This window comes from Papaver somniferum, chromosome 7 (assembly GCF_003573695.1).
Source record: "Papaver somniferum cultivar HN1 chromosome 7, ASM357369v1, whole genome shotgun sequence".
Classification (NCBI taxonomy): domain Eukaryota; kingdom Viridiplantae; phylum Streptophyta; class Magnoliopsida; order Ranunculales; family Papaveraceae; genus Papaver; species Papaver somniferum.
Window position 1 is genome coordinate 27,429,937 of NC_039364.1, and position 72,089 is coordinate 27,502,025.

The 72,089-nt window shown below is 35.8% G+C and overlaps 4 protein-coding genes, 1 long non-coding RNA gene and 1 pseudogene across 24 annotated transcripts; 4 read left to right on the forward strand and 2 right to left on the reverse strand.

Annotated features, from left to right (window-relative positions):
* Positions 1-1,044: 1,044 nt before the first annotated feature.
* Positions 1,045-6,588, forward strand: LOC113296790. 20 transcript variants are annotated; one of them, XR_003333138.1, is made up of 11 exons: positions 1,048-1,402; positions 1,806-2,000; positions 2,364-2,462; positions 3,012-3,082; positions 3,164-3,766; positions 4,438-4,606; positions 5,138-5,256; positions 5,429-5,497; positions 5,712-5,804; positions 5,936-5,998; positions 6,242-6,588. It is a non-coding gene; the product is annotated as an uncharacterized LOC113296790 (long non-coding RNA). The 20 variants fall into 20 exon arrangements; XR_003333145.1 differs by having other exon boundaries at positions 5,429-5,474; XR_003333129.1 differs by having other exon boundaries at positions 1,049-1,402; positions 5,138-5,233.
* Positions 6,589-19,414: 12,826 nt separating this feature from the next.
* Positions 19,415-20,880, forward strand: LOC113296791 (annotated as a pseudogene).
* Positions 20,881-27,224: 6,344 nt separating this feature from the next.
* LOC113296792 (DNA-directed RNA polymerases II and IV subunit 5A-like) lies at positions 27,225-30,362 on the reverse strand. The gene is made up of 4 exons (XM_026545130.1): positions 30,224-30,362; positions 29,734-30,117; positions 28,509-28,622; positions 27,225-27,622 (listed from the first exon to the last, which is right to left on the reverse strand). Exons 2-4 carry the CDS (start codon positions 30,109-30,111, stop codon positions 27,497-27,499), a joined length of 618 nt encoding a protein of 205 aa, XP_026400915.1. The 5' UTR covers positions 30,112-30,117; positions 30,224-30,362; the 3' UTR covers positions 27,225-27,496.
* Positions 30,363-52,669: 22,307 nt separating this feature from the next.
* LOC113300618 (DNA-directed RNA polymerases II and IV subunit 5A-like) lies at positions 52,670-56,386 on the reverse strand. Its single transcript, XM_026549823.1, has 4 exons — positions 56,206-56,386; positions 55,696-56,116; positions 54,411-54,524; positions 52,670-53,133 (listed from the first exon to the last, which is right to left on the reverse strand). The coding sequence occupies exons 2-4, from the start codon at positions 56,086-56,088 to the stop codon at positions 53,008-53,010; spliced, it is 633 nt and encodes a 210-aa protein (XP_026405608.1). The 5' UTR covers positions 56,089-56,116; positions 56,206-56,386; the 3' UTR covers positions 52,670-53,007.
* Positions 56,387-58,781: 2,395 nt separating this feature from the next.
* On the forward strand, positions 58,782-59,789 carry LOC113294425. Its single transcript, XM_026542821.1, has one exon. The coding sequence runs from the start codon at positions 58,782-58,784 to the stop codon at positions 59,787-59,789; it is 1,008 nt and encodes a 335-aa protein (XP_026398606.1).
* A 10,557-nt stretch (positions 59,790-70,346) lies between these two features.
* Positions 70,347-71,708, forward strand: LOC113292620 (early light-induced protein 1, chloroplastic-like). Its single transcript, XM_026541501.1, has 4 exons — positions 70,347-70,410; positions 70,776-70,907; positions 71,063-71,185; positions 71,282-71,708. The coding sequence occupies exons 2-4, from the start codon at positions 70,791-70,793 to the stop codon at positions 71,627-71,629; spliced, it is 588 nt and encodes a 195-aa protein (XP_026397286.1). The 5' UTR covers positions 70,347-70,410; positions 70,776-70,790; the 3' UTR covers positions 71,630-71,708.
* The last annotated feature ends 381 nt before the right edge of the window (positions 71,709-72,089 follow it).

Genomic DNA, 72,089 nt, shown 5'->3' on the forward strand with positions numbered 1-72,089 from the left:
AATCCAAGTTAAACCTATCTTCTAAATCTTCACAAACTCTTCGAATCGAATACCCATCTTTAACAAACCCATTTTATCCTTTTCATTTTCTGATTTCTTCTCTGATATCCACAGCAACATAAACATCTTCTCAATCCCTTGAATTTCTCGGTTCAGAACTCAATAGTTCCTTCCATCCTCTCTCAAGAACGGACTCAATTTCATCTTCAATTTTCTCCTGCTTCAATTGTACTCATCAGCAGCAGAATCAATTCGTCACCAACCCATATATGTTCTTCTTGTTCTTCAATTGTAATTACAGGTTACTTTAACTAATAACTGATCTCTTTATCTCTCTCTCTCTCTGTGTAAGACTCAAATTACGACGACGATTGAATTTACACAAGGGGGAAAAGCTCTCATTACTTTGTTTCGATCGGATCTGATCGAAACTTTTCGTTTATTTCTTGCGGTTGGTGACGAAACAAAGTAATAAAGAAGTTCCGAATGAAGGAATTGAAGGAGGCGTAGGAGGGTGGTGGTAGTGGTGAGATACGGACGTGTAGTGGTGTGTCGGGGGAGAATAAAATTATTGTTGGTCTTCGTGGAGATCCATTGTTGCTGCTGGTGATGATGGTGGTGGGAGAAGGAGACGGAAGAAAGAAGAAGAAAGAAATCAGAGAAGAAGAAGAAGAAAAGGTCAAGGGCATGTTTGTCTTTTTTTTAAAGTAACAAAAACTAAATTTACACATTATTATTTAGCTTGGGGTTTTTGTCCCAGTTTTATTTGAAACGGTTTTTATTTGGTAGAAATAATATGACCGGTTTTTTCTTATCACTAGTTTGTTCACCTAGGGGTTTTGTCACTAGTTTTATTATATATATATATATATATAACTCCTTTAAAATCCTAAGCTCATAAGGTTCCATGTTTAACGGTGACTTTCACCCACTCACAGAATTGCTTTGTTTCACTTTTTCTCAAATGAGAGGAAAAAGAGGAATTCCCATACAAATTTCGCCCACAAAACATAAAACAAAAACAAAAAAACACATACGAAACTCTCGGAACCACTTTTCTATTTCGCTCACAAAACATAATAATTAAAAAAAAAAAAAACTAACAACAAACCCTAGGATATGCTTTGTTCATGGATAATGATGATACAACCTTGGGACAGGTATAAACCTTACATGATTTAGGTTCATATGCAGTTTTATTATTTAGGATCCTATGTGTTTACTAACATATGCAGTTTCATGCCGCAAAAACGTAGAACAAAACCTAAAAACCCTCCATCTCTCGCCGCCTCGATCTCAAACTCTATGAAGCCTCAAAATCAATCTTATTGTATCCATGCTGTTGTGTTTGTTTTCAAGGAGATTCATTCATCTAGAGCTACTGCTAGTGTTTAAATTAGAGGTAATTGGGATTGTCGAATCCGATGTATTTTTCAATTTCTTATGATATCTAGGGTTTTTGAGTTCGGTTATGAATTGGGTTTTTTCAATTTTTTAATTTCTTAAATCGGATTGTCGAATTCGATTTAATCATCGGTTTGGTTCTTAATTAGTGAGGAAATTGTTCGATTTAATACCATGAATTGTGGATGATTGATTTTCAGTCTGAATAAAGGTCGATTTAGATTCATAGAGTTTAATTTCTTATGATATCTAGGGTTTTTGAATTTCTCCTGTCTGAAGAGGAAAACTGGATATTGGGGTAATTTTTTTTAAAAAAATCTGAGTTATTGATGCCCAATATTTAATTTCGTCTATTCACAGCTGCTCATTGTTATTTTCTTCTTTCTTCTCTGTTTGGTTAGGGTTGGTAAACAGATATGGGTTTGCTTCATTTTGGAGCAACTAATCGAGCCATAAAGAGATAGCCAGGACCATCAATTGAAAGCCTGAACCATTACCAGTTTGGTTTAAGGTAATGGGTTCTGGTGTGTGTGCTCTGAGACTTGCGGGGACTGAATTTGGAATTGCAGCTGTTGGCGATGGCTGAGCAGATACAAGTAAGTAGATGTTGATGCTGTGTGTTAGTCTTGAATGGCATTTGTGCATTATGCTTATTTTAGATACCTAAAGGTCATGATTTGTGCATCGGGGCATTTCATGTGTTTGCAAGAAGGCAACAATATATGTTAGCAATCACTACATAACAGAATCTCCTTTCATATCTCACTACCAATTGCATGTTAATTGGTTTGTATCTGCACTTTCAGTTCTTAGGAAGGTGGAGGAAAACTCCAGTAAAGCATGATTTGCCTGAGGACTAATGTGTGGAAGCAAAATCCAACAAGTAAAAAAAATGACACATATTCTTTCATGGTTCTTCTTTTTGTCGTTACATATTCGATTTGCTTCTGTGATTTCAGGTGATACATTAGGTTGCGAGTTGGAATTCAATTGGAGTTAGATATTGCTACAATGGCCAACAAGGCTTCGCCTGCACCTTTCATAAAAAGACCAAGAAGGTATTCATCCCTTCTGCCTATTCCGCAATTTCTTTTAAGCGAAGAACATGCTTTAAATTGACTTTTCTTAAATTGTTGATACTTATTATGTTTCGAATGTGTTTAGAAGAAGGAAAACTGAAATAAATCAAAGGTTTAGAATAATATCCTCTTTAAATTGTAATGGTTTTTCCTATTGGATTTTACTATATCATGTATGAAGCCTCCTTAGATTTATTTTATCTTGATTTCTCATTGTGTTATTGATTAACAGGATCAAAGAAGTAGGGCACATATACGTAATAACAGGGTTTTGATGATGTCTTGAGAAATCAATATATTAGTTAGGGTTCATATATTTATAAAAATTACAGGAAAGCCGAAACCTTAAAACCAAACCATTGATCTCTTATTATTTCATCTCAAAATCCTGCGTCTTTGATCCAGATCATGTTTTGATTGCCTGTTTTTGATTGGTTTTTTTATCTCATAACCTGCTATAATCTCTCTGTTCTTCATGTCCATTATTACGTCTTTGAAGGGTTTTTCTTTTTGAGTTTCATTCTATAGGGAAGGTTGCAGTTGCAGTGAAGTTGGGTTTTAGGAAGAAAATCCTGAAACAAATACGTAATCCAGATCAGGTACGATTTTTTCATCACATGTTCTTATTTTTACTGAACACACTCAGTTTTTTATTTTGTTAGTTCGGTTTACTTCTCCAGATAACCATCACCAATGACAACCATTCATCGACTTCTCCACAAACGCGATTTTTTCTTGAAAATCCATCGGTAATTGGACTATCATTTTGGTAAAAGAAAAACTCACTTTTTTATCACAGATTCCACTGGGTTTGGAGAGATTATCAATTGGAATGTAGTTAATGTTTGTATTGAATAAGTTTTAACGAACGAATTGGCTTAATTGCCAAATTTTGTTAACTGACGTAACTCAACCTGTCTGCTCACAAACTTACTGGATTGATCTTAAATGGTATTCTGCTTTGGATTTTGGTCAGTTACGCCTTTTACTTTTTAGACGTAATTTTTTTTAGATGGTGCTTTCCTTTTGTGCCTAAGTTGATATTCAATAGCATTCTTGCATAGGTGAATATTAAACTGAAGAGAAAGGAGCACTCTAGCGTATGACGTTGCAGCTCTGAACTTCGCAGAACGCGCTTCTCTGGCTTTATTTTTTTCTTACTCTTTCATCTGGAAATATCAGCAAATGCTGAAAACCCTTTTATAGTGTTTTCCTGTGGCAACGAAAGAAGATGAGGAGATGAAAGATATGTTAATATAAGAGTATTTAAATTCTCTATGAAGGTACATAATTCTAGTAGCTTATTTTGTACACAACATCTATCAACTGAAAAAGAAAGTAAGAAAAAGATATTGGACATCTGCTGTAACTTCGTTTTGTTCTCTTCCCATGACAAGATAATCCCTTCCCATGCTAACTGTGTTTTGTAAACTGAATACTGAGCTTATCTGTAGCCGCGATTCCATAACATAAATTCAAGTTGGCTAAATTCTTCCCAATTAATTTTACCTAAGGCATAAGAGGAAAAGTCACGATTAAGCTTTGTTAGTTATGGGCTTTACACACTTTATCATTGTCATTGCAGAGGTTACCTATCCGTCCTCATGAATTTCGGACCTTCGAGCCCCATAACTCCCTTTTTTTACAGTTTATACTATGGTTTGGTAGCTTGAAGATTAAGATTAATAAGTATAATGATCTACGCTTCAAAGCATTTGTTTTAGAGTTTGGGACGATGGAATTTCTAGAACAAAATCTTAAATTATGTATATTAAATAATATACATAAAATTTGCAGAGAAAATGATATTGCTTTTGATATGCCGTTCCTTGGTCTCAATGCTTTTTTGCCACAAATATGTACATATTCCCAACTGTGGTATTGATCATTGTGCTTTGTCCTTAACTAGCATCAGGCTTGACAGTAAATTTCATTTTTTGGGTTTCATTTGCAGAGGGCGCAAATTGTGGAGAGAGTAGTTAAGAGTCACAAATATGGAGCTACTGTTGTTTTGTCGAGAGCAGTAATGGCTGCATTGTACACACTGTGTTCAGTATCTTACTGATACTCTCCTGCAAGCTTTGGTGGTGGTGGTGGATGAGACTTTGAGCAAGGAAATTGAGGTTAGAATCTCTTTGTCTCTAGATTTGTGCATCAGTTTGATTTCTTAGTTGCATCCTTATAATTTAATTTCTTTGAATTCTAAGATCAGTTAAAGCTCAGTTTACAAGGATTTCCTTGAATTCTAAGATCAATTATAAGCTCAGTTTATAGGATTTTGTTTTCTCGATAGTGCTTTGACTGCTCTCACTATATATGACTAGTATGTTTCCTCAAATGCATAGCATCTAGCATTAAGAGACAAATTTGTGATGTTCCGAGAGATATCTTCTGACATAATACTGACAAATTTAGGATGTTAGTAGACTGGGTATTTTTTTTTTTTGTGGCATCGTTGTTCCGTTTCAAAATCTCTAAATAAGAAAAAGATACCCTGATCAATCACATTATTAGGGTTTACCCTAAACCTGATAATGATTGATCTAAATTGCAGAATCATGCAAAAGGATTTTAAGGGTTTCTCATTTGATTTTTAGGTTTTCTATTTTGATTCTCTCTTTATACTGTTTGATTCATTTGAATGCAATTTTCAGTTTCACTTGGGTGTTGGAAGGTAAAATTCCATGCTATTGCAACTCTCAGAGTAAGGAGATGGAAGATTAATTTGGGTGTTGCTTCCCCTGCTATAGGTGTGAAATTCAGCAGTAGCTTGGTTTGTGTTGCTTCTTTAGATTTTTGTTTTGATTTTCTCATATGCAGCTTTTGGTTTTCTTAATTTAGACATATTCAAAGAAGAGGAAGATAATTCTGTGCTTCCACCTGTTTTGTGCTTTTTCTTTTATTTTTGCACTGAATGTTCAGTTTTCTTTCCGTTAAATCTGAAGGTGATGCAATCAAGTATGATTTGGGGGTTTTATGGATTAACTTGCAGTGAGTCTCTTGCTTTCTGGAAGGTCAAAACTCCAGTTCCCGTCTCTTGCTGATGTTGTAATGCATTTCGATTATGTGGTGTTCTTTTTTAGGGCTACTAATATGTAGTAATGGTTGTATTCTGTTTTAGGGCTACTAATATAAACTGATAGATGTTTTATTATGCGCAGACCTAACAACTTTTGAATTCTAATGAACACTCTTGAAGTTTTGGTTAATTGAATTTTATTTTTGTAGATTGATTAACAACTAACGACAATAAATATTTGGAACAAAAGAGTTTTTTGGAAGCTTTGCGATTTGTAAGAGCATCTGAATCCACAAAGAGGGGTAAACATGTTGAACGTGTTGAATCATTTAACCTTGAGGGTTTTTTCAAATAATTGTGTTTCTCAGTACATGTCTTATCTCACATGGACAACAGACTAATGGCTAATTTCTGACCGCCGTTGTTTGTGCAGGAAATTTGTTAGTATAGGAGGTGCTCAAAGATATTGCTATTGAATGCTTACCAAGGAATTCAGGTTAGTTATTAACATGAGTAATAAACATAGATTTCGAGTATATATACCAAAAACTATATCTTTTGTTTCTTGGTTTGAGGTCATCTCATCAGTTTGCTTCTAATTTTTGATCCGCACTATTTTTTTTTTCTCTTTTTGGATCACCAAAACTGTAGCATTCTTATTTATTCTTATTTTGATGAATTATCAAATCAACGTTGGGCAGAGTTGTTGAAGTGTTCTATAATGCTACGTCTATCACAGGTGGTCCAAAACCAAACTTAGTAGATATTTCTATGGGGGAGCACATCCGCAAAGGTAATTAGTATTCAATAATAAAAGGATAGCTTCAAGGCGTAGACTACTATCTGCGGTTGAAGGCATAAAGCCATAAACTACTGTCGGGAATTTTGGTTCAAGTTGAGTGCATAAATAACGTTTGGGCTTAATGATGTGCTCAAATGTTTGAGGATCAAAACGAAATAGAAGAAGTGATTTTTTTTATCATGTTCATCTTGTTCCAAAGATTTTGTTTAATGTATACATACTATATGCAGTTAATAATGATTCATCCAAAAATTAATGAAAGGCTAATTTTTTATGGAAGCAAATACACTGGGTTTTTGGTATGAGCATTTGTAGTTCTGAAATAATTCACTAAAATTGGACCAAAAGTAGAAGAAATTAATACAAAATGCTCACCTAAAAATTGATCAAGGTTTATTCATTTAGACTGATGTATAACATGATTCTGGTTTTGATTGTCACCTACTCATCTGTACACGTAGTACACCAAAATCAAAAAACGCGACGGGTGCGACGAACTATGATCGGCAAGAGCTAACAAACACCAAATCAAAAATATATAGGGGCGAGGCGAAGCCGAGCCACACCAAATCAAAAATGTATGTTGAAGGGGTGAGGCGAATCCTAGCGACACCAACTCAAAAATGCACGACCGGACTAGCCGAAGTCATATCACACCAAAGCAAAAATTTATGACTCTCTTTAGCCTCTAAATACCTATATAATGTGTTGAATAAAATCTTCTAGAGTAGCAAAACCGTAAAAGAAATTTGAGTTACATTTCATAAAATGGATTTCTCACGGTGTTACATGCACAGTCATATAACATGAATTTTCAAATGTCTGATTTCTTACACACCTGTGAGTGATATTCACCTGTTCTTCTCAAATCGGGGCGAGGCGAAGCCGAGCCATACCAAATCAAATTGGGACAGGGGGAGGCGAGGCCAAAACGAAGCCGAGCTTTACCAAATAAAAAATATGATTAAAAGAAAAAGATGCCTAACAAATTAGTTGTTTAGGAAATAATAAAAAAGAAATGTGTGTGCATGTAGCTTTTTGACTTTGGGAAATAATTTCAATCGCATGACGGTGAATGGTGAATGATGTGCATAAATGTTTAGGAAATAGTAAAGTCGGCTCATCAACTTTAAGATGATTGGGCAGTAGTTGGTTAGGTGGCCCTTAAATTGATGCGTCGGTGGATGTTGATACATCTGACAAAGCAAGTTAATATGAAATTTACACATCCAGGGGTTAATGATTTAGAGAAATGAACTACTGTGTAATGAATTATAAGTTCTTAGTCAACCCTAATAAGTTATGTTGTCCACATTATCATTTAGATGATTCACTCCCAAGTTCTTTCTGATTTCAATGTGTATGAAAGGATGACGGCAGCTATTACTGGCATATGAGTGATATTCATCTGTTCTTCTCAAATCGGGGCGAGGCGAAGCCGAGCCACACCAAATCAAATCGGGACGGGGCGAGGCGAAGCTGAATTTTACCAAATCAAAAATATAATTAAAAGAAAAAGATGCCCGGACGTAGCACGGGCATAAAATCTAGTATATATATATATACACTAAAGTTCCCAGATTGACGTAGCATAGTGGTAAAATTGACCATATTAATGACCTAAATTCAAACTCGTATGTGTTAAAAAAATTATTTCACATTTAAATTTTTGAGTAATGCAAATTAGATGGTTACTGATTTCATGGCATGAAACTGTGGACAATGTCTAGCGGTGGATCCAATCTTCCTTAATTTATCTTTAGACGTGGGATTTATTGAATTTTTTTCCCTGAAGAAAATGTTATGTTAAAGGAGAAAAAGAAAAAGAGTACACAAAGTGATAACTCACTCATGAGTGCATCCCAATTGCACCAAATGAGACCATAGGTAACAAATTTAAAAGTATCGGAATCGGAAGACCAAAGAACTATTACATGTTTTACAAGATCAATAATCTCAGTAGTACTTTTCTGTGGACCATCGAAAACTCTCCCATTCTTTTCCTTACACAAAATCCAACAAATGGCATAATGAATAATTTGCCAAACAGCTTCCCCTATTCTGTGCATTACGTTCGTATTCCAAACTTCAAACAATTTTAAAAGCGTTCTCCGCATTGGCCAAGAAATCTTGAAAGCCTTCATGAAATAATCCCAAACCACGAAGGAGAAAGAGCAGTGCATAAACATACGTTCTATGGTTTCTTTTTCACAAACGCACAACACTCACAAATCACTCTCAATTTGAATACCTCTATGAGATAACATGTCTCTTGTTGGTAACGAATCGTGAAAAGAAACCCACAGGATAAATCCTACCTTGTTAGGGTTTGTACGCTTCCAAAGATGTCTTTCAAAGCTGCAAAGATTGCGATCATCAGACAAGACATCATAGCACCTGTTTATGCTAAAATTCTCTAAAATGTTTACTTCGTATTCACCATCAACCAATTGGTATAGGAATATCACAACATAACAAGTCCAGTTCTATCCTGTCGTTTTCATTTAGCCTCCTCTTGAAGATACAGTTCCACCTCCCGTTGATAATCAGCTCAGCGATTGAAGCTTCTTTATCTCTTGTTGCTTTATAAACAACCGGGAAAATATTTTGCAGACGACCCCTTTGCATCCATTTATCCTTCCAAAACCGAGTACCTCTTCCGTTTCTCACAGTGAAAGTAGCCAAGTCATGAACAACAGGTACCAAATTAACCATGTTCTTCTACAGCTGGCTCCGACATTGTGGATTATTATCGATGTCCGGCATTAATAATTCATTATTCCTTTTAAATTTTTGGTTGGCAATCTTCCTCCATAAACAATGCTTGTTTCTTGAGAATCTCCAAATTCACTTAATTAACAAAGATTTATTGGTTTTCCTCAGATTTTCTACACCTAGACCTCCGTTCTCTATGGGCATACTAACCTTTTTCCAATAAACCCAAACAAGCTTCCTCCTTCCCTCCGCTGCACCCCACTAGTTTTTATCGAACTTGACATCCATGAATTAACTATATCTTTACGAAACTTCCATCAAAATTAAAATTAATGACAAACTTTTTATTGAAGTTGATTGATATTCAATTATGTTTATTAGGATGTGGCAAAAAAAAAAACCTTATACTAAAATTCAATATTGATCTCAACTAATTATTAGTTTTTATTTTATTTTTGATAGGAAATAAAATTCAATTGTAATGAAAATAAATCATCACAATGTTTGATATTCAATTCTTTTTTATTAGGATGTGGCGAAAGAAAACCATAACCTTATACTGGAATTTTATATTAATCTCAATTAAACACTAGTTTTTATTTTATTTTTGATAGGAAAGAAAATTCAACGGAAATGAAACTAAATCATTACAATGTTTGATTCCTTCTCAATAAGAAAACTCGGAGGCAAGGACCATTCATTATTTGATAACTTTGTTCTTGCATATTTAGCTAGAATATCTGCACAAGAGTTTGTGTTTCTCTTGAAAGATGTACATACCTAATTACTAAATAACTTAAGAGTTAATATGTACCAAAAAATCCTAGATTAGTCTAATTATAGTTCATATATCACTACTTGAAGAGCGATTAATGGCTGACACAATATTTTCGTTGTCGGGTTCAAAATGAAGCATCTATATCCCTTTTATCGTAACTCATTCCACTTTTTTCAACACAGCTAGAGCCTCTAATTGTTCTTCATCTAGCGATGTTGTTGTTTTCCATATTGGTGCTCCAAACACACCTACAGAGTTTCTCAACATTAGTCCAATACCCACAATATGAGAATTACAATCCTTATCAAATGAAGCATCTATTTTCTGGAAAATTCCATTTTTTTTAATTACCACACTTGGTTGTAGTTGCCCTTTAGCTGAAATATTAACAAAATTTTCCAGTTCATAGAAATTTTTATGAGCAAGATTGATTATGTCCTTTAGGTTAACCTGCAACTAATCAAAAACTACTGCACATTTATTCTTCCATATCGTACATATGCTAAAACAGATAAATTATAAAGATTTTTGAAACGAAACATAATAAAAATTAGCCCTATAATAATTACTAATCCAAATATCAAAATTAGCATTGACAACAAGAGCAAACAAATTCTTATCCAGAACAAACCCTATTCTATGTACTACCTGACATACATTAAAAAGATGTTGAACAGTTTCATCAACAACACCATAGAGAGGACAATACATATCTACATTATAGGAGTGTCTTCTTATTCTTTCTCTCACACTAATACACTTCTGAATATATTTCCACATAAAATATAAGACTTTAGGTGGAGAATTTTTGATCCCAAAACTTTTTCCAAGAAAAAATACTTTGGTTAACAATAATATAGATTGTTTTGACCACTATCTCTAATTTAGTTATAGGTTATCTTAACAGAGATATATCAATTTCTATTTCTAATCTATCTAATCTTATCTTTTCCATGATGAGGTATTCCAATCCTGCAAATAAGATTAATTATACTACTGTCAAATATAGCATTCGATAAATTAAAATTCCACCATTTAGTATCAGTGTCAATTAGTCGGTTCACAATTTGCAGATTATTGGAGTTCCGAGTAACCATTATAGCCAGGTACCTAAACATCTTTCCAAATATGCACATTTTCACCTTTGTCAATTTACCAAAAATAGTTCTATCTAACTGTACTCAATCCTTGAGTAATTCCCATCCATACTCAAGATCCATTTGCACTGATTTCATCCCTAATAGGATTTCCACTAGGAAAATATTTACGTTTAAGCACCTGAGCCCATACAGATTGAGAGTCGGTCACCATTCTCCAGGCTAACTTAGCTAGAAGTGTTTTATCGAAAATATTTGCTTCACAATATTGAGACGTTCAGAAATCTTTGAAGCAGCAATTGAGTCCCTATTTTTGATGTATCCACCTTTAGAGTGAGCTTCATTCCCCCGCCAAAATATTCTTTTCATAACACCTATTTCGTCATTTAAGCTTTTGGCATATGAAATACATCCATCTTGTGTGTAGCCAAAGATCCTAAAGTAGTTTGAGCCAAATTAGTCTTACTTACAGGGCTTAGCCATTTTAATTTCCAGTTTTCTAACCTTTCATCAAACTTATCTGACAGATAAGCAAAAGACTCCATCTTTTTTTTTTTTTGAATTAGAAGAGGCATTCCCAAATATTTATCCTGCAAACCAATTCTTTTGATATTCAAAATATTAGTAACAACATCCTTAATTATGTCATGAGTATTGGGTGCGAAAGTTATTCCATATTTTTCATAGTTAATGGATTGAATCTGAGATATCAATGAGATTGGTAGTAATATTATTAAGAGTTTGTACCTCAATAAGATTAGTCGTACAAAATATAAGGCAGTCAAAAAAAAAAACAAGTGAGATATGATTAGAGTTGTTAAAGACTTTTAAACCATGAATGTAGTTGCAGGAAATCCTACACTACACCCCTCATATGATTTCATTATTAGTCAACTCATTTTAGGCTTATACTCTTAATTTTATTGATTTATCTTTGGATGTTCTTACAAGAAAAGATAAAGAAATCAAGAATGATCTCTGCTCTAAACTTTCTCTCTCCTATTTACTTGTTTCTTACTCAAAAAGATCTCCCTTCTCTTTACAACTCGAACGACTATTTATAAGGAAATACATAATGGATGACAGCTAATCTGTCATTTATTTTCGGGTATGGTCTGTGACATTCTCGCAACCTTACAAATGTTAATTTCGCAAACTCTCTAATTTTCGCAGGACTATCATATCTTTCTCGGGATCTTAGCTGACGTCATTTATTTTATCATTTCTGAAATTGTTCTACGACGCTGTTGTGTTGTGTCATTGATAATTTAGCTGAAACATTGTTGTTGCGAGATTCTGATCCTACAATGAATCATATTGTCAGATTGAGCATGCATCAACACTCTAGAAAGAACATCCATATAAAGTATAAATAGATAAGGAGACATAGAGGGATAAAAAAAACTTTACCTGGAGAACCATTCACCATTATAAAAGTAGATACTTAGGAAATTAATACATTACGAACCATACTCCAGAAATCCTCAGGGAAACCTAGATGAAAGAGAAAATTCCACTCTATCCTATCGAATGCCTTAGACGAGCCAAAAACCCTTTCTTAGATTTAGTTTTCTTCATGATATCCACCAAATCATGCGCAATGACTGTGTTGTCAGTCATAACTCTATTTTGAAGAAAAGTTGCTTGATATTGGGGATATAAGCTTGTTTAGAATGAATTTCAATGCAGATGCCATGATTTTAGATATGATATTATATGAGTCAGAAATCAGCTGCAGTCTTGGGACAAGTTATTTTTGGTATCAAAGACAGGAAATCGTGATTCGACTCTTTAAGAGTATGCTTTGAATGGAAAAATGCTTGTACCTTTTTAATAGTGTTAGGGCCAACAATATTCCAAAAAAACTAGTAAAAACCAAGCGGGAAACCATCTATACTGCAGAGATCCATGGTTGCATCATAAAAATGACTTTTTTAATCTTATTGGTATAAGGTATTCTAAATAAATGTTCATTATTTATATCACTAATGCAAGCTGAAATATGAATTAGGATTAACATCATGATTAGAAAGACTTACTAATTCGAATAAAATGACTTAACAGGTTATCATCTATTTGACATCTTTCGGTGAGCCAACTACCTATATATTCTTGAATTACTTCTATTTGAGTTCTCTTCGTCCTCTAGTTTGCTATAACATAAAAATATCTCATATTTTTTATCGTTGTATATAAAATCATCATCTTTAGTTATCTGATTCCAAAATCATGGTTAACCTTATTCCAATGTTCTAGTTATTGTTGAAGAGTAACCAATCTACTATCATTTTGTTCAATAATGCCTTAACTATTAAGATTTTTTCAGTTGTAATTTTTATATCTCTAATTTGAGTTTGAATACGAGCAAAAGTATGGATGTTCCAGTGTTTTAGTTCACTTTTCATATCTCATAGAGATTTTTTGTGTTTAAAGCATAAGATCCCAGTAATCTACATTGCCAGAAATCTTAAACTATTTCTCTACATTTAGGATCCCTAAGCCAACACTTATTAAATTTGATGCTACTAGTTATGTTTGTTTTTGTGTGCTCGTATTACCTAAGATTGTTAGAGGAGGTTACTAAGATTGCTCGGAAATATACCAAAATCCATATAAAGAAAAATAGTTTTAAGCATTCGATTGGTACGCCCCAAGCAAATTGGTAATTCATATAGCAATAATGGTTTTAAAGATGAAACCGCTTCAGTCATGTACTGTCTACTTGGGCAATCTAGTGCAAAGAAAAATGATTTTACACTTGCATATTGCGGTACGAGGTCACACTAAATTTGAAGGGATAAGATCGGTTGATGTGATTAAAAGGGCTATCTAGCACTTTTTTTCGCAATAGAGTAGTGCGGATTTAAAATAGTAATCTTCCTGGGGTATTTTTCTTATAATTTTGTGAACAACAAGATAATTCAGGTTATTTGGGTCACATGTCCAGTTTTGGATCACAACATTGGATTTGAGCTACGACAACAATTTTAGCCATGAGTCACAAGTTGAGACAGATAAAAGAATCAACTGATGATGCTGAATTTCGATCAGGACTCACGGGATAGATTGATATTCCGGCTATTTGAAGCAAATGTTGAGCCACAAGGAAAACTTTGAGAGGCGAGGCACATTCTATGCCTCACTCCCCATTATGGGTTTTGTAGAAAATTTTGGGTCATAATCAGGGACGATATTGGGGGTGGCTTACCCAGGCTACAACACCCCCACCCCACCCCACCCCCCCACCCCAAAAAAAAAAAAACTTGTAAGAACTCATTTAGAACCATAATATTGGGCATACCAAAAACTTTATAGGCATACAAAGTCATTTTCCTAACCAGGGTGTATTGATAAGAGGTGTCTAATGGGCATGCAATGACCTATACACCCTTAAACACTTCGAAAATATTGATTTATAGGCTTTAGATTCGGCTGACTCGTGTTGATGAGTTATCAGCCGAACTTCCCGCTGTAGACTGAATTCTTTCGATCTTGTTTTGATCATAACTTCTTCGTCCAATTTCGGAATGACCTCATTCTTTTTGCGTTATCTTCGTATTTTCATTCTCTTGAAGATGAAGATAAAATCTACTTGATTTTAATGGGTTAAAATCTACGATTTTCATTATATAAGCTGAACCATTAACATTTTTTATTCCTGAACTCTCAGGAATAGGTTCGGCTTACATCTATGAGCCGAACCAACCCATTGATGAACAGTTCGGCTTACATCTATGAGCCGAACCTCACATAATTTTTCTTCCAGATCACATAGGACTAGGTTCGGCTCATTATGATATTTTTAAACAAGCCGAACTAGTTGGTTCGGCTCATTATGATATTTTTAAACAAGCCGAACTAGTTGGTTCGGCTCATAACAATAACACTTTCAGCTTGCCGAACTGTTCATTAGTTGTCAATATCCAGGTTTCAGATCAAGGTTAGGCGCATAATTTAGGTGAGTTGTGAGCCGAACCTAGGTTCGGCGCATAATTTAGTTGCGTTGTGAGCCGAACCAAAGTTCGGCGCATAATGTTGTTGTTTTTTAAGCCGAACGGTTCTTCAAATTTTCAGCCTGAAAGTGTATATGAACAGTTCGGCTGATACGATTTTCATTATATAAGCCGAACCATTAACATTTTTTATTCCAGAACTCTCAGGAATAGGTTCGGCTTTCTAGGAAAATTTTATACAAGCCGAACTAGTGTCTAGCAAATGTTCGGCGCATACTTAAATAGTTTCAGCTAGCCGAACTGTTCATAAAGGGATCGGTTCGGCTCATAAATGTAAGTCGAACCTTTTCATCCTCCAATGGTTTGGGAATCATTGGTGTAGTTGATGTGCATTTTCCTAGGTTTTTTAGATGATATATGACCCTCCTCATCCTCCATTGAATCAAGAATTAGAATTTTCTCACTTTCTCCTTCTCTTTCTCTCCTTCTTAACCAAACCAAAACTTTGATTTTTTTTCCTCAAATTTTTCATCTAAACAACTCTTATAATTCAGAAAATTATTTTAATCACTAAACAAAATATTTAATCACTAATCAAGATTATTAACACTAATACGTAAAGGGCAGATTTGCCATTAAAAAAAATTGGGTTAAGGGGTTATCTGATTTTGTTATTTCACAACCTTTTTTGTCTTCATTCAGTATGCCTTGGAAGATTTTGGTATGCCCAATATTATGGTTCCTCATTTAGCCTTGGTAATTTTCAGATTTTGAAAAAATAGCCCAGGTGACAATTAAAATTAGCCCAAGTATTGACTTAGCCCAACTAAATTTTTGAATTGTTTTGGTGTTTCTGGTCATATAATCTTACGTTGTTATACCATATGGTAGCCGTTCAAAAAAATTGTAATATGATCTCAGCCATATTGAAACTCGGTCATAGATGATCCTTGATAATATGATCTCTGCCGTTAAAGGATTCCAAAGACTAAAGTAAAGAACTCATACTTCAAATTCTCTCACACACACTGTGTTAGTTTGATACGGTCAAATCTTATTAGGATAGCACCACGTGTGTTAGTTCTTGTTCTACTTCTTTTTTTTCTTTTTACTCATTTTTCACCATGCTACGAAAATAAAACAACAAAGGGTTTGAAGAATAACATAACTTCCTAGATGTATCATTACTGCATCGGTTCATTTTTGCTTTTCTTCCTCGGCAAATGTAAGTATATCGACAAAGATTACATAGTGTAAGCGCAAAGCAACATTCCAGAAAGACAAAAAGAGCCGTGTGATAACAAAAACTGCAACCACTTCCGAGCATTTTGTTCTGGAAACAACTCTCGAATTGAAACCCGATACGTAGAAAAGAAAAAATAGCATGTCGCATCAGGTATTATAACCGCAGGTATCAATATTGCAATCGAAAAAGTAAAATAGAGTATTGGCTAAAAAAAAAGTTTAGCCCACCCAGACATAAAATCCTGGATTCGTCGCTGGTCATAATTGAGTATCGGATTTGGGTTTTGGTGCAAATTTTCAGTCACGAGACAAATTTAAGATCACATTTTTTTTTGGTTTTCCCTATTTCATACCCCTACTTTTCCTATTTCCCATCCGCCTTAATTCCTACTCCCAATTATCCTAAGTACCATCCAAAAGAAATTTCATATATCCTAAATCCCATCTATTAATTTTCAATTTACACTTATAATCATCTCTCAAAGCATAATACTCCCTCCGTCCCACTCCTAAGTGACCTATTTGAAATTTGAACAATTTTTAAGGCAAGCAAGGAAAATAGTATTTTTAATCATTTTTTACAATTATACCCTTATGAATAATAACTAGTGAAATTTAAAAATGGTTTATCTCTCAAAATACTCCACGGATGTTCGCAAATTTCATACAATTGAAAAGCATTTTAAAACACCTACGTAACGAATATAAACATGCCTATCAAATTATACATATTTCATATATTATTTATAATTAACTAAAAGGATAATTCCGGAATATCTCATTGTTTAGTGATATAGGTCACTTATCATTGGGACAAAATCTAAAATCAAATAGGTCACTTAGGAGTGGGACGGAGGGAGTACATCATTCACCACCGAACCATTACCTCTCAAACTCTATCTCTATAATTCATCACTAGCTTCAGTCACTGTTTCAAAGGATTATTTGAGATCAATTAAGCTAGAAAAGAGTTGGTACCGATATCGAAATTAGGGAGAGTTAATTTGCAAGTGCTTGACACTCTTTCAATGGAGATTCATTTGATTTCTGTATAGCCTATACAACAATATTTTTATAGTGCGTCTAAATAGGATCTACTGTATATGGTATCTGTGTGACATGATTAGCCTATTTTGATGTACACGACTGAGTAGTTTAAGTTCAACTACGATCGGTAGTCGGTACTTTACTGCAATTGGATGCAAAATCAGACTAACATCTTTGATCTATGTGCTTCTATCACCACACAAAAAATGATGAACCAATAAACCCAAGTCCCCACCTATTCCTAAATTAAAAAGTTACCGATGGAACATGTGGTTATTTAGATTAACTACTAACCTCTAAACCTTGTTCACAAAAAGGGATTTCAATAAGATTAACATAATCTTTTTTGATATTCGATTGAATAAGGTAGAAATATTTTTATCTAAATTTTCAATAACGGATAACAATAGTTTACCGATTAATTCATCTATGTCTCAGCAAATTAAATTACGCAAGATAAAAAAATCGGTGTACTATAATAACCATTAACAGGAATCTAATTTAAGGTTCTAACTAGATAGTTTTTGGTTTTGTTCAATAAAAAAGAGGGAAAAACGAAGAAGAAGACTGGTAAAAATGGTAAGTCATAGTAAGAGTCAATTTGACTTTTATAGGTGGTACATAAGAAAAACTAGAATACAAAAGTAAATTCATTCTAAAAATTGTGAAGGGGATAGGAAATAAGAAAAATGGGGATGGGAAATAGGAAAAAAAAATTTCTTTTGTTAATTTTGGTCTAAATTTTGTGAACGATGTACACGAGATAATCTTGACTTATGCGCCGGTCATGCACAAAACAAACATTGAGTCGCCTGGTAAGTTTAAGATCTCATGTACGTACACGTACACGACAAAATTTCAAAAAGTTCTAACAGACCATGAAAATAACAATGAAAAAAACGTCTTCTCTCACACTATTCCAATGGTGAGGCCCAAAAATGACCCCTGCTAGTCTCCAACCCGGTGGGACTAGCTCCTCTGTGACGGGTAGTCTGTTTATGCGGTTTTTGTAGAACTGCTGATAAAATTTAGGCAACACGAAAGATTTTAAGTTAGGGTTGGATCACATGTTAACTTGTTTTCTATGTATGTTCTATTTCTATAGTGAAGTGTATTGGTACAATGTTGTCTCCTCCAGGGACGGACTCAGGAAGTATAAATTGTCTTTTAAGGCCCGGGCTAGAAGCTTGGTAGAGCAAATAAAGAAAAAAAACTTGTGGACTAGCAAGATCATCCCGGGCTTTAGTTCCCTTTAGCTCAGAGGTAGGTCCGTCCCTGGTCTCCTCGACACTTACTCTAATTTTCAGAAATAAAATAAATCAAGAGAAAGACTTCAAGTAAACACGAGTCCTTGACCTCCACTCCAAAAAGCAAGTGGGTTTTCTTTTTCAGACAGCAACAATCTAGCATTGGAGATGGTGGGAGATGCTATCAGATCCCCAAGCTACTGTTTTCCTATGGCCACAATGGCAGAACATCCTAAATATCCATAGGACACAAGGACCATGTAGAATTAGGGTGTACTAAAAAAAATTTAAATAATATACAGTCAACTGTGTGGTTTTGTTTTCACAAAATTGGTTAAAAAGACCAAAATCAACAATTCCTGGGTGAAATGGACAGTTAGATTTTGAAACTGTTTAAATGGACAAAAATGTAAAAATAGGCAGGATGTACACCAGTTTCATCGTGTCCATTTTCAAATATTTTTTTTTTATTTTTAGTTTACACAGGATGTATCCAGTTTCATACTTGCTATTTTTTAAATTTAAGCTAGAATAAATCCAGTTTCATCCTTACTATTTTTTTTTGGCCATTTCACCCAAACTATTTTTTACTCGTCCATTTGAACCGTGATTTAAAAATATTTGGACAACTGACCCATTTTCCGTTTTGTTTTTGGTGAAAATTTTAATGTAAATTTGGTCCACATCCACTAAGCTAAAATAGTTTGCAGTTTCAAACACGGCCCGGTTTAAAACAAGATTAGCTATTAATGCCCTTTGGAATTCCAAGATGTTGATGGGAAAGCCAAACTAGCGCAAGTAGAATTCATCAGCAGATCAGCTTCAATTTGGAGCGGATAGTGGGAGGTGAGTCAAAATATGTACGTGCATTATAGAATCTTGGATGTAAGCCTCCACCACACATTCTCTTTTTCTCAATCTCTCTTCTACATTCTATACATGCATGTCTACTGCTAATACTTCTATAAATGGAGATACTTCCATTCTATATTCTTCACATCCTGACTATCTTAGTCCCAATCGTTACTGATAACTTATCCTATTTTTATTTTATTTTGCCTTTCTTTGGCTTCCCATGGCTGCCATTCCTGTTAACTTTCTCATTTTATTCTCTTTTGTTGCTTTGCTTTTCTCTTCATCCCATGGGCAGTTATCGACCAACTTTTACCCTACAACTTGCCCAAGTTTACCCGTGATTGTGCATGGTGCCATGACCAAAGCCCTTATCTTAGATTCCAGGATAGCAGCCTCTATCCTTCGACTATTTTTCCATGATTGCTTCGTTAATGTACGTTTAAGATACATGCATACTGGATACCACATACTCTCGTACAGTACGCCGTGTAGGCAACCAGATAATACTCGATTAAAATTACAATTGTCCTTACTATACATGCATATTTTGATACTAATACTAATGGTTGATTAATATTCATTATTAGGGTTGTGATGCTTCAATCTTGCTGGACGACACTGCAACGTTCACCGGTGAGAAAAATGCATTTCCTAACGCAAGATCAGTACGCGGGTTTGAAGTGGTCGACACAATTAAATTACTGGTTGAAGCAAGTTGCAGTGGAGTTGTATCTTGTGCTGATATACTTGCTCTTGCAGCTAGATATGGTGTCGTCTTGGTCAGTACTAATTGTTCTAGTTCCCATATTACAATATTATGTTAATTTTTAGACCTTGAATTCTTGATTAATTTAAATTTCCATTCCCGCTTTCTATATTTACGCATTGACAGGTGATTAGTAATTAAAAATCACCTTTATTGATAAATTGCAGCAAGGTGGACAATCATGGACAGTGCCGTTAGGAAGAAGAGATGCAAGAACTGCAAGCCAAAGTGATGCAAACAGCCAGTTACCTGCTCCTTCAAGCAATCTATCAACCTTAATTTCTAGTTTTTCAGCAAAGGGGTTTACTGCTGCAGAAATGACTGTTCTATCCGGTGCTCACACCATAGGTCAAGCTGGTTGTGAAAATTTCCGAAACCGTATTTACAATCAAACAAACATTGATCCGGATTTTGCCATCACCCGTAGGGCAAACTGCCCTTCGACCATAGGCAGCGGTGACCGAAACTTGGCGCCACTTGATGTTCAAACTCCAACCAGATTTGAGAACACTTACTTCCAGAACTTGGTGGATCAGCGAGGGCTACTAAATTCGGACCAGTCTTGTTCAATAACGGATCTCAAGATGCAGTGGTTCAGACATATAGTCAAAACAATGTTAAGTTTCTAGCTGATTTCGCAGCAGCTATGGTTAAGATGGGAAATCTTAGCCCAGCTCCGGGCACCGTTACAGAGATTAGAAGAAATTGCAGGATGATTAACTAAAACAAGCCAAACACATGTCCTTTTTGAATGCTTCAATTTCAATAAAGAGAGAATGTATGACAGATTCTGATTCCTGAAAGATGTTCCTCTAGTTTTTATTATGTAAAAGAAATGTTTGTTGAATGTATGGTAATTTTTAACCTGGCCAGATTGGGATATATCCAAATTAATTGGGGTATACCTATGTTTATATGGACATAGTTCCCTTACTAAGGGGAGGCTAAATATGGATGACTTTACAATACTACCCTTACCCTTTATAATTCTAATTACCCTAAATCAGTTTTCTTTTATACCATTTCATCTTCTTCTCTTGTTCTTCTCCTCCACCTCTCTACCTTACCGGCTCTTCCTCCCCACCATTGAAAACTCGTCGATTAATTCGTCGTAATCGTCGATTCGAAAATTCCGATTAATCTTCAACCATGGAACCGCCGAGGGCTAGTAAGATGAAACAAACAAATAGAAAGCGCAATGAATTAAACCCTGGATTTGCAAATTTAGTTCAAAGGAAAGTGAAGAAAAAACCGTCGAAGAATAAGAGATCAACGCCGTTGAAACCGAAAAAATGACGCGATTAAGAAAGTAAGGGCCTACTTAAACTCACTCCAGTACTTCAATTTCATGTTTGCATGTCAAATTAGGTCAGAAAATTCGAAATTGTGAATCAACAGTTATTCAGCCGGCAAGGTGTTTGTTCCGCGACCTTGCCGTCTTTTCATATTTAGGGTTGGCCGGCAAGCTATTAAGTTGAAGATCTTGCCGGCTGTTTAGTATCTGTGACTGCTACTTGCAGGGTCGGCAAGGTATTCAACCTAGGACCCTGCCGGCGTCAGTTTTTTTTTGCCGGGTCGGTTAGAAATTTTTACCTTGCCGGTCGTATTTCAATTTTTTTAGTATCTCCTGATGCCTTGAATTATGAAAGTCGAAATGGTATTTGGATAAAACCATGACGGTTGTTTGTTAGCCGTCAGTGTATGGGTAATAGACCTTGCCGACTGATTATGTGGAAAATCCTTGTATCTATTGTGTTCATATTTGTTATAAGTCGGCAGGTTATGTGAATAATACCCTGCCGGCTACTGTTTAGACGACGTGCATTTTTTAGTCGACCCTTCTGACTGTTGGTCCGCCGGATTTGTTACATATGTCGATCCTGCCGACTGTTGCCTTTTTTTTTTTAATTTTTCTTGTTTAGGTCGCTTAAGAGAAAGAAGAAAAATGTTACTCTTCCTTCAAGACCTCCTCGCGTAGGCTCCAAACTCTTGACTTTAACACATCGAGGGGCATTCGTTGAGCCGGGAACGGTCAAGATCCGTGGACGGAATGATTCTCGACCACCACCGGAACCAAGTGATTCGGATGAAACTCCAGATGAAGACCAATCGATTCCATCTGGTAGAAGAGGTGATGATGATGATGTTGATGAAAGCACTCCGGCTGCTGGAGAAGGTAACAATGATGATGATGATGGTGATCAGGACATGCTACCTGTTGGAGGAGGTAATGATGATGATGATGATGGTAATGGAGATAAAGATAAGGATATCAAAGATGAAATTGTTGAAGAGGCAGTGGAACAAGAAGAAGAAGAAGATGGAGAACAAACTCAATCTATTGTTCAACAAACCGAAACTTCAACTTCAACTGAAACCGGAAAGAAAAAGAGGGTTATCACTAGATCAGCTGATTCCCACATGCTTCCCCGTCACTTGATGGTTAGACTGAGAGCAGGTGAGCCTCCAAAGGGGACCCCAAAAGATGATGGAAACGTTCTTTTTGGATACAAAGATTCATGGGCATGTACGATCCATAATACTATCGTAAGTAATCTCAATCTGTCTTTGTTTTTTATTTAAGTGTGTATCTATCTTAAATTTGCGTCAAGTGTTTGTATTTCTTTTCATTTTGTTTTTTTGGTATTTAGAATCACAAACATGCCATCTGTCTCATGAGTCACCAAGCTTCATGTTCAGTGACTAAGAATTGGGATCTTGAGGATGAATGTGAGGAGGTGAAAGTGATTGTCAAAAACTCCGGGTTATGGCATGCGGTGGAGAGTTCGATATCCGAATCGCCGTCGAAAAATTGACTGCGGATGAGGTAATATTTGATCTGTATCGAGATGCTAGAAATCAAGGTTTAATACAAAGGATAGATGATGTTACATTATACTACAGTCCCTTGATGTGCACCCATGGATATTCAATGTACGATCCACATCGGATAATGCGACAATTGGGTTACGTCCAAGAAGAACCCCATTTCGATGTTGAGACGTTCTTTAATGTGTTAAGGGATAGCTGCACCACGTCCCAAAAAACTATTAACGTCGCTTACGCTCCACCGCCAGTTAAAGATCATTGGAACGATAGACGTGGTCGTAAAGTCGATACGAGTCTTTTGGACGAGGTGACCGAAGGTCATGAAGCTAATGAGAAATACATGACGTGGTACTCGGGTTGGGCTCGTCCTACTGTGATTAGGGAAATGACTGCTGAAGAATTGGCTGTAAGAGGAAGATGGCATCGAAAGACCCAGCAACAAGTCTTAAGCTCTTTGTAAGTATTTTAGAGTTGCTCTTACTGTTTTAAAATTAAATTATCAAATCATTCTATTAATTGTTTGTTGTTTAATTGAAAATAGAAGGAGCATTTGAAGATCCTTGTGAGGGTGATGTGTTGCGCGAGAGAAAGAGGAGAGCCTTTGTCGATTGAAGAGCAAAGCAAGCACATTGATTATGCTAGCAATGTTGACAATGAGGATACCTATGAATTGTTCAAGCAAGATGATGCTGATGTAAAGAGGGAAGAAAAAGCCAAGAGGGAAGCACAAGCCAAGATGAATGCTGACAAAAAGAGGGCTCGTAGTGGTCGTGGTGGTGAAGGTAGTAGTAGTGGTGGTGCTCCTAAACGGGGCCGTGGTCGTGGTCGTGGTGGTGAATGAATGCATTCCTAGTTTATTTCTTTATGTTGTGGTAGACAAATGTTAAAGTTAACTGTTGGACAAATGTTTTTTTTAAGGTTTATGGGACATGTTTTCGTATTTTGGACAAAAAGTGTTGGATCTCTAGTTGTTGAATGAATGGTTTGTTTAGCTACGTAAAGTTTCAATACTTATGCCGGCATGATTTTTTTAAGTTACATTACCGACTACACCAAGGCCGGCAAGGTTGTGAACTGTCAGACTGCCGGCCCTGACAGCAGAAATTATTTGCATACCAGGGTCGACAAGGTAATCAGATCAATACCTATCCTGCTGTTGTACAACCGGCAGGGTATTATGTTATCGACCCTGCCGGCTATGTGTTGCAGAAAATACCTTCTCCTGATGCCTAAAATCATCATAAGGTCGGCATGGTAATAAATTACGATCTTGCCGACTATATTATAGCCGGCACGCTAGTGACCAAATACCGTTCTGACGGTTAAACAGAAGAAAATGAACTCCTGATGCCTAAAATCATCATAAGGTCGGCATGGTAACAAAATTTCGACCTTGCCGACTATATCATAGCCGGCATGCTAATGACCAAATAGCTTTCCGGCGGTTACACAGAAGAAAATGAACTCCTGATACCTAAAATCAGTATAAGGTCGGCATGGTAACAAAATTTCGACCCTGCCGTCCTGACTTAGTCGGCATACTGGGAAAACAAAAACCTCGCCGGCGATTTCAAAATTCAATTTTTTTGCAAGTACAATTGCATTGATTGGCTTGTACTTAGGCATTATAACGGCCAAATTTGGGCACCATCCTATAAATACACTTCTTATCTCTACAAAACAACACACAAGTATTTGCATATACTCTCCAAGGCTTATATCATCATACACTCCATCTAACTCACCCAATAGCTCTCTACATACAACAATGGCTTCATTTGATTCAAATGAAGATTTGGAAATCACCAAAGCTTGGTACACGGAAACTCGAGTTAGACATCAGTCCTCCGCAAGGGTGGATGCCGTCACCTTTTGGACAAGGATACATAATAAATTTAGGCAAGAGTTTGGGAATCCTAATGAAAAAAGTGTTCAACAAGTCCATGATAGGCACCTAGTCATCGAAAATGTGATACTTGCTTTTTTATCTCTCCAACCTCGGATTTTCAACGCTACCAACTTCAACTTGTCCATTGGACAATTTGTAAGTGTTTTTGTGGTTTATTTTACGTGATCCATGTTGTTTGATCTGCCTACTGAACACCACTAACAAAGTAAGTTTGTGTTTTTTTTGTAGCATGAAGTTGTCAAAGCGCGCTACTTGGAGGAAAAGTGGGAAGCATTCGCATTCAATGCAAGCTATGAATTCATGGTCTCCAAAATCCCGGAGTATACCCCGGACTTCATGCAGGCCGGAGATGAATGGGATTCCTCCAACGAAGATTGATGGGTTTAGTGTAGGTTTTGTGGGTAGATCTCTATGTAAACCCTCACGAGACTATAACTCGTCCACTAGGGTCGTCTAGGGATTCAAAGGCTTGATGCACATGCTAAGTGCATTCGTTTTTCCGTCGACAAGGAGGTAGGTTTTATGTTTCAATCAATGTAGTAACCAAAATTGCATGAATAAAGTGAATTACATCTTCCCATATTCTGTTTTCTGTTGGATATAACTATAGGCCCGCAATGTTAGAAATCATTATCATGCCGACTATAGGTCAGCCTGCAGTGTTTTAAATTATGTGCTTGCCGACTATATGATAGCCGGCATGGTAGGAAATATTTACATGACGACCGTAAGATTGTTGGCCCCAAGATAGTCAGCATATTCTTCATTCAAAGACCCTTCCGGCCTAAAAATGGTCGGCGTGTTATTCATCCACGGACCATGCCGGCTATACTTAGTCGGCATCCTATCCAAACATCGACCAAGCCGGCGGATCTTGGTCGGCACCTTATTCAAACCTGGACCTTGCCGACCTTTCATATTTTCAAAACTAAATTTTCATATTTTAATCTACTTATTCTCATTCTCAAAATTTTAATGTAAACTCAATTAATTAACCTAATCAGAATTGTTAGTGTTAATTAAACAAGGGATATTAGTCATTTAGAAAATACAAGATTAAGGGGTGGTTTCTTTTACTTCAAAATGTCTTGGGTTTTGTCTCATTAAGTATACCCCAATTAATCTGGGAATACTCCAATCAAGCCAGGATTTTTAATTAGTATTTTATTGGGGAATTTTGTGTTTCCTCTTCAAAATAAATAGCTAATTTGCATTATCCCCTCTATTAATTGATAATAGGTGAAACCTCCTTTCTGTCAACTCAGCAGTTACCAAGCAGTTAACTGTGCATGTGCGTTTCACATGCGTGTTATAATATATTTATACAAATCTAATCTGACGGTCTAAATCAAAGACCCCAAATGAACCCTAAAACCATCGTCGTCTTCTTCCTCGCCGACTGCTCCTCCAAGTTCTTCATCACCAACTCTAAATGAACTAAACAGTGCCACTTCAAAATACTCTTTGAAATTAAAGAAATGTGATTTATCATGTCATTCTATCATACTAAACAAGCTGGCAATCGAGAATGAACAACAGAAGATTTGGGGTTTTAATGGCCATCAGAGAAAGTCATGGTGAGTTCTTGAATAATCAAATATGGGATTGTCTGAATAAAATTTAATATTGATTTCAGTTAGTATATGTGTGCTTATTGGATTAGGTCAGTTAGATTATTACAATGGAAAACAGTGACTCGGGCCCTCGATGGTTTAGGCCATCAATGGAAGCAAACTAATTTATTCCATGTTGAGACCATGGAGATTCTAATTAATGTGAATGTAATTATTTTTTTTTGTTTTGGATTCTATGTGTACACCGTACACGGATTGTCTAATTGCAATTTTATTTTTCTAATTGCAATTTATTGGTATACGAATTTGATAGTCAGGTGATTTATTGGTGTGTCTTTTTGTGTTCCTGGTTCACCACTGATTGTAACGACAACTGAGTTTTTAGCTTTTACAAAAAAAAACCATTACCACTTCTTTTTTTTTGGGAGATTAGAGTCGCAGAAATGAAAAACAGAAAAGAAGTGAAACCTAGCCATGATTTCCATTAATGAATCTAGTCCTAGAGAGAGGGATCTAGGAAGTTTTTTTGCTCTAATGGAATTGGACTATCTTTTGCGACTAATGTTGAGATTTCACTAGTTAATTTGACAACATCAAATAGAAGTGATTCCGAAAAAAATTGACCGTGTTGTTAATGGCGTCGGTAGTGGTATTTTAGGATACTTGATAGTTGATATGTTATGACACGCATATGAAATGCACGTGCACAATTAACTGCTTGGTAACGGAAGAATTGACGGAAAGGGGGTTTTACCGATTATCAACTAAAAAATGGGTAATACAAATTAGCTATTTATTTTGAGGGGAAACACAAAATCCCCCTATTTTATTTTAATAAAAAGTCTACTTTATAGGTTGGAGAAAAATTCTGACAGTAAGGCACAAATTCGTATTGAAACTGAAAGTAATCAAAAAGACATCAAATTTACTACTTCTCTAGAAAATCACAAAAGCCTACATCAAAATGCATCATCAAGTATCCATACACTGAAGATCCAGATTGATTGTCCACCCAAAACCCAATCTGGATGTACCCAATCAACATTATTAAGAACAAACCTTTTGAAATCCTTCATCCTAGTCCATAATTCTTGATATCCATTTAAAATTGCCTATTCAACTAACAGTAGATAAACCCAGAAACCATTTTGCAACATCAATAATAGCTAAAAACTACTCAGACAACATATCGGTATGTGACGTATCTGCCTGCTGTCTCACTAGGCCTGATGATCTTCACCACTTGCCCACGTTTTAGTCCATAATACCTAGCAATGGGATCAGTAATCTGAATTCGAGGTAGCTGAAACCACAAGACCAAAAAACAATTAGAATTGTCAAAATAGAGAAGGAAATATTAGTAGAACAGTTCTAATTAAACCATTAGTAGAACAGTTCTAATTAAACCATTAGTAGAACAGTTCTAATTAAACCAAGTACTAAGATATGAGATTGAGCAATTGAAGATAAAACTCGAGCAGGATCCAAACTCCAAAGAGGGTTGAAAAACCTTGTAAGTACTCCAGAGGCTCTAAACAACTACCTAGCAACTGAGTTACAAGCAATCAAGTATACTCAACATTTCTACCCAGCCTCCACCACCACCGACTACTTCGGAAGCACCAAAAACTACCTACCAAACTGTCAACTAGTATTTTCACAATTCCCTCGTACCCTCCAATATCTCTACAGTTAATATTATTGCAAGCACAGAAAATCCATTGTGTCTTTACTAGACGATTATGGAAAGAAAATGGTTCAAAATATTTAATCGTCCGAAACAAAGATTCATGCTATGACAGGCATAAAGGAACAATAAGAATTCTATAGAAGAATATATCTTGTTAACAAAAAGAAGGTGTACAGTAATATAAACAGGAATTTATCTCATTTCTACAGAACAAAACATGCCATAAGTTCAGTCACAAAATCAATTACTGTCTTATATGCATACGAAAATGGTTTTCCATTTTCACAAGTATTTGTTGTCCTTTGATAAATTAGCAAGGGTTTTGATAAACGTTTTCCATAGACCAGAAAATGGGCACTTAAATATTTTTTTTTAATACATATACATGCATATAGAGATATATCTAGTGTGCCTGTGTCAGTGTGTGATATCTGGTGTACAAGAACATGAAACAAACAAGAACAGTGGGTATAATATGGAATATTTAATCAACACAAACCTGAGTTTCTTTCAAAGTATAACGCTCCAGCAAAGTTTTCTTTTCTTCGGGTGTGAGAACTTGATGTACAGGGACAAGAACATGCCGACTGATGTTGACAAGCAGCTCAGCATCCTGCCACAGAATTGTAAGTGAACTTTAGTTCTCATTCTTTTCACAAGATCACAATAAAAGGCACGTAAATCCTCCTCTCTTGATTCTTCAGTACAACGTTAAAGAACTTATGAACTACAAAATGATCCCAAGCCTATTTCTGTGTCCTAAACATCAACACACGCTATATGAAACAAGACTCAGTATTTGTTCTTTTCCACCGTACTAACACGTACCAGTAATTAATATAGTTGACAAGTCAGTAAAGGCCCATTTTCTTACTTGATCCAAGTAAGACTATAAATTAATGAACAAGGGTTCCGAAGAAATGTTTCAAGTCTCAATAGATCATTGTGGTAACCATTCATATAAAACCTTAACCCTTATAAGATGAACTAAAGAAGAAGTCTTATGAGTGTACAAATTATACAACATTGTTTGACTTGATAGTTGGTCTTCAGAAAATAATTTAAGCTAAAGAGTCGCTACAGCAGATGTTAACTAGCTAGTCAGTGTGCTAATAAGTAGTAAGTTGTTAACAGTTTTCCACAGAGCTCGTAACCGAAGAAGCACTATATAGTTTTGCTACTAATTCCTAAGTTGTTTAGGGCGAGGCTTATGGCGTGAAGCCGGGTGTGAAATCCCAACATATCTAATTCCAACCACACAAATATCCCCAGGAATCCAATAACCCAATGGCAACATAGCTAATTCCAAGCTACACATAAATATCTATATGAATCCAATAGCCCAATTCGATGCCCCTAATAACTCTGGCAATGTTTCTTTCATAATGCAAACGAAACCCATCATTGCTTTCATAACTATCTATAACGCAATTATACTAAAGGTACCGAAAATGCAGCTTGCAAGAAAATCCTACATTCCTATGTGTATCTCCAGTTTCCACAGAATAAGCCACAGAAATCTTATACTCCTTTTGTTAATTATCCAATGGATGTAAATAAAATTCTTCCCTTTCCTCACTATCTAACCATTCTAAAACCTGACACAGAACATGTTCAAAATCAATAAGGTATGTTGAATCTAAGCTTCGAAACAAAAGCAAGGATATTCAACAATAAGAAACCAGAGATTCCCACAGCTAAGCAATAACAAATCAACAAATTACCTGGAAAACCTCCAAATGGTAACTGGAAGAAAATTCACTGATGCATGTCTTGGCAAAGGGAGTTAAACTTTGTTGAGCAACGAAAATTGCCCTGTTAACTTCATCATTTTTCATCCTATTAATATAAGTCTTCAATGTCTTAACTCCAACTTTGGAGTCCTCAGGGAAGAAAACATATATATGATCATTACTATCGTTTCTCTTGCTTTTCTTGATATCAAGATTTTCTCTCTTGATATTATCCCCAAATTTAGCGAGAAATCCTGCTCTTGTCTCGTTGATTTCAAAATCTCCGACTAAGTAACCTCTGTCATTCAACATCTGCATCACTGTTCGCCGGATTCTGAACAGCTTCGTTATTTCCTCGTCTGAAGACATCTATTCCTGAAAAAAAAAGAACAATCCGACATTGTTAAGCCAAACCAAAAACCCTAAATCGTAAGAGAGTTTCAACATAATTATTCATTTCAATTGTAAAGGGAAAACTTACCAGTACGGGACGGAATTCGATGGGGTTGCGTTTTCTAGGGTTTCGCAAGAGGGGGAAGAAAAATGCCAATGGAGATTTGTGCGAGAGAAAGAAAGACGGAGGACGATTAGGGAAGTGAGACGCAGAGGGTTTAAGCGAGGGTTTTGCGGATCATTTTATACACTTACCTCGACTTGAGCTGGGACCCAGGGGTATGTTTGGATTCAACAAAAATGAAATGGTGTATCTCACTGGGGTATGTTTGGATTCAACAAAAATGAAATGGTGCATCTCACTGGGGTATGTTTGGACTCAACAAAAACGCCTACACATTCTATCCTAATCCGACACATAGCTATATGCACCACTTCATATTTTCGTTTTTGTTGAGGCGAGTCTGATATGTGCCTCACCAGTTAGGTACGGAATAATACCCGACTCAAGTATATCCGAGTCATATGTATGAGCCGAGTTAAACTTCAAGTTAATTATCAGAAAATTATCATCAAACAACGAGTTTGGCATTTTTCGAGCCAAGACAGATTTAGATCCAAAATAAACAAAATGTTGTTGTGTGTTTTGCTTCGCATTGTTTATGGACACTCTTCCTTATTGAGTGTCATATTTGTGAAGCTACAGTAGCACGACAATTTAATTCAGTGTATAATAGATGTCCAAAGTGTTGCTTACGACGTATCATAGTAAAATTAGTTGGAACACTATTAGAGTTTAAAGAATGAAGGGCGAACTAGATCTAGAATGATCAGTATGTACCGAAGGGTTGGCTATGTCAAGAAGAATGAATTACTTAGGAAGTAATGACCAAAAACCTGAGAAAGTATAGAGACATGATGTTAGAGGATCGCTCGGTGGAACTCGCAAGTTTTGTTATCTCAAGTTTGTTATCAATGTTGGAGGTACAAAACTATATCTTGATTTCTAGTCTACTAAAGTCAAGTCTTGGACTGGGATTACAGTATGGTAGTTAAGTATCAGACATCAGCGAATAACCCTTGAAGATTGAAGACTGACGAACAAACGAAGATACTTGCAAGAACTTGATCAAAAAAGAGGTATGTGGAGACTGACCTATCGTATTTGTTAGAGAATTGCTCGGTCGAACTCGCAAGCGTTGCTATCTCAAGCTTGTTTGTCAAGTTTAGGTGTCAAAACTATAAGTCTTGATTTCTAGATAAAATGTGTAGTTGAGCTTCAGACTTCACGACGTTCATCTATTGAAGACGAAGATCTACTAAGGGGAGCTTGGAAGAACTTCATCAACAAAAGGTATGTGGAGACTTAAACCCATCTATCACTCAGAGGTCTATTCTATTCTATCTCCTATTAAGACTAAGTTGTATAGCTATATAGACTTTCACATTGTACACATTTGATATTTCGAGCTAAGTTTAACTCGCTTATATCTTTCTCGAAATATGTGTTGGAAAGTTTTTTGCTTTAACTACGTCATTATTCTTGACGAGTTTAGTTGGAAACAATTTATTTATTGGAAACTAAATAATGAGTCAAAAGATGATCATGTGAAAATCGCCTTGTAACATCTTACATGATTTGTGTGAGACAGTCATTTGATATAGACTCGAAATGTTTCGTATTGATCATTCGATCACTTGAAACTTACTTATAAGCTAATAGTTTGTGTGATACAGCTATTGTCGTCTTCTAAGGATGTTTCAATGATTGAAATGAGAGTTTAGAACAATTAACAATTGTCTGGATATAACACAGTATGCATACCAGTATTCAAACTATTGTAAGTATCATTCAGGTCTGGGAACCAAGTATGCGTACTCGTATGCGAACGGTTTTAACTGTCAAAGTCCAGGAACCAATTTTGCATACCCGTTTGTAAACTGTTTCACCTGAATTCGGTCTGGAACGATAGTATGCGTACCTGTTTGCGAAAGATCAAAGTCTGGAACTTAAGTTTGCGTACCCGTTTGCAAACTTATGTGGTTAAGTTCTAAAATCGGTTAAGTATGATTTCATACTCATGAAAAAATACATTTATAAATTAAGGAATGCAATCTTTGGAAACCGTGGCTAAAATGTTCATGAATTGATTCTTTTGAATCAATCCGATTTTGCTTCAATTGTGTCTTGTATACTTATATGAGAATATAAGCAATTGAACAACTCTATGAGTAACACAATTAGATTCATTTAATTATTATTTGAACTAGAAGTGTTAAGATGAATGTCGTTAATACAAAAGTGTTCATATGGCTAACTTCGGTTAACTATTGTTGAGCCAACTCAATATACACGTTTAGGTACGGTTACCCATATTTAAATGAAGGTATATTTCATTTGTGTGTAACAAGCTAATACCATCTAACAGTGCAGAGATATTGATTTGGTTTAAGCAAACTTAGCTTGAATCTTAAATCAAGATTTCATATAAATGGTAAATATTGACTGCTTTGTTATAAAGCTATCAAACCCTGATTTGAAGACTATATAAGGGAGGACTCTAGCAAATGAGAAACTTAATCCCCAAACCTCATGTGTGATACTAGTTGCGACTAGAGTCGATTCTCCCGTAACCTAGGTTTTTCCTAAAACCATTATAGGTTAACGACTTAAAGACTTCATTGGGATTCTGAAGCCAGACCCAACTATTTTCTATGTAGTTGCGTGTTCTGATCTTACTTTTTCTATCGTATTCAGTATTATCTTCTCTAATATTTGCTCGAAATTTATCTCCGATAGGTAAGATATAAAAAGTAATCACAAGTCTCTTCGTCTCATTCTTTGTGATTCCATAATAACTTGTTCTACTACCATATAATTAAGTATTGTGAGGTGATTGATACAGTATGCTAGTGTCTGTAGCGGCTTAATACAGTATGATGTTCAAATATGGACTAGGTCCCGGGGTTTTTCTGCATTTGCGGTTTCCTCGTTAATAAAACTTCTGGTATCTGTGTTATTTCCTTTCCACATTATATATTTTTATATAATTGAAATATCACAGGTTGTGCATAGTTCAATCAATTGGTAAATCCAACCTTTGGTTGTGGATCGAAATTGTTTGACACTTGAACATTGGTCTTTGGTACCGTTCAAGTTGTTTCTCATAATAATCAGGCTCACGGATTCTATCTGTTTGATTGGCTGATTACTTTGAGAAACAGAGATATAACTCTTGGATATATTTCCTTAATTGAGTCTGATTGTCTAGTTGATTCTCTTGGAAATATATTGGAGTTAGTCCATAGAAATTGCCTAACGAAATATTGGCTGTGGTTGTTAGACCCCCGCTTTTTCACTATTTACTCATGGCATACACCATTCTATCTTATGAGACTTTGTCGTATGAGTTTAATTGATTTTAATACTTGTATGTTTTACCTAGTCGGTCTGAAATTCCACGAACTGTAGAGGTTTTCCAACTAGGTTGACGAACCTTTTACATATGAGTTCGGGAATGGGGGACGATTTGCAAACCTCTATGGTCTGACTTTGCGAGCTGCCAAGATATGCATACTCCTATGGCATGACTTCGCAAACTGCCAAAGGTTTGCAAACATATACGGTTCTAGTTAGCACAAGGTCATGAACTGTCCTATTTGATTATGTTCGCTTTTGTTACAACTCTCATAGACACTTCTACGACAATGTTATTCATAAAATAACTTTGGGCTTGTGGGTGATTGTTTAGGCTTGACTATTATTTAATATCTCTAGTGCTTGTAAGTTCAAAGGTATACTTTCCGCTACGGATTATTATTGTGCACGGTTCCATGGACGTTATAGTGCATATTCTTTTGTGTAATTTCAAGGCAGACTTTTCACATACTTACATGAATACCTAATAAGAAATTCATTTAAACTGAGAAAGTGTTTGCTTTAATCTCAAGTAATCTTATCTTGAATTCAAAGATATTTGTAGCCTTGAAAATCTATAAATAGAGAGACTCTTGCGACATGATTTCTTATTACCTGGCACTCTTGTGTCCTAGTTTCAAAGCTATAGTCGTCCTTTATAACCTAGGTTTCTCTACGAAACTGTATTCTAGGGTTACAACTTTGAAGACTTCACTTAAGGATTCATGAAGCGTGGTCAGACTACCTTTTACATGATAATTCTTGTATCTGGATATTGTTCTACTGGTCATTGAAGTTCACAAACTTTAGATGAGGAACAAGATAGATAGAAATCACAAAGTTCTCTTCATCTCAAACTTTGTGATTCCTCAATATAGATATCTAAACTCTTCCTTGATTTGTTTGGATTGTTTTTGTGGGGTGGTTAGTAATCTAGGATTCTCTTCTAACAAAATGTAAGTGTTCCAGATCCGTGAGGTTTGCTGGAATTTGTTTACTGCAAGCATATTTCCAAACCTAAATTGAAACATGTTAAAAGAAAAATCAAATATGATTGTCTGTTAGAGGCGGATATGTATCAAAAGTTACCACTGAGGTTGAAGCAACACTTAGACTGTAAAGGGTCTGCTAAGGGAATCATGTGCATATAATCTTGTTAGTCTCAAGAGACATAAGGAACACGACTACAACTGAATTACTTGGAGGATTAATTCGGTCTCAACTATATTCCAGTTCGAAGTATGACGGTATTGAATTCATATATTGAAAGATAGATTACATCATACTTGTTCGAATTCAGATCCTGATAATTTAGATACAAACAGATTCTTCTTGATATTTATTTTTGAGATCGTCCAAAAACTCTTTTGCACAATCAGGTACACGAAGCTTTGGTCTATACATATCGATTGTGGAAGAAAAAAAACTTAATATACAATCTGATTTAAGGGTCTTTGCTTTGGATTACTTGTGATTGTATTAGGTTTTTTCCATACAAATTGTCGAACGAAAAAGTTGGTGGTGTACTTGGTACCTGTTTTTTTCACATGACGCAGCCAAGGTCTTCTGTAACTGTGATTTTCCGTATCGTCAAGGGAAATGTGGAAGAGGTATTGCGGTGTATACAAACGTTATTGGAATGATGACGCTTTACTGTGAACATAAAGAGCATTAGAAATCATGTGTGATGCTCCCGGTATGATGGTGGTTGGTAGAATAGACATTTTGTATACACCCGTAAAATTCATAACAAATATGGTTACCAAATAGTTTGGTTGCTAATTTTGATTAATAAAATTGACATCAAATAGAAATCCGGTTAACCAACAGTTGCTCAACAAATATGGTTACTTAACAAAATCGTTTCATTAGTAAACTCTACAATAACCTTTCTGGAGATTTGGGTTTATTTTGGAAGGATGCTCTTGAACTTAAAATCATAAATAAATATAGTCAAATCATAAACCGTGCTCTCGGAATTGATGCTAGAGATGAAGAAGTAGCTTTACCATATGTCTATGGGGTCTTGGATAATGATGCTAGACTTCAACAATGTTAATTTCTCGAAGACATTTTATTCGATTAGAATGTCCCTGGATCCTGTTAGGGGATTTAAACTTCATCTTTGATGAATCTGAAAACTTTGGTGTAAATGGTGTTTCTCAATCCCAAATTGATTATATTAGAGACCTTATTAATGTTGCAGGTATGCAAGAAGTACTTGTTAGAGCATATCTCGGTCGACCTCGCATGCGTTGCTATATCAAGCATGTTCGTCAATGTTAGTGATCAAAACTATGAGTCTTGATTTCTAGTCTATTATAGCTAAGTCTCGGACTAGGATAAAAAAGTGTAGTTGAGCTCAAGGACTTCATGGCGATTCATCATACAACGACGAAGATCTACTCAAGGAACCGTGGAACTTCATCAACAAAAAGGTATGTGGAGACTTGAACTTATCTATCACTCAAAAGTCTATCTATTCTATCTCCTACTTCTTATGAGACAAAAAGTCGTATGCTATATAGACTGGATCATACAGATTTGACATTTCAAGCTGAGTATTCACTACTTATCTTTTTCTCGAAATCGTGTGTTGGTAAAGCGTTTCGCTTTGATCTAGTTTATCTTCACCTAGTGACGAAAGTCATGAAAAGTTTCAATTACTTTGAGAATTGCTCTGACGTGAAACGATCTGTGAATAACTGCTATATAACGTCCTCTGATAATGTCTCAATGATTGGAATGAGAGTTTAGATTACATAATCATGTATTCCTTAATCCGAAGTTTTCGAACTTTGTTGATTGAGAGAAATCGGAGGAATTGGTTTTGCCAAGTCCGCGAACCCAGTCCGCGAACTGACGGAAGTTCTCTTACCGAGAATTTCTGCTGGGATTTTCCAAAAACTCGTTTGCGTGATTAGTCCGCGAACTGGCGGAAGGCTCTTTGCCGAGATTTTCTGCTGAGTTTGGAAAACTCTGCCGGTTGCCTTAAGTCTGTGAACTTGTTTGTGAGCTTAAGTGGTTATGATCTAAAGATGTGCTCTGAACATGAAACTTAAATTACTAAGGAATGCTTTATGCAAACCGTGGATATAAAGTTCATGAGCCGATTCATCGAATCGAATCATCTTTGTTTCAATTATGTCTTGCGTAGTTACATAATATCTCATAGTAATTGAAAAACTCTCTAACTAGTTCATTTGAGTCAATTGAACTAGTTATGGTGAAGAAGAACTAGGTTAATATGGAATGCTCATACGGTTAACCTTTTGGGTTACTATGTTGAACCAACATACACGTACGCGTTTGGGCATGGTTTTCACAAATCCAGTAAATATCTACCCAAGTGTGTGTGACAAGCCAAGTTTTCGATCTAACGGTTGAGAAATATTAGCTTGAATCTAAATCAGGTTTTCATCTAATAGTGAATATGGATTTCTTTGTAACTAAGGCAAAACCATGATTTGAAGGCTATATAAAGGAGACATCTAGCATTGTGCAAAACTAATCCCCACACGTCTGTGTGATACTAGTGCGCTTGTGTAATCACAAACTAATCCTCATTGTTTGTGATTCCTCGACAAACCGCTTGTGTAGTCAAGAAGGATTGTTGAGAGGTGATTGATTAATCTAGGTTGTTCTTCGGGAATATAAGACCGGATTATCAATTGGTTCCTGTTCACCTTGATTTTATATCTTAAGACGGAATAAAACCTAGGGTTTTTCTGTGGGAGACAGATTTATCCTTTGATAGACTTTTTTGTGTGAGACAGATTTATTTAGTATCAAGTCTGCGATTTTGGGTTACAACAACTCTTAATTGTGGGTGAGATCAGCTAAGGGAATCAAGTGCGCAGTATCCTGCTGGGATCATAGGCGTAGGAGTACAACTGTACCTTAAATTAGTGGGAGACTGATTTGGGTTCGACTATAGTCCAGTCCGAAGTTAGCTTGGAATAGGCTAGTGTCTGTAGCGGCTTAATACAGTATGTATTCAATCTGGACTAGGTCCCGGGATTTTTCTGCATTTGCAGTTTCCTCGTTAACAAAACTTCTGGTGTCCGTGTTATTTCTTTTCCGCATTATATTTTTTATATAATTGAAATAATACAGGTTGTGTGTTAAAGATCATCAATTGGAAATCCAACCCTTGGTTGTTGATTGATATCGATTGATCCTTGGACATTGGTCTTTGGTACCGTCCAAGTTATCTCTCTATGATGAAGACTCGCAGATTTCCATTTGCTTGAGTAAAGATAAAATGGAGAGATTGAGATATAAACTCTTTGATATATCTTTTTATTGATTGAGTCTAACTGTCTAGTTGATTCTCATAAAAAGTATATTGGAGTTTGTCCATACATATTTCTAAGTGAAATATTGGGTGGTGTTGTTAGAACCCCGCTTTTTTAATTGGTATCAGAGCAGGCAAACATGTTAAAGACCTTATAAGTCTGTGTTTGTAGCGATCTGATTATGGACGAGTCTATCTCTAATAACGTACTAGTTTAGAAATTACCAGATGATTCTAAAAGCTTGGATTCACCTGAGAGAACTGTCACATCTAAGTCAATATCCAAACATTCTCTTGATGTAAAAACTGTTGATTGGGAAACTCTCCTAGAAGAACAGTTGGATGAACTTTCTGATGAAGGTGATTCAGATATTGATAGAGATGTTGATGAGGAAGTCTCAGAGTATGTTAAGTTTTTGGATTCGTGGAATATGAAGAAGATTACAACTTCTCATGTCACACCTCTTCTGACTCCTCTCTGTCGAGAAAAAAAGAAATTGAGAAGATGTTACGCAGGTGTTTATTTTTCGAATAGTTCTACCGAATCGATCCTCAAGGATTCAGAGGAAAACCTACGTATGAAGTCACTTGAGTGTGATAATCTTTATCAAAAGTACTTTTTGTTGGAAGAGAAACTTGCAGAATCTGAAGCAAGGTTTAACTCCCAGCAAACAAGTTTTGACGACAGAGAAAGCACATATCTCACTCGAGAAAAACGCCTTGAGGCTGATTTATCTGCTGCTCTTGATAAAATCAAGATGTTGGAAGATGACTTTAAAAAATTCAATACTAGTTCAAGCAAATTAACCACTATGCTAGGAGAAAGTAAAAATCATCGTGATACACGAGGATTGGGCTATAAGGGAATAGATGCTCCAAGTACTAGCAAAGAGGTAAAATTTGTCAAGGCTAGTGATTCTTATCAACAAAAGGTTTCCACTGATGGCAAAAGTGAAATACCTTCTCCGGCGGTTAAGGTTCAAAAGAGCAATGTTTATCAACCTCCAAAGTTAGCACACTCGGATCGAGGTAAGAACATTCCTTATGTTTGCCACTATTGCGGAAATAAAGGTCACCTGGAAAGGAGATGTCGTTTCCGTATAAGGAATGAGAAACTTCACGATGTTCTTGTTTGGGCATCACAAGAAGTTGTGAAACCAAGATATACGTTAAGACTGATCCTCTTAACATTACAGGTTGTATTTGTCCAACCTTTAGGCAAAGGAATCAGTGCTATGATAGACCTAGATTTTCCTACAAACGTCGTACGAATCCTTTTCATAATCGTAATGGTTATCAAAAGGATAACTTCGTAAAGACGAAGACAAGATTCGATGCTTCCAATTGGAGAAAGACTAACTTGCAAAAGAATAGTCAATCAAATTCTCTTCCAAGAATTCTAGAAGAGAGTGATGGGAAGAAGGTTCCGACTGTTCCTAAATGCACTCAGAAGTGGATACCGAAGAAAGACAATGATGTTTTGAGTGTGAAAAGGAATGATCTTCCAGAAAACTCCATGACTATGGAAAAGGCAGTATCCATGATGTTGGAACTTAACAAGTTTTTTGGAAAAATGGAATTGGATGTGAAAGTTCTAAAAGCGATCTCTTTCATGATAATCCAAAGGTCACTTGTGGTGAGCAAGACTTTGTTCAACCCAACGCAACTTGATTGTGTTGGAAGTGCATCCTCACCAAGGAATGCCCTGTTTTGTATACGGTGAAGGAAGCACAAGAATGGGGCACACAGAGGCGGTAGGATTCGATTGGATTCATCTAAAAAGGTATGTCCATAAACTTGAGCAAGATTTGTACTTTTATTTGCTTGGAATACTTATAATAATTTTGCTTATCATTCATTTCTACCTAACTTGATCTGTATTTAAGGTTCTTAAATGTTTAGGTTTGAAAATAATAGTTCTGGATGTTTGGACTACATGGTACACATACCAAGTATGCATAACAACATTTAAAATCAAAATCCAGGGATTTAAGTTCGCAAATCCATATGCATACTTGACGTCGATATTCGGTAAATTTGTTTTGACCGTAACTTCTTCGTCCGAACTCGGATTTACCTCATTCTTTTTGCATTCTCTTCCGTATTGAATTCCCTTAAAAATGGAGATGAGAATTGTTGAATTTGGATGATTTAATATTGATCTTTGTCCTGTCTCTTGTTTTTTAGTGTTTGCTCCGTTTCGTTGCACTTGTTCTATTCTCTTAGACTTGGGCACTGGGATTCTTGGAGAAATCATATTCTATGCTATTTTGTGGTTGTTACAAGAGTGATGTTGGTGAATCACAAAGAAGGAAGTTCGAAAATGGGTAGTAGTTCACATTGTTATATATTCTTGAGTGTTCACAATCATCTCATGTGAACTATAATGCATAGTCGTCAATGACTTTGTATGTTCTTCTTTGTTAAGGAAATCTTTTTATACGCTTTTGGTAACCATCTTGGTATAAATCCGTGCGAAAAAGATTGATTCTACCTTCTAAGGGAAAAAATTATTATTGCAGTATTAATCTATTTTGAAATATTGCAATATTTTTATGGGATGTGTATTGTTTGCGTCCGTGAAATTGAAGGTCCCATATTGTGTCAAAAGTAAAGTCGTTCATAAATTGATATTCGTATTGATGAAAGGATGAATGGGCTTTTGACGATTACAAAAGTTATGCCTATGCAGTCATTTATTTGATGGAAAATAGGATGAAATCTTTTGTTTGACAAGGATAAAGTCTATTATGTCGTTATGCAAATAGTGATGGAAAATAGAATAGATCCTTGTATATTATCCACGGTATGGATCTTCATTGATCCATTTTGTTATGTTTTACCGTGAAGGCTCCATTGTGTATCTTATGTTCAGCACCTTACAACTATGTCGATTAATATTTGCCTTGTTGGTTGTTCCATGAGATGCTATATGTTGAGCATTCTTGAACTAAATTAATCATATTGATTGGTTATTTAGTTATTTGCTCCGAAAGTCTTCTTTTGTCGAGTAAAATCTTTTGAAAATTAAATTGATTGCTTCGGTGATTAGTTTGGTTGTGTATTCCAATTAGATTAATTATAGGTTCTCTTGTAATTAATCTAGTTGAGTTTTTCATATATTCCACAAGTTCTTGTGTTGAGTATATGAACGGATATACTAATCATGTTCTATTGGTTGATATAGTCGTATATTCCGTAAGGTTTTCCTTATGTTGAGTATTTGAACGATTAAGGTAGTCATCTCCGTGTGGTTATCTTAGTCGTAGCTCCGTGAGTTTTCTTATGTTGTGCACAATCAATTAAACTGATCACTTTTGTGGTTTGATTTAGTTGCGTATTCCGATTAAATTAATCATGGGTTTACTTGTGATTAATTTGGTTGAGTTTTGGATATAGAAAATCATTTCCATGGTTTTTGGTGTCCAATTAAAAAATCCTTCTTTTCTTTCGAAATTAAGGTCGCTCTTGTTGTTCTTTCGGGAATAACATCAAATGGGGGAGAGTTCTTTTGAACTTGTGCTTATTGGTAATATCTTGCAGGATGTGCGGCTGTGGAATTTTATAGGGGTTATCTTGTATCTTAAAACTCCTTGATGAATGCATTTAGCTTCGGCTTTATGATTGCATCTAAATTAAGTTGGTATGTATTTTTTTCTTTTAGTATATGAAATGTCTCTTGTGGAAATTTCATTATGATCTCATTCTTTTACCTTTGCCAATTTTATTGACAAAAAGGGGGAGAAATAATGTAGTTCACACTACAAATACATATTGTTTTCGGATCATTGTGTAAGGGGGAGTGGTTTCCATGATCGAGATGGAGTATTGACTAAGTACATATCACCATAGTATTTTTATTAAAGTCGTGATGCAATTGGACTTTGATGTTACATAATGATACTATGACACTGTATAATAATTATCGAGAATCTCGATTTCTCTCATTGTTATAGCTACGGATCTTCAACAACGGTGGTGCTAAACTTACAACCTTTGGGATCATTGGAGTACTTGGAAGGACGAAGATTTCAAGGAACGTTGAAGATTAGACTATGGAATAGGAGCCACTAAAGTTTATCTTTTTTGTATTTCATATGTAATAATAGTTTTGTCAATAAAATTGACAAAGAGGGAGATTGTTAGAGCATATGTCGATCGACCTCGCATGCGTTCCACTAAAGTATGTTTGTCAATGTTAGTGATCAAAACTATGAGTCTTGATTTCTAGTTTATTATAGCTAAGTCTCGGACTAGGATAGAAAAGTGTAGTTGAGCTCAAGGACTTCATGGAGATTCATCATACAACGACGAAGATCTACTCAAGGAACCGTGGAACTTCATCAACAAAAAGGTATGTGGAGACTTGAACTTATCTATCACTCAAAAGTCTATCTATTCTATCTCCTACTTCTTATGAGACAAAAAGTCATATGCTATATAGACTGGATCATACAGATTTGACATTTCGAGCTGAGTATTCACTACTTATATTTTTCTCGAAATCGTGTGTTGGTAAAGCGTTTCGCTTTGATCAAGTTTATCTTCACCTAGTGACGAAAGTCATGAAAATTTTCAATTACTTTGAGAATTCCTCTGACGTGAAACGGTCTGTGAATAAGGACTATATAACGTCCTCTGAGAATGTCTCAATGATTGGAATGAGAGTTTAGATTACGTAACCATGTATTCTTTAATCCGAAGTTTTCGAACTTTGTTGATTGAGAGAAACCGGAGGAATTGGCGTTTTCAAGTCCGCGAACTGACGGAAGTTCTCTTACCGAGAATTTCTGCTGGGATTTTCCAAAAACTCGTTTGCGTGTTTAGTCCGCGAAGTTAGTCCTCGAACTGGCGGAAGTCTCTTTGCCGAGATTTTCTGCTGATTTTGGAAAACTCTGTCGGTTGCCTTAAGTCCGCGAACTTGTTTGTAAGCTTAAGTGGTTATGATCTAAATATGTTCACTGAACATGAAACTTAAATTACTAAGGAATGATTTATGCAAACCGTGGCTATAAAGTTCATGAGACGATTCATCGAATAGAATCATCTTTGTTTCAATTGTGTCTTGTGTAGTTACATAAGATCTCATAGCAATTGAACAACTCTCTAACTAGTTCATTTGAGTCAATTGAACTAGTTATGATGAAGAAGAACTAGGTTAATATGAAATGCTCATATGGTTAACCTTTTGGGTTACTATGTTGAACCAACATACACGTACACGTTTGGGCATGGTTTTCACAAACCCAGTAAACGTCTACCAAAGTGTGTGTGACAAGCTAAGTTTTTGATCTAACGGTTGAGAAATATTAACTTGAATCTAAATCAGGTTTTCATCTAACGGTGAATATGGATTGCTTTGTAACTAAGGCAAAACCCTGATTTGAAGGCTATATAAAGGATACATCTAGCATTGTGCAAAACTAATCCCCACACGTCTGTGTGATACTAGTGCGCTCGCTAGAGTCGATTCTCCTTTAACCTTTGGTTTTCTTCTCTAAAATCAGGTTAACGACTTAAAGGCTTCATTGGGATTGTGAAGCCAGACCGATATTACTTTTATCGTAGTTGTGTGATCTGATCTTGCATCTTCTATCATAGGAGTACAATCTTTGATTGGCTTGAGATCGTGAGAGTTCTCCGATAGGCAAGATAAAGAAGTCACAAACATCTTTATCTCACTGTTTGTGATTCCTCGACAAACCGCTTGTGTAGTCAAGAAGGATTGTTGAGAGGTGATTGATTAATATAGGCTGTTCTTCGGGAATATAAGACCGGATTATCAATTGGTTCCTGTTCACCTTGATTTTATATCTTAAGAAGGAACAAAACCTAGCGTTTTTCTATGGGAGATAGATTTATCCTTTGATAGACTTTTCTGTGTGAGACAGATTTGTTTATTATCAAGTCTGCGATTTTGTGTTGCAACAACTCTTAGTTGTGGGTGAGATCAGCTAAGGGAATCAAGTGCGCAGTATCCTGCTGGGATCAGAGGCGTAGGAGTACAACTGTACCGTGAATTAGTGGGAGACTGATTGGGGTTCAACTATAGTCCAGTCTGAAGTTAGCTTGGAGTAGGCTAGTGTTTGTAGCGGCTTAATACAGTGTGTATTCAATCTGGACTAGGTCCCGGGGTTTTTCTGCATTTGCGGTTTCCTCGTTAACAAAACTTTTGGTGTCTGTGTTATTTCTTTTCCGCATTATATTTTTTATATAAATGAAATAATACAGGTTGCGCGTTAAAGATCATCAATTGAAAATCCAACCTTTGGTTGTTGATTGATATTGATTGATCCTTGGACATTGGTCTTTGGTAACGTCCAAGTTATCTCTCTTTGATAAAGACTCGCAGATTTCCATTTACTTGAGTAAAGATCAAATCGAGATATTGAGATATAAACTCTTTGATATATCTTTTTATTGATTGAGTCTAACTGTCTAGTTGATTCTCATAAAAAATATATTGAAGTTTGTCCATACAAATTGCTAAGCGAAATATTGGGTGGTGTTGTTAGACCCCCGCTTTTTCAGTACTATTTACAGGTAACCTTTTCATGTGGTCTAATAAGAGACATGGTAATGCTCTTTTTCTTGAAAGATTAGATAGAGCTTTAAGAAATGTAGACTGGTTCAATCTATTTTCGAGTTTCCATGTCTTTCACTTAGCTTCTATAGCTAGTGATCGTAGCCCTATACTTCTCACTACAACTAGGGATTTTACACCTAACAAAAAATTATTAAATTTAATCAGTGTTGGATAAGAGACCCTAGGCGCAAGCAAAATTGTTGAGCAATTTCGGCAATGCTAGATTTCTGGCTTTCATGCCTTTAAGTATAAAACATATCTGCAAAATATGAAGTATGATTTAAGAAACTGGAATATGCACTCTTTTGGCCATATACAAACTCAGATTAGGGATAACAACATGCATCTCGAAAACATACATTCTCAAGGTGTGATAGATCGGTATGATAATAAGATTGATAGTCTTAAGCATAAACTTGATTAATAGTCTAATGTGCAACATGATTTTGGAGTCAAAGACTCGAGGGGATAAGGATGATACTTCTAAATATGGTGACAGAAATACAGGTTATTTTCATGATAGAGCTAACTACATGAAGAAAAGAACTCAAATAGAAGTTAAATAAGACCTAATAAAGAGATCTCAAATTGCTTCTAATTTTCCAAAGCATTAATGATGAAATTTTCACTAATGGTTTATGGGTTTGGAAATGTATTAGTCAGAGAATGAAGATGGCGGGGAAAACTTATTCTTGGGAAGTTGGGACGGGTGAGAACATTAACATATGAAAATATTTTTAGGTTCCTAGCCATGATGGGTACTTTCCATCTCATTTTTCTCAAGAAATTTACAGACTTTTAATAAATTGATTGATACAAATACGAAGTGATGGGATGTTAGTCTTCTAAACGCCATTTTTCATAGTGAAATTGTTTGAAAAATCTGTAACATGAGACTCCCCGTTTATGGCAGTGGTAAGTTAAAGATGGAATGCCATTATAAACGGGTTAATTTTAGTTAAATATGTATATAATAATATATTGAACAGTGAGCATGTCAATAATATTTTAGGTATGAATAATATTTCACCTTGGAAAAGACTTTGGAGTCTTAATCTGACACCTAAGTCTTAATCTGTCACCTAAAGTACATTTCGTATGGAAATGTGTCCACAATTTTCTTCCTACCCGACAAAGAATTGATAAGCATATTCACCAAATAGAGACTACTTTTTTTCCTATGTAAATACTCATGTGAAACCGTATAACATCTATTTGATGAGATTCTTCTAAACTACATGATATGGTTAATTTGTTCTTACTAACAATTTGTTTTCAATAGTTAGTCATTATGTCTTTGAGCAATGGTTTTCAACTTGATTTACTGATGAAGATTTCAGTGATGCTGCTCATCAATAATCTCTTAAATTTGTATGTCTTTCCATGTGGAAAGTTTTGAAACACATGGTAGTTTGGAAACACTAATGTGATGTTATTTTTGGTATACTGCAAGTAAATCCTATTGAATTGGTAACTAAAGTAAATACAAAGATTTTTAAATGAGAGTCTCTCATTTTCGAGTCTCTCATTTTCAATTCCTTTTGAAGTCTGACACAAGACAACATATTCAGACCAATATAAAGGAAACTTGGAAGCCTTCAAATTTTAATTTTGAAAAAATAAATTTCGATGCCTCTCCAATACTAATCTTGTGGGAATATGCCTAGTTCAAAAAAAATTGCAGGAAATTTTGAAGCAGCAAAAACAGCAACAAACCTTGGATGAGGATGAGCAGGAAGAGGATGTAGTTGCTCTTGAAGCAATTGAATGGGCAATCGAGAAGGGAATTCAAAAACTACACTTAGAGAAAAAATAAAAACATAGTAGCTGCCATCAACGACTCTACTAGTAATGCTTGGTAGATAACTTCTAGTTGAATTCGAGATTGGATTTTTAAACTAAATTAGTGAGGGAATTGATTTGTAGTTTAGTCAAAAGAGATGCAACTCTTATGCCGACACTCTAACTAAATATGCTTGAAATGACATAATGAAATCCTAATGATTTTCTCTGCCAGTTTTCTTGTTGGATGATTTGAAAATTACTCAAACAATGTATTAAGCTAATTTTTAATACAAATTTTTTCCAATCAAAAAGAAAGAAAAGACTTAGACAACTACATTATAAAAAAAATGAAAACCAAATTTATAATTCTAATCAATTTTTTTGAAGTTGTTCTGCCTATTTTATGAGTGTTTTGCATTTTAAATCTAAAAGTACAATAGGTAATGTTGCAATTTATGCATTATTTATGTATCGTTCTTTTTCGTGTACATTATAAAGAAACAATGCCTATGCCTATTTATTCTAAACCATACCAAGGTATTATAGAAGAAAAAGTAACTTAAAAAATGGGATCAAATCTGTTTATTTATTTTTCTTTTCATGTTTCTTGTTTTTTATTTAGTTTTCATCTTCTCAAAATCTGCCCGAACAGATGGTATTCTTTTTTTTATTATTCTTTTTCTATCGAAAAATTAAAATATTGACAAATACTGATCCTGGATTTAAAATAAATATCACTCAATTATAATTATTCATATTGTACATGCATATAATTGTATTAATACTAATGGTTGATTAACATTGCTTATTAGGGTCGTGATACTTCAATTTTGTTGGACAACACAACAACATTCACTAGTGAGAAGAATACAAGACCGAACACAAGATCAATATGCGGGTATGAAATGGCCGACACAATTAAATCACAGGTTAAAGTATGTTGCGGTGGAGTTGTAAATTGTGTTGATATACTTGCCCTCACATCTAAAGATAATGTCGTCTTGGTCAGTATTAATTTTTCTAGTTCTTTTTTTAGATAAACCGGAAATCTTATTAATTAAAAGGTTTCAGGCACAAAGTGCCTTTGTAAAACAGACTTAACTCATGGAGAGAAATCCATGTATTCTTCTAAAGTGAGTTTATGTCTTCTAACTCGCATTGAAATCAGATTAGCGACATCATTGTAATCTCTTCTAACATGAGAGATTTTACAAAATTTAAAAGAATTCATTTAAACTTTTAATACTCCTAATGAGATGATAGTTTTCCCATCTGACTTGTAGAATGTTAGATGTTATGGACTGCGTACAACAACTTCAGCATCAACTTTGAGATTAATCTCTAGAATGTTTTGCTCCTTAATCCATCTTAGAGCCTCCAGCACTGCCATGCATTCCCCTGCCTCTAGATCAATTACTCCGTCTGCATAGGATCCTTTGACTGCAAACCGGGTACCTGCAATGGAAAACATCACCATACATGTGCCTATAGAGGTTAGTCAGGTGATCAAATGAAATATCAACATAAAATGAAGCTAATTTTTCTAGTTCTCGTATCACGGTATACATATATGCATATACACTTGAGTTCTCGCAGTTCAAAATATTACATGTTGTATTATTTCCTGATTTTTTATCATATTGTTTCCATTGTTATATATGTCTTTATAGCATGTTTATCTTGTATATCTTTCTTTACTTTCCGAGTTATGTAACAAATGTATATATAGGGTTATGCCCATCAACCGTACAATGTATGTAGAAATATCTTTTCCATGACTATTCTTGTCATGGTAATAGGGCCATGAATGATTGTTGTTACATGAAAATTGGTTACCCAGACCAAATGATTATTATTTGGTTTGTGGGCCCTAGATCACACAAAAACCAAGGACTTTGGTACTTGGCTTGGCCCGATAGGGGGACTTGGTCCAGCCTAAGTTAAGGTCTAAAAACAAGAGGGGGAAAAAGAAAAGAGTAGATTAGCAAAAGAAATATTGACTTGGGAGTGAACGATGGCTTATGAGAAAAGAAAGGAAATATTGATAAACTGCCCCATTTTTAATTTCCGGTTTAATAAGTTGCTCCCGTTTCGTTTAACTTTTCAAAACTGCTCCCACTGTTAACTTTTCCATCTAATTTAGTTTTTCATTTATTTTTTTACTTATTTACCCTTTACTTGTCACGTTTATCTTCTACTTCATTTTTCAGGTTCGTCGAGCTCGGTTCATGGATTCAGGGTTAGGGGTTTAAGGTTCATAGTTCAGGATTCATGGTTCATAGTCCAAGGTTCATGGTTCAGGGTTCATGGTTCACGATATAGTTGAGGGTTCAGGGTTATGGGTTTAGGGTTCATAGTTCAGGGTTCACGGTTCAGGGTTACGATTCATGGTTAGAGTTCATGGTTCACGACATAGTTCAGGGGTAAATATGACTTTTTAATAGATGAGATAACTGACACCTCGCATTTAACGGGATGGAAAGCGTTATTTAAAAAAAAACGGGACAGTTTAGAAAAGTGCAAAAAAACGGAGGCACTTTATTTATCCTAATTCAAAACTGGGTCACTTTATCAAATTCCCGAAAAAAAATGACAGTTTGGTACTGAAGGGAAATAGAGACAATGTGTCAGTATGAAATAAAAGAGAACAAGAGAGCTATATAGTAAATGAAAGAAAGCAGTATTTGAAAGGATCTTCTAATATTTTTCTCTACTAGGAAAAGGGATAGTACTCGCAGTGACTTGGACTACCTCCTTACTATTTTTAACCTACAAAATTTGGCAACTATTGTGTGAGGTTTAGTCTCTTGTATGGAAATTAGTCGACTGAAGTAAGAGCAGGAGGGTGCCGCATAACCCAGAAGTTATGATAGATAGAAAATAAAAGGACCTTCCTCCTTTCTGTGGGCCCAAGTATATGAAAAAAAAAAAATCTGTTAAATGTACGGAGATTAAACGACTAAAGGGAGTCCTTAAATATGTTTATTACTATGGAAGTGAAAATGTAAGTGACCTCCACGTGTTTTTTTTTTGTCGGCTAACTGAATTCGAATTGATCATTTCTTTTCAAAATTAATTTGATAATTAGAAACCTGCAACTAGGGATGTCAATGGGTATCCGATTATCTAGAACCGAACAGGAACCGGGTGAATCGGGTCCGGATCCGGTTCCCAAGGTTGAACCCGTTAACAATATCGATACTCGACCAGTAGAACAAACTGATAGATTTTCAAGTTCTAACGGGTATTGTTTGTCGGGTACCAGAATATGCGACATTTCCTTTTTGCTAATTTTACACAAAATTCTGGGGTTTCTCTTAGCTTATTTTGTATAAATATTTAATGGATTCAGGCCGACATGAAGAAGATGAAATAAATTTATCAAAAAGTATAATAATTTTCAAAGACCGAACGGGTATTCAGACCCGATAGGTATTTAAGTTTTTAATCGAGTCTGATTTCGTGACCACTAAATTAGGACCCCGATCCAGAACCGTTATGACCTGAACCGGTTTTTTCCTGGTCCAGTAATACCCAAGAGAAACCAGACCCATTGACAGCCCTAAGTTACAACCTCCAAACGTTACGAGACACCATCTATCCTATCAAAACTCGAATTGTTTTTCATCATTTTAATCAAATGATTTCTTTTTACAATTTCGTAAAATTCAAACTGAATCGAAATTTATCATCTTTTTCTACTATTGACTTGATGATAAAGTATTTAGATCCTTAATCATATTTAAACTCCATCAAATAATAGTGGATCAATACAACCTTTAGTTGCTTCAAATTACAATAAAAATTGAAAAGGTGATGTAAAAAAATCGTGTTATAAAACAATACTAGTTAGGAACGAATATATGTGTTTCTAATTTGTTTTCCAGTTATATAGGTTTTAATTAACCATTTTTTATTGTTCGGCCGGAGGGAAACCTTCTATACGAAGATTTAAATATAGTATGTCATGTTACCCCACGCTTTTTCTAAAACAGAATCGATTCGATTCAATATAAATTGATCCTTCATTCCAAAAATTGATTTGATAATTAGATAAATATAACCCCAATAGGTATTAAACATCATCAACCCGATCAAAACTCGAATTGGTAGTCAACTATTATTTTAGCATAAAAACCTTAAAAAACCATGGTCTAACGACTCTAACTAAGAAATCATACAGTCTCATTCAATTAAATCAAAACTTATCGATACTGATCATTTTTATATAAAATTTATTTTATACAAAAATTTATTAAATGATCAAAGATTTTGGGCTTTAGTTATATTTAAACTCCACCAAATCGAACTCGATTAATTTCACCTTCAATTGCTTCAAATTAATAAACAACGATAGTTAAGAACAAATATACACTTTCTTAAGATTTTTTTCCGTTACAAAATGGCGAACGTTGGTGTTAATACCCAAAAATTACTCCTAGGTAAAACAATGTACTGTCGAAGTACTTTTTAGATTTGAAAATCAAAATCGTACAAAACGAGCCTAAACCAAGAAATTAGCCGTCAGGTTTTGCTTTGGTTACAAAGAGAGAAGATGAGTTGATATTAGGGGAGGGAAAGCAAAGAAAGTTGAGGAAATCAGTGGTGATTGGATTGTTGAGTGTGAGGTTGTCGAACTATGAAAAAAGCAGAGCTTAAGAATGATAAGCTTATTCTATCTTCTTGAATAGGCAAATGCGCCTATTTATAGTCATAGAGAAAACTCATTGTTTTCTCATAAGTAGTGGGAGTCGTGAAGAGATGGAGAGATGGAGATAATGGAGTAATAGTAAAGTTACACCCATTAGGCTAGGGAAGTTTCCGGAAGCCTGTAAACCATTACTCCATTACTCCACCACTCCTTTAACTGCTCTTAACAGTCACCACTACTTGTTACTTCCTTATCATGGGGTGTTTGCCACGCCATATGCTGACCAATACCCATGAATAATTCCCCCATGTAACATGTTTTGATTTCTCTTAGGAATCAGTAGAATCATGAACTATCTCTTGTATTGACTAGGTTTTCACGATGTATTCGACTGAGTAATCAGCCTAAGCTGCTCAGACCTTATCGTAGTGACATAACTTAAAGAGATAACTCATATCCAAGGTTATGTGTGAATAATAAGAAGTTTGTCGTAAGATGGCATCGTATGCAAGCTTACGATAATTGTGTATGTGGCATCTTTGATTATGCTAACCACAAAAATGCGAAAAGGTGCCATAGCAATAGCCACGCATGGCCTGGGAGGCGCGACCAAGTTGGCCAAGGCGGACAAGGTAGATTGGGACGTTGGCCAAGGTGGCTTGGGAAGTTTGGTGGCGTCGGACACCATTTAATGTTGTTTTGGAACGTGGTGGCGCGGGACACCATCCAATGTTGTCTTGGGACATTGGCCAATGGCCTGGGAGGCTGGCCAAGTTGTTTTGGGACGTTGGCCAATGGACCGGGATGTTGTCCAAGTTGCTAGCTAGTCAAGTCGTGGAGCGGGGCATGACCATGTTGATAGCTAGTCAAGTTGTGGCGCGGGGCACGACCAAGTTGCTAGCTAGCCAAGTCATGAGGCGAGGCACGACCAAGTTGATAGCTAGCCAAGTCGTGGCGCGGGGAACGACCAAGTTGATAGCTAGTCAAGTCGTAGCTCGGGGCACGACCAAGTTGCTAGCTAGCCAAGTCGTGTCGCGGGGAACGACCAAGTTGATATCTAGTCAAGTTGTGGAGTGGGGAACGACCAAGTTCATAGCTAGCCAAGTCATGGCGTGGGACGACCAATGGTGGCTTGGGACACCGACCAACTTGGCCTGGCCATGGGACGTTGGTCATGTTGGCATGAGACATTGGTCATGTTGGCCTGGCTATGGGACGAGGCCCATGCTGTCCCGGGACATTAGCCATGTGGAAGTTCTGCGACTTGAAGTGATGTTCAATACAACTTTGTACTTGGTAGTGTGTTTCAAGTAGTACTTTTATCCAAAAATGGCATAGAAGCTCATTCTGAATATCTATAATTTGTATTATCAGTGTACTCTGATTAATACATGACAATACGTATGGCCATGCATAAAATAACGAGAGTTCAGCCGAGTGAAACTCTGAAATCTTGTAGGCATATTAATTGGATACGCATTCTCAATTATCTTGCGAAATGTAATGTAGAAATACGAATCCCTAATTCAGACCTCGGGTTAGGAATTCACACATATTTATTTCATATTTCTGCAGTCGGGAGGAGGCGATATTTCAAAAATCCACCATCACCAATTGGTTTAGGAAAATAAAAAATTAATCAACAGTTAGGATTATTCGTTCTTGATTTGTTTTCTGTTGCAAAATAGAAGATGTTTGTTATTGATCTCTGTCAATTTTCTTCGAAATTTTTGGTCGGCCACACTGCAGTCATCTAATTTTCATTAAAAAAAAATAGGATCATCTAAGTGGAGTAGATGGATTTGCTAGCTTCGATCAATACTCATCACAGAACAAGCACAGTATTGTTTTGAAAGTACTAAAACTTAACTAGGCAACTATACTTGTAGGTTGAGAAAAATATTTACAATAAGGCCACAAATCGTATTGGAAATAATCAAAAGGATCTCAAATCTACTTTTCTAGAAAATCACAAAAGCTGACATTAACTTGCATCATTAGGTATCCATCCACTGGAAATCCAGATTGTCCACCCAAAACCTAACCTGGATATACCCGATCAACAATATTAAGAAAACCTTTTGAAATCCTTCCTTTCAGAACTAATCTGCAGCTTCGATAATACTAAAAACTACTCAAACAACGTATCGGTATGTGACGTATCTCCCTGCTGTCTCACTAGGCCTGATAATCTTCACCACTTGCCCACGTTTTAGTCCATAATATCTAGCAATGGGATCTGTAATCTGAATTCGGGGTAGCTGACATCATAAGCCAAAAAACAATTAGAATTGCTTATAAGAAAGAAGAACGAGGTAAAAAAAGATAGAAAACAAGAAAAGACAAGCAATGTGTTAGTAGAACAGTACTGATTGAACTAGGTAATGAGATCAAAAGAAGCATATAGCACAAGAATTTGAAACAATATTTCACTGCAGATAATAGCACAAAACAGACAAAAGAATCCCATTGGCATAATCACAGGCAGGTGCCGGTTGGTTCAATAGGCTCTACAGTCCAGACCATGGGTTGGTTTAGTACCGATTAGGTGTTCATATTATTACATATACATTGGTTTAGTACCAATTAGGTGTTCATATTATTAAATAAACATTCCAAGAGCAATAATCTCCTAATTGGTTAATAAAGTACAAGTTAACCACTCTTTTCCTGTCCTTTTGCTTTTCCCTTTCTAGGCCTTGGGACAACCATTTTTTTTCACTTAAGACACCAGCCTTTCGGCACGCAGTTGTATGATTGCAGCAGTCCATTTAAGTTTAAACTAGAAAAACACACTTGTCATTATTCAGGCCTTCAACCCAGTTCTCCCGAATATAAACAATCATGCTTCATTCGCACAAGCAATTTAAAACAACTTCCTTCAGCAGTCTAAAACAACTACCTACCAAGTGGGTAACAAGTCTAAGCATCCTCAACATTTCTACCCAGCCTCCACCTCCACCTACACTGACCACTTCAGAGGCTCCAAAAAAATCACCTGCCAAACGGTCTACGAGCATTCTCACAATTCTCTCCTACCCTCCATCATCATATGACTATGTAGTTAATATTATTGTAAGCGCAGGATCCATTTTGTTCTCTATACTAGGCCATTATGTAAAGAAAATGGTTGAAAACATTTAATCATCCGAAACAAGCAGTACAACATGTTTTTGGGAACAGATTCAGGCTGACAGGTACAGAGGAACGAAAAAGAATTCTATAATTCACAAAAAGAAGCCGTAAAGTAATACTATAAGTAGAAATTTATTTCATTCGCGAGGAACCAAAGTGCCATAAGTTCAGTCACAAAATCAATTAGAGTACTGATATGTTGTATATGCATATGAAAATGTCCTTTGATAATTTCGTGAGGTTTTAGATGAATGTTTTCCATAGACCAGAATGGCCGCTTAATTTGTTTTATTATACACATACGTACATACAGAGATATATCTAAGTGTGTGGATATTAAGTGTGAAGGAACATGATATAAAAAAGGACGGGTAAGAAAGTGGAATATTTGATCAACACAAACCTGAGTTTCTTTCAGAGTATAACGCTCCAGCAAAGTTTTCTTCTCTTCGGGTGTGAGAAGTTGATGTTCAGGGACAAGAACATGCCGACTGATGTTGACAAGCAGCTCCGCTTCCTGCCACAGAATTGTAAGCAAACTTTAATTAATCGTTCTTTTCACGAGATCACAATAAAAGGTGATTAAATCCTTAACATCACCTCTCTTGAATCTTCAGTACAACGTTAAGTGAACTTATGAGCTACTAAATGATATCCAGCCTATTTTGATTCCTAACGATCAATTGAAAAACAAGAACCAGTACTTATTCTTTTCCACCGTGCTTCTATTAGCAATTCAGTATATGGTAACAAATACCAGTGATTAAGAGGGAGTTTAATGTATTTTGAATCTTGGGGATTTTGAGGGAGTGTAAGAGAGTATTGGGAGTTTGAGAGAGTTTGGTGTGTTGAGTGTAGGGAGTTTGAGAAACTCTCCCAAAATCTCTACTTTTTTGAGAGATTTGGAGTGAGGCAAAAATACACTATAAACTCCCTAGAACTCCCCAAAAAAAACAAACTCCCTATCATTCTAATTTTTACCACTAACAGGGAGTTTAAGAGTTTCTTTCAAACTCCCCCACGACTAACGGGGTTTTTTAGGGAGTTGGGGAGACTCTTCTAAACTCTCCCACGACTAACGGGGATTTTAAGAGACTCCCTCGAACTCCCTCACGACTAACGGGAAAAAACACAACTACACCCAACTCCCCCAACTCCCTTGAGGACTAACACCCTGTAAGATTGTTGACGAGAGACCAAAAACTTTCTTATTTGAGGTCCAACTAGTTCAATCCTTGTTGTGAATAAGGGTTTCGAAGAAATGTTTCGAGGCTCACCAGATCATTATGGTAACCATTCATATAGAACCTTACACTTAAACGATGAACTAAAGAAGTCTTGTGATTGTATCAATTATATGACATTGTTTGACTTAACAGTTAGTCCTTCAGAAAATAAGTTTAGGTCACTACAGCACATATTGAACTAGCTAGTCAGTGTGTTCCAATTAACAGTTTTCCACACAGCTCGTAACTGAAGAAGCACATATTGGCATAGTTTCACTACTAATTCCCTATGTTGTTTAGGCGAAGTGTATGTCCCCGCGCCGAGTAAAATCCCAAGCCGCTGAGGCGCAGCATATACATGAGTATTAATTTATGTAAATTCTAGGAATACCATATCAAAATAACTAACAAAAACTTCTTAATAGTAATTCATAATAGAGTTAAATTTCACCAATAGTTTACCTGGAAGACCTCCATATGGAACTTGGAAGAAAATTCAGTGATAAATTTCTTGGCAACGGGAGTTAAATTCTGTTGAGCAACCACAATTGCCTTATAGACCTCATCATTCTGCATCCGTTTAATGCAAATCTTCATTGTATCAATGTTAACTTTGGGATTATTAGGGAAGAAAACATATATATGATCATCATTATCGTTTCTCTTGCTTTTCTTGATATCAAGGTCTTCTCTTCTTAACTTATCCCCGAATTTAGCGAGAAATTCAGCTCTTGTCTCGTTGATTTCAAAATCTCCAACTAAGTAACCTCTGTCATTCAACATCTGCATTATTGTACGCCGAATTCTGAACAGCCTCGTGATTTCCTCGTCCGACATCCGTGTCTCCGAAGCCATCTATCTCTGGTTTTCCTAATACGAGATGCTGAAAAGAACAAGCAGAATTGTTAAACTAAACTAAAAACCCTAAGTCGTAGAGTAATTATTCATTCAATTGTGAGGGGAAAAACTTACCGGTATGGAAACGGAGTTCAATGGGGTTGTTTTTATTGAGTTCAGGAAGAAATCCCAATGGAAGTTTTTTTATAATAAAGTAAGAAGACGGAGGAGTGGAGCTGTGGAGCACAGTTGGAGAATTGAGACACAGCGGGGTTTAAGCGAGGGTGCTGTGGATTCTTTTATACACTGAAACCTCGACTACGGTGTGTTTGGATCCGATAAAGGAAAAAATAAAGAAAGTCGGCTATCGTAATTCGCCGTAACTCTATATAGCGTTTGCATACCAAAAATAAAAGTTAAAAGCAAAAATATGTTGCTTCACCAAAAATTGACAATTTTATTTTAGTAGTGTGCTTTAATTTTATATCTAAGCTAATCTATTAAAGTATGATTTTTAGGAGTTAAAAAGTTATTTCTGGTTCTGGATATGTATCTGGAACAGGCTATATAAAAATAAGAAAAATTCTTTCCTTATCGGCGTAAATGGTTTCGAGAATTAAGATGGGTTCGGATCCGATAAATAAAGACATATTACCTATCAACGCTCGGGTAACTAGGCAACGATAGAAAACTCCTAGGGTTAGCAAAAGCATTGCCTATGGCCAGGGATGTCGCTGGCCATAGGCCAGCTAGGCGACGACCTAGGGCCCCCAAATTATGTATTAGTTGTTATAGGGTATGTGTTAGACCCTTTGATATTGGTTTACTTTTTTGTGAGTCGTTGATAATTACAAAATCACCAAATGTTAAATAAAATCTCATGTTTGATAATAAACTTTAGGCTTTGGATCAGGGACGGAGGGGGAGGAATTTTAGGAAGAAAAGGTTTGGGATTTCTGTAAGTTGGATGTCTTGTAGGTGCAAGTAATGATGGCAAAATCAAAATTTGTGTCTTTAGTGGGAAAACTCTTGGCAGAGGAAGAACTCAAGAAAACAATAATTGTATTGATGATCAAATATATCACTTAAACATAAAGCATATTTACTTGATTAATTACTAAGTTGTTTGATTGATGAAATTGTGCGTTCTGATTTGGGATTCTGGGAATTAGCCCCTTTTACTAGATTGTTTGTCCGTTTTCTAATTCTTCATTATTAACGTTGTAGAAATCATAAGAAACTTTTTGTGCGCTTACTCTTGTAGCTTAATGAGCATTTATGTGGTGGGACTGAATCAATTATCTAATATTGGAATCGATAAGGTATTGCACAAGAAGATCTCCAAATATAATGCATATATGTTTTAATTTATTGTGTTCTTTTTTTCAGCTAGTAATTTTTTCTTTTCTTCGTTTTTAACAAGCCAGAATTGCCAATTGCGTCCGCTCTCATGTTGTGTAATGCACAGGGAAGTCTTTTCTGTTGTCGCCTCTTGGCGTCGATGTGCACAATTCCTCCTCCAAGCTTTTATACCATACCGGTTTCCATATTACTTTAAACCGTAGCTTAAATATGGGCTAGCTTTGTCCCTACTTTGGATGCATGGGTTTAAAAACAATGAATGACAGTGATGAAGAATGAGAAAATTTGGTCAATGAGACGGAAACAAATAGTGATTTGTTGGAGAATGATGAGAATGCACATATGCAAAATGAAGAACCAATGGGGCAAAAATTGTCACCACCAAATACAAAAGATATCGAGGAAGATGAAAAGGCAGAAAAAAATTATTTTGCTTTAATAGGCCCTCGTTTCAGTAAGTTCGCCTAGGGCCCATAAAACCTTTGCTACAGCCCTGCCTATGGCACATGCAAAAAAAAAAAATCGGGTTAGAAATATATTGGCCCAATGAATGGAGGGGAAAGTTGATATTGACAGGTGTATAACGAAGCTAGGGTTGCTATGTCAAGAAGAGTGAAACTTGATGAGTACTTGGGTAGTCAGGACAAAGGAGGATCAAAAGCTTGGGAATTTCATATACAACCAGAAAATATATCATGTAGTTTTAGTTAAGTTTGTGTTAGTCATCAATCAACTCATATATCCTAAACATCTTTACCCACAGAAAGTCAAGGGTAGTAAGGCGATTTTTCTGGCGACGTTGACCATAGTCAAGTTTTTCTTTCTTCACGATCTGAGTGAGTTTTCATGAGATTTTGATCGTTTCTTCTGCTTTTCTGAATCAATGATTGATGTTTGTTAGTTTTCTTCTCTCTTTTTATCTCTTTTTATTCTGTTTTTGTTCTCTGAATATGGTTGTTTCGGAAAATCCTGTGTTTGTTCCTCCTAGGGTTAGTAGTGAGCAGGTTTCTAATAGATTGATTAATGGGTCTGTTTCTAAGAGAAATGGTGTTCTTAAACGGTATGAGATGTTGGGTATTCAAAAGAATGATGCTATTCAGGAAACTCTTCCTTATGAACCACCTAGTTTAGTAGAAGGGGCAAAAATTATTGTGTTTTCTGATGAGGAAATAAAGGAAGATGTGAATCGATGTGAAGGATTAGTAGTGTGTTGTTTTGTTGGAAACAGATTACCATTCCTAATGGTGAAACTTTTTGTTCAGAGGTCTTGGAAATTGAAAAGAGATATGAAGATGACTCTACATGGAGATTCAGTATTTGTTTTTTAATTTGACTCTATTGAAGCTAGAATGGCTTCTTTAGAACATGTATGTCTTTTTATCGCAGGTCAACCTTTTGTTGCTAGACCATGGACTCTACTGGTAGAGCAAGAATTGGCTGAGCTGAAGACTGTTCCTATTTGGATCAACATGAGGAATGTTCCTTTGCATCTCTGGAATGTAAAAGGCCTAGGTAAACTTGCTAGTTTCATTGGTGTACCTTTAATGTTGGATAAACAAACTGCAACCAGGTCTCGTATGAATTATGCAATGGTTTTTGTTGAGGTTACTGTGGATTCAGATTTACCAAGTCATATTGATGCTTTAGTGGGAAATACTAAAATCAAAGTTCCAGTGGAATACACATGGAAACCCCAGAAATGCTCTCATTGTGTTGTATTTGGACATACTCAAAACAAATGTGTTGCTGCTATTGTTGCTGCCTTTGTTGCTGCTGCTAATTTGGCTGCAGATGAAGCAGCTAAAAAACTTATTGCCACAACTGCAGAACAAAGTAAGAAGGCTGGAGGTAATGAAGGATGGGTTGTTAAAAATTTGAAAAGAGGTAGAAGCAAGAATTTCAATAAGGAGAATATTTCTAGTTCTTCAGGTGGTGCTTCAAGTAGTGGGACAAAAAGTGTAATTGAAAATCCTTTATCCGTGAAGAATAAATTTCATCAGCTGGATGGGGATACAACAATTGATAATATGGAGGTGACTTTGTCTTCTGGTAGTAAGGATAATGGCAATATCCTTACTCCTAGTAGTCTGGAAAATGGTGTTGGGGTTATGGAAACTTCTAAGACTTTAGAAGTTCAGGATGGTACTGGGATTTCTCAAATGAATGTTGAAGAAGGGTCTAGGTTTGTCCAATCTCAGGTTGAAAAATTGGATGTGACTCAAAAGGGGGGAGAGTTGGATGGTGCTAGAGTTCACTTCTTACGTAAATCATCTATCCAAGGGAAGAATGTGTTGAATGTGAAGGATACTGAAAAGAAGCCTGGGAAGATTAAGAAATCTAATCCTCCCCTTGTTTAATATGATTAAATAGGAGGTTGGAATATAAGGGGATTGAATGACCCCTTAAAACAAGTGAAGGTTAGTAATTTTATTCAAGTTAATAAATTAGCTATGGTAGGTATTGTTGAGACTCATGTCCAGGAAGCAAATAAAAGTAGAATAAGAAATAATATCTGTCCTTCTTGGAGCTTTGTTGATAATTATTATCTTGATCCTTCTGGGAGAATATGGGTTGGATGGAATAAAGATGTTATGACAGTCAATGTTCTTCATACTTCTTCTCAAGCTATCTTCCTTGAGGTAACTACTTTTCAAAATAAGAATTTCATTGTTACTTTTGTTTATGGAAGTAATGACATTATTCAAAGAAGATTTTTGTGGAACACAATAAGAGCTTTTGTTAGTACAAATGAAAAACCTAGGATCCTGTTAGGGGATTTTAATTCTATGCTGGAAGGTAGTGACAGAATTAGTAAAACTGATGTTACTCCTGCTCATTACTCTGATTTTAGAGATTGTGTTCAAGATAGTCATATTTTTGATTTACGATATAATGGTTGTTTTTATACTTGGAGCAACAAACAAGAGGGTGAAACAAGAATTGCTTCAAAGATTGATAGAGTCATGGTGAATATGGAATGGTTAGAGGTTTTTGCTGAATATAGTGCTGAGTTTTTGAATCCTGGCATCTTTGATCATAGCCCAACCATTGTTAGTATTTTTGAAGGTAGATACCATGGTCCTTCTCCTTATAAATTTTGCAGTTTTTGGGATGAAGAACCTGATTTTCTGGAGGTTGTTAAAAACTCTTGGAAGGATCATGTCCATGGAAATCCTATGATGGTACTTGTTACAAAATTGAAGAGATTGAAGAAGGTGTTGATTGCTTGGAAAAATGCAAGGTTTAGGAAGTTTTATGAACAAGTTGAGATTGCAAAGCATCAAATGTATGATCTTCAAAAGCAACTTCAGTCAACTCCTTTTAATAGAGACATTGCTAAACAAGAAAAAGTGGCAGTTCAGTCTTATGCAAAGCTCACTAGATATGAGAACCTATTGTCAAGGAGAAGTCTAAAGTTAAATGGATGGCAGTGAGGGATTCAAATACTAGATTTTTTTATTCTTCCTTAAAGGAAAGGAGATCAAGAAATAATATTTTAATCCTTAACTCAAGAGAGAATGTTAATTTGGAAGATGATAGAGAGATAGGAGCTGAGTGTGTTGATTTCTTTATATCTTTATTTAATTTGGATACTTCTTCAATTGAGTCAGATGATTTTTTTGAGAATATTAACTTTTAAGAGTTGGTTTCTTCTGCTGAAGCCATGGAGCTTGATAGACCTGTTTCTAGGGATGAGATTGTAGCTGCCCTTTCTTCTATTCATTCCTCCAAGGCACCTGGTCCTGATGGCTACAATAGTTACTTCTTTAAAAAAGCATGGAGTGTGGTTGGGGATGATTTTGTGGCATCCATTAGTAATTTTTTCAAGTCTGGTAAACTGTTGAAAGAGGTAAATAGCACTGTCATCACCTTAATTGCCAAATGTGGTAATCCTTCTTATATTTCTGATTTCAGACATATTTCTTGTTGTAATGTCATTTATAAATGCATTACCAAGATTATTTCTTCTAGAATGAAGTTTGTCTTGAAAAGGTTAGTGAGTTCAAATCAATCTGCTTTTATTTCTGGGAGGTCTATTCAAGATAATATTCTCCTTGCTCATGAGATTGTTAGGAACTATCACAAGACTAAGGGCTCTCCAAGATGTTCTTTAAAAATAGATCTCCAAAAAGCCTATGACACTCTCAGCTGGGAGGCAATTAAAATTGTTATGGGAAAGTTTGGATTTCCTGAGAAGTTCATTAATTGGATAATGGTATGCCTTTCTACCTTTAGATTCTCTATTATGGTGAATGGTTCCCCTTATGGGTTTTTTGGTGCTCAGAGAAGTATAAGACAAGGATGTCCTATGTCTCCTTACCTCTTTTTTATGGTGATGGAAGTCTTTGGTGCTCTTATGAAGCAGTAGGTTGATTCTGGTCTGTTTGGTCTTCACCCAAAATGTAAGATTACACATCTGACACATTTATGCTTTGCTGATGATGTCTTAGTGTTTTTCAAAGGTAATGTGAAGTCAGCTCAGGTTCTTGCAACAGTGTTATCTGATTTTAGTAAGTTCTCAGGGCTAGTTATTAATAAATAGAAGACTTCTATTTATTCTTCTGCAGTTGATGAGATTATTTTGAATGCTATAATTGCTTGCTTAACTTGCTCTAAAGGGAACCTGCCTGTCAGATATTTAGGGGTTCCTCTGATTTCCACAAGATGTGGATTGTTTGCCCCTCATTGATAAGGTTACTAAGAGAATTAAATCTTGGAAAGATAAGGATCTCACTTTTGGTGGTAGACTTTTGTTAATCAAGCATGTTTTAAGTGGAATCGTATATTTCTGGTTTTCTTGTTTTGCTCTCCCTAAAAGAGTTATTAAGGAGCTGAATTCTCTTTTCAAAAGATTTTTATGGTCTGGGTCTGACTTGGGGAAAAACACAATCCTGTAAGTTGGAATCAAATATGTTCTTAAGAGAAGTTTGGTGGTCTTGGTGTGAAGAACTTAGAGACAACTAATGTTGCTGCAAATTTAAGACATATATGGGATATCACATCAGGCAAGGAGACAATATGGACTCACTGGATTCAGGAAAATATAATTAAAGGTAAAGATTTTTGGTCTATGCCTGTCCCTCAAAATTGCTCATGGAGCTGGAGGAGAATCCTGGAATGCAGAAGTATTTCTTATCAATTCATGGGAGTTTGTATTGGGAATGGAGCAAATACTAGCTTTCTTTATGGATTTTGGAACCAAAAAGGGAGAATTTGTGATTGGATCCCTGTTGAGTGTGTTCATGAGCTGTGTCCAAATACTCAATTAACTCTTGCTGACTGTATGGAAGATGGTTCATGGTATTTTCCTTCTTGCACTCATAGTGAAAATTGTCCCATCTCTTCTCAGTTACAGGGTGAAGATTTTGATGATAGGGATGTAGATTTACCAATCTGGAAAGCAAGCATTAAAGGTGATTTCTCTATGCATCATACCTATAAAGCCTTGTGTGGTACTGCTGCTGAGGTAAATTGGTATAAGATAGTTTGGTTTAAGAACATAATTCCTAGGCAATCTTTTATCTCTTGGCTTGCTTTATTAAGAAGGCTCAAGACTAGAGCCAAATTACAGAGGTGTGATTGATTGAAAATCCAAACTGTGTTTTATGTGAGAATGGTACTGAAGATGAAAATCATTTATTTTTTGATTGTGCTTTCTCAAAATCTATATGGACTGGTCTTTTGATTAAAATGGGGTGTGCCAGAGTTCTTGGAGAGAATTGGGATTCTGAACTACAATGATGCATTGATACTTTCAAAGGAGATGGAGAAGTAACCACTATGAGAAAACTGTGCTTTAACAGTTATATTTACCATATCTGGAAAGAAAGAAATGGGAGAATTTTCTCTTCTAAAAGCAATAGTGCTGATGTTGTGAGTTTTATGATAGTTAATGATGTCAGATTGAAGTGCATCTCTGCTAACCTTACTGAGCTGGATAAACCTCAAGTTAGAGTGTTGTTAGATGGATGGGGTATTGATTGTGCTTACCACGTAAAGAAAATTACTCCTTGTTATTGGCTGCCTCCCAGTGAAGATGAAGTAATGATTAATATTGATGGCTCAAGGACTGATGATTCTGGTGGTAGTGGAGCAATTATCAGAGATCATCAAGGTACAACCATTGCAGCTGCTTGTGGTGGTGTTGTTCCTGCTACTGTAGCAAATCATGAACTTCAAGGTGCAGAATTAGGTTTAAAACTAGCAAATTTTAAAATATGCAGAAGACTTCATATCAACACTGATTCTATGGTTGTTTACAAGCTTCTTTCTGCTGAGAATCCTTCCCCTGCTTGGAGTGTTCTTCATATTGTGAGGAGGATTGTTCACTTGCGAAAACTCTTTGATTCTATTAGATATTCACAAGTTTTTAGGGAGACCAACATGGCAGCTGATTATCTTGCTAGTTTTCATCCTAGTGATAGTTTTGTTGAAGTGGATCCAAGCAGTTTTGACAGTAAGTTGAGGAAAAGTTTTGAAGAGGATAGTAGTCATAAAGTCTATTATAGACAGTAGTTTTTTCTTTTGTTTTTTTGTTTTCTTTGTTCTTTTTTTTTTTTTTTTTTGTTAGTTTGTAAGGTTCTGGGTTCTCCTTAAACCTTGTTGATTGTGTCAAAAAAAAAGTTTGTGTTAGTCTAAATGCCTTCAAAATTCACGTTCGTCTCTAAGAAAAGATATGTTTGACGGGCTTATAAGTTCTCCAAATATGTGCATTTGATCTAACAGTATCTAAATATTTGATTCATTGTTATTCCATACTTTAGAAATGTTACATTATATAGTTACATGTTGTATGAAGTTTTCGTGATTCGTATAGTAGTTGTACTCTAAAAACATAATCATCACGCATATTTGGGAAAAAAAAAGGAAGAACATGCATATGTTGTTTTAATTACAATCACCAGTTTCTCATTTTTAGCATAACCGTAACACGGTTGGATGTGTATGTTGGCCTTTTCATCACTCTGCAAATTAATATAATGTCGTATTAGTTCATTCAATAAATTTGAAGAAGGTAATAATCAAGCATGATTATTGAGCCATCCCTTCTTCTTTGGGCCCATTTTATACACAATAACATACGTCTTAGTTATTCGCCAAAATAAGTTGTCGCTGAAAAATTATGAGAAGTGAAATAAGATGTTGGTGGAAACTAATGTATAGAAATCAAAATATAAGTTATCTGCTATGAGTTAATAAGAAAGGCTTAATTTCCTGAGATAGGAGAGTGTTTACCAAACAGATTAGTCTTTTACTGTTTGGAAGATGATCAAAAGAGTTGAGTGCTTAAAATCATCAGAGAGACTGAAGCAACTTAAGATAGTGGACTCTATCTTAGGATTCACATGGGTTGGCCAGATTGGTTGTAGCCATAGGGATACTGAGAAACTAGGGGTAGTTTACTTGGTCTCAACTATACGAAGTTAGTAGTATATTTTCATAGCAGCTTAATTATGAGAGTATTCAAAACTGTACTAGGTCCCGAGATTTTTCTGCATTAGTAGTTTCCTTTCTCGTTAAGAAAAATGTTGTGTTAGTGTGCTTTTACTTTTTCTGCATTAAAAGTTATTTAGTTGTAAAAGCATCACTCTACTTGTATGCTTGAACGCCATTTGATATCAAAAACATTGTGGTGTACTTGGTACCCTCGTCATTTAACCACTATCACACTATTTGGTTCACGCAAGAATGAAAGTATTGTTCTTGCTGAAGGAGGTATTACTTTTAAACAAGTTTTTTAAGAACCGGACCAGACCGGCCGGTTGGACCGGTGAACCACTAAAAAAACGGTCTGGTTCGACACTGACCCACTAACATGTTAAAAAAACCAGTGAACCGGATTAACCGGGCGGTTGCATCAGTAATCCATTGACCCAGACCGATCTAAACTGGTTAATCCAGACATTAATCAAGGAAAAAAAATGTATCAAAACAAAATACAGATTTGATCTAACCCCTTCCTTTTATCAAAAACAAAAAACTACAGTATTAAAACATACTTCAAAGAAGGAACTAAGACACAAGAAGTAAGGAGGAACCATGAAAGTACATGGCTAGATCCCAAATAATTGATCATAGAACAAAGATTTTACAAAAAAAATTTACAAAATCTAAGATGAATAAGGTTTACAGATGGAAAGGAGACAGAAGTTAATCTTTGTTGGTACAATCTTCACCACTAATATATTAATCTAATAATAAAAAAACAGATCCATGTCCACGTTGATGATGTTGTGATGATCTTGCCACGCTGTTGCGATTTTTATTTTATTTTTCCTTTTTTTGAAGCGAGTAGAGAAGGGCATCAAAAAAAAAAAAAAAACCGAGTAGAGAAGAATCTGAAAAAGAATATGGAGGAGCAATAAACACAGAGAAATAGATGGGAGGAAATAAAGGGCGCACAATTTGGTGTTTTAGTATAAGGAATTAATTACACATAATAAGGGCAAGTATCTTTATTGACCAGAAGGGAAAAGTACTAGTGGGACCGGACGTATGTCCTATAGAGTCCGTGAACTTTCTACTTTCATTTATTCACATTAGCTAGTATTTTTCATTAAACTATTCTTTGTATGACCCAGCTTGTGTGACCCAGTAAATCATTTGTTGAACCAGTTGATCCTGACCCGGTCATTTTACTGGTTCGCTGTCCGGTCTGGGTTTTAAAACATTGTTCTAAACCCAATCCTACTTGAGTTACCAAAGGACTTTTGACCAAACATCATAGCTAAGATCTTATCAGAACTTCTAGAGAGCCTTTGTAAGTCACACTTGAGAAAATCAATTTCTTTTATCTTAGAGGGTTTTAGTGAAATTCTCATTGAGTTTTTCAAACTCTTGATTTTTCACACGAAGAGATGTTTCAGCCTTTTCCTAGTTTTTCTTCAGACGAAGGTTTCCACGATGAATTTCTTCACTTTTATTCATGATTTCAAAAATTTCCTTATTTGAATTATCTGAGCCAGAATTAGGATCCTCGGGTGTTTCTGCAGCAAGATCAGAATTTTTTGTGAAGTCTTCAGAAGGGAGATCTCAGGTTACTATGAGAGTACTATTTCCTTGATAGTATTCCATATTTTGGCATTCCTTTTGCCCATGTCAAAAACCGCGACATTTAAAGCCCTGAAGTGAATTTTCATCATGAGAAGAAGATTTATCTTGAAAGTTTGATCCAAGGGACCATTTTCCATAACGTCTTTTGTCACGTCTCTTGAGAATATATTTGATGTGTTGTGTGATCATATAAACATGGTGACGTCTAATTCATCATGACCACTACAACACTCATCGTCTCACGAAAAGCTTACCTTTGAAGGAGGTGAGATTGTTTTGATCACAACTTCTATATAAGATGCCTTCTCTTTAGCTGTGAGTTGTTCATAGTCAAAGATGTTTAACTTTCCAGGAGTGCTTTTGGAAAGTGTCGTAAGATCGTTTCCTTCAGTGATGGCATGTTTCTTAGAATCGTATCGAGCTGGTAAAGATCTCATAATTTTCATCACAATATCTTGTGATTAAATACTTCAAACCAATCTTCTTCAGCCATACGAAGGTTTTCCCATTCGGATGTTAGGTTTGAAGTTGTGCTTCCTTTTCTGCGGAATTTCCTTCAAATACGGTTTCTAAGATATCTCAAGCATATTTTGATCCAGTGCACGTAGACACATGATGTTGAAGATATTGGATTATGGCGTGGATAATATCATTCAGTCCATCAGAGTTGTGTTTAACAACACTGATTTCAATGTCGATATATGTTTCTACGCCTTTAGGAGCAACATTAGCTTCTTCTTCGACTATTGGAGTATTGTATCCCCTTATAACAGTAACCCATGTATGAAAGTCATGAGATTGTAAGAAGGAACGCATAACATATTTCCACCATAAATAATTTCTGTCATCAAAGGCTGGTGGTACGTTAATAGAGATTGCACTCTTATTCATAATACAGATCGCTTCAAACACAGACTTATCAGGTATAACAGTGTTTGCCTACTCTGATACTAATTGAAAACATAGGGGTACCAAGTAGACCACTAACTTTTCCGTTCAGAAACCTGTATCGACAAAGCCTAATACAATTGCAAGTAAACCAACTAAATGATCCTTGGGAATATGTATATAGATTTTATATGTTTACCTCTTCTCAATCAGTATATATAGACAAGCAGTTTGTGAACCTGATTGTTAAGAAGAATACTTGGACGATCTCAAAAATCAATATCCAAGATCAATCTATTTGTATCCAAATAATCCAATCGGTCTGCCAAATAATTAAACTTGTTATGTATCTTTCAAGATATGAATCTACAAGAAATGAGTCTCGTAACCGATTACAATTATATAGACGTATCTACTAAGATTTAATATGTACAACTTGCATGAATCCAATTATAAAAGTGAACAATATAATGCAGAAAAGGAAAAACACAAGGGACCAAAAGTTTTATTAACGAGGAAACCGCAACTGCAGAAAAACCCCGGACCTCGTCCAGATTTGAACACCAAACTGTTTAAATCCGCTTCAGACACTAGCATACTATCAGAATTCGGACTGGAATGTCGTTAAGATCGAATCCACCCTCCAAGCGATTCAGTTACAGTCGCGCTCCTTACGTCTCTTGAACCTCGCAAGGATCTACGCAATTGATTCCCTTAGCTGACGTACTATACATCCTAAGAGTTGCTTCAACCTAAGTGAAGACCTTTGATACCAATTCGACTCTAACCGATAAGCCTATTTAAAGTCATTCGACATCATCTCAACAGATATAATGGTAACATAGTGAGTAAAATAGAATATTTCACTCTTCATATATCTGATACATAAATTCTCCAAATGTCTTCGTCGATCTTCAATCTTCAAGGGTGATGTCTGGTACTCAATTACCAAATTGTAACCTAGTCCGAGAATTGACTTAGTAGACTAGAAATCAAGATATAGTTTTGATCATTGACAACAAACTTGAGATAGAAAAACTTGTGGGTTTAACCGAGCATTGCTTTAACAACCGTCGCCACCAAGTTTTTAACAAAATTGAAAATTCAGAAATAAGTTAGGTCCAGATTTTCGTGTCAACAACCGCCCAGATTTTCGTGTCAACAACCGAAGTTGATATATATGTATATATATATATATATATATATATATCTGGTGTCAACAACCCAAGTTGTTACCAAAATTGAAAATTCAGAAATTAGTTAGGTCCAAATTGCGGTGTCAACAACCCAAGTTGATACCAAAATCTGGTGTCACCAACACCTCCACTGTCGCCGTTACCACCACCACCAACATGTGAAATAACAAATGAAATGACAATTTTCATCTAAATCTTTATTAATATAGAAAGGGCATTTATATGATTCAAAATTGAATGAATTACATTTTAGAAGATGATGGGTATGATTATTCACGGATAAGAATATTTTTGAAGTCCACAAAAATGAGGGGTATTTTCCACTTAATTAAAAAAACTAATAAAACCTTGCTTAATCGGTTTCGAGAGCTAGGGTGTGCTTATAAAAGCAAAATCCTAAGGTTGGCAAAAGTGTTGCATATGACACATGCAACATCGAGTTAGAACAATATTGGCTCAACGCTTGGAGGGAAAAGTTGATTGACATTGACCAGTGTACAGCCAAGGGTTGGCTATGTCAAGAAGAGTGAAGCTTGATGAGTACTTGGGTAGTCAGGAGTCATGACCAAAAGCTTGGGAATTTCACATACAACCAGAAAATATATCTTGTAGTTTCAGTTAAGTTTATCTAGTCGATATGCCTTCGGACTTCACATTCATCTCAAAGACAAGATATGTTTGACGTACTTATAAGTTCTACAAGTATGTGCATTTGATCTAACAGTATTTAATGATCGATTTATTGTTGCTCCACACTTTAAAAATGTTCATTATATAGTTACATGTTACATGAAATTTTCGTCATTCATATAGTCATTGTACATGTCTTAAAACATAATCAGTGTGCATATTTGGGGAGAAGGAAGAACATAAATATTGTCTTTTAATTACATTCATTAATTTCTTATTCTTAGCAAAACTATTATACAGTTGGATGTGTATATATAGGCCTTCTCAGTACTCTACAAATTATTATAGTGTTGCATCAGTTCCTTCAACAAATTTGAAGAAGGTAATAATCAAGCATGAGTATTGAGCCGTCCTCTCTTCTCTGAGCGCATTTTATACAGAATAACGTCTTATTTACTCGCCAAAATAAGTCGCCACTTAGAAATTATAAAAAGTGAAATAAGATGTCGATGGAAATTAATGGTTAGCAATCCGAGTAGAAGTTATCTGCTATGAGTTAATAACAAAATCGAAAATAGTGATAAATCCAGGGATGGGAAACAAATACTAAAACAACTCCAAAACAGTTTCTTTTTGGCAACAAAAATTGGTGTGCCTCATGAAAACAGAGATAGGCTAACCAGTGTGCTGGTAAAATCTTATTGTTCATCTCATCAAATATAAAACATATTGTTTTCTGCAACAGTATTAAGTAGGATCCGATTATCAAATCTGAGAAGCATTTGGATATATTTATTTTTTCAATACATAAGCAAAATGAGAGATAATAAAACATTATTAAAATAGATAGGTACACTGTTATCTTGCTCCTGTGGTCGTGTCCTGTCTTAGAATAACTGGCAAAAGAATAAAAAACATACACCTTATCTGACTGAAATCTCCCATCCGAATAGAAAATTGGATTCTTTCATTATTTACCACTACATGTTCATATTTCACCCACGTCGTTCATGTGTCAGTGAATTAACGGTTCCAACAAGTACTAGCTCACGTGGTCTTTTACCAACCAATAACTCCCTCTCCAGTCCCAACTATGAATCCATATATATACTCCCCCAATAGAGCCATTTATTCCACAATCAAACTCAACTCTTAGTCTCAACTCTCAACACCTGTTCTTGAGAATCTAAGCTTTCAAGTTCTGTCAAACATAGGGGTGCACATATCCTACCCATACCCGCCAATCCTACCCTACCCGCCAGTTTTTTAACCGTATCCTATCCTATCCACTATTCGGCGGGTAGGGTGGCGGGTAAAGATTTTCTTAACCGCCAGTAAACGGGTAGGGTGGCGGGTATAGTCCATATCCTACCCACCCTACCTAGAAGTGCACATACCCTACTCCTACCCGCCAACCCTACCCTACCCGCCAGTTTTTTAACCGTATCCTACCCTATCCATTATTTGGCGGGTAGGGTGGCGGGTAAAGATTTTCTTAACCGCCGGTAAACGGGTAGGGTGGCGGGTATAGGCCATATCCTACCCACCCTACCCGTTGAGCAGCCCTAGTCAAACATCAACTCCCAAGCAATGGCGGCTGCTTCATCATCATCTGTTTATCACTCAATCTTGTCTAACCATGTCACTGGCCGTGTCCAAAGCCAACCACGAAGAAATGCTAGCTTTAGCGTTCGTTGCATGGCCGAGGTATGCAATTCATGTTCACGCATTAGTCATAGTCATTTTGTTTAAAATCTAGATCGATTGCGTTAATTTACTTACTAGTAAACATTGTGTATTAGTTAATGCTCGATCATATGGATTCTAATCTATCAAATTTTTGTTTTACTATATTAACACAGGAGAAACAGCCACAGCAACCATCATCAACTCCCATGACAACCAGTAGCAGTACTACTCCACCACCTGCAGCACAAGCTCCAATTGCAGCTCCTACTTTTCCACCACCACAGGCTGCACCTAAGGTTTGTTGCGCCGGTCATGTTAATTACACCTTAATTTGATGATTAATGACTAATGATTAAATAACTAATGAAAAAGTGTCATTTGATGGTATACAGAAGATGAGCACGAAATTCACAGATTTATTAGCATTCAGTGGTCCAGCACCAGAGAGGATTAACGGCAGGCTTGCCATGATAGGCTTTGTTGCTGCCATGGGAGTCGAGCTTGCTAGAGGTACTGATGTTGCCGCACAATTGGCCGATGGAGGCCTTCCATGGTTCATTGGGACTAGTGTTGTGCTATCTTTGGCTTCCCTTATCCCATTGTCCAAAGGTATCAGCGTTGAATCCAAATCCGACGGGGTAATGACATCCAAGGCCGAGTTGTGGAATGGTAGATTCGCCATGTTAGGTTTGGTTGCTCTGGTATTTACTGAGTTTGTCAAGGGTGGGGCGCTTGTTTAACCGCACAATTGTTTGATTGTAATGCTTTTGTAAACCTCACCAAAAATTCAATCAATGATAGTGTATTTAGATTTTAGAATTTCAATATAACTTCTTATGCGACTACATGTTTTTGAAGTTATGGTAACAAGGAAATCATCCATTGATCTAACCAAGCAAGGACCCTTTGTCACCTTCATATTCTCTCATTGTAGCACTAATTTTCTGTGCAATCACCGTTGCCTTCCTCCTAGTTAGGCACATCTTGACTCAAACTCGACGTATTTATACATAACCAAAATCAGAGATAATAAAAGATTACTAAAATAGATGGTACAGAATTGTTGCTCCTGTCTTGTCTTAAAAAGTTCGGCAAAAGAATAAAAAACATACACCTTCTCTAGCTTAAATCTCCTGTCTGCATACAAAATTGGATCTTTTGTCATTATTTACTACTAGCGGTTCATATTTCACCCACGTC

Coding starts and splice junctions, on each gene's coding strand:
- LOC113300618 (XM_026549823.1), bottom strand. CDS start 56,088: ATGGCTTCGGAGACACGGATGTCGGACGAGGAAATCACGAGGCTGTTC. Junction 54,525..55,695: donor TCCATATGGAGGTCTTCCAG/GTAAACTATTGG, acceptor ATTCTGTGGCAG/GAAGCGGAGCTGCTTGTCAA. Junction 53,134..54,410: donor ATACTCTGAAAGAAACTCAG/GTTTGTGTTGAT, acceptor TTATGATGTCAG/CTACCCCGAATTCAGATTAC.
- LOC113292620 (XM_026541501.1), top strand. CDS start 70,791: ATGGCGGCTGCTTCATCATCATCTGTTTATCACTCAATCTTGTCTAAC. Junction 70,908..71,062: donor GCGTTCGTTGCATGGCCGAG/GTATGCAATTCA, acceptor ATATTAACACAG/GAGAAACAGCCACAGCAACC. Junction 71,186..71,281: donor CACCACAGGCTGCACCTAAG/GTTTGTTGCGCC, acceptor GATGGTATACAG/AAGATGAGCACGAAATTCAC.
- LOC113296792 (XM_026545130.1), bottom strand. CDS start 30,111: ATGTCTTCAGACGAGGAAATAACGAAGCTGTTCAGAATCCGGCGAACA. Junction 28,623..29,733: donor ACCATTTGGAGGTTTTCCAG/GTAATTTGTTGA, acceptor ATTCTGTGGCAG/GATGCTGAGCTGCTTGTCAA. Junction 27,623..28,508: donor ATACTTTGAAAGAAACTCAG/GTTTGTGTTGAT, acceptor TTGTGGTTTCAG/CTACCTCGAATTCAGATTAC.
- LOC113294425 (XM_026542821.1), top strand. CDS start 58,782: ATGGCTTCTTTAGAACATGTATGTCTTTTTATCGCAGGTCAACCTTTT.